The 69,975-nt window shown below is 45.9% G+C and overlaps 4 protein-coding genes across 4 annotated transcripts in view; all 4 read right to left on the reverse strand.

Annotated features, from left to right (window-relative positions):
* LOC147270232 (uncharacterized) overlaps positions 1 to 6,569 on the reverse strand; it is a 10,053-nt gene extending 3,484 nt beyond the window's left edge. The window contains exons 1-6 of the mRNA XM_086215150.1: positions 6,507 to 6,569; positions 6,180 to 6,395; positions 5,941 to 6,075; positions 5,787 to 5,855; positions 5,612 to 5,677; positions 1 to 5,500 (exon numbers count right to left, since the gene is read on the reverse strand). The exon at positions 1 to 5,500 is cut by the window's left edge and continues 3,484 nt beyond it. Coding sequence (XP_086071276.1) covers positions 1 to 5,500; positions 5,612 to 5,677; positions 5,787 to 5,855; positions 5,941 to 6,075; positions 6,180 to 6,395; positions 6,507 to 6,557 — 6,037 coding nt within the window. The 5' untranslated portion in view covers positions 6,558 to 6,569. The remainder of the gene's footprint in view (positions 5,501 to 5,611; positions 5,678 to 5,786; positions 5,856 to 5,940; positions 6,076 to 6,179; positions 6,396 to 6,506) is intronic.
* A 13,369-nt stretch (positions 6,570 to 19,938) lies between these two features.
* On the reverse strand, positions 19,939 to 30,376 carry LOC147270233 (uncharacterized). The gene is made up of 6 exons (XM_086214199.1): positions 30,314 to 30,376; positions 29,986 to 30,201; positions 29,742 to 29,876; positions 29,586 to 29,654; positions 29,409 to 29,474; positions 19,939 to 29,297 (listed from the first exon to the last, which is right to left on the reverse strand). The coding sequence occupies exons 1-6, from the start codon at positions 30,362 to 30,364 to the stop codon at positions 20,946 to 20,948; spliced, it is 8,889 nt and encodes a 2,962-aa protein (XP_086070325.1). The 5' UTR covers positions 30,365 to 30,376; the 3' UTR covers positions 19,939 to 20,945.
* A 49-nt stretch (positions 30,377 to 30,425) lies between these two features.
* On the reverse strand, positions 30,426 to 33,021 carry LOC147270234 (uncharacterized). Its single transcript, XM_086205131.1, has 5 exons — positions 32,944 to 33,021; positions 31,271 to 31,725; positions 31,059 to 31,162; positions 30,701 to 30,973; positions 30,426 to 30,581 (listed from the first exon to the last, which is right to left on the reverse strand). The coding sequence occupies exons 2-5, from the start codon at positions 31,371 to 31,373 to the stop codon at positions 30,426 to 30,428; spliced, it is 636 nt and encodes a 211-aa protein (XP_086061257.1). The 5' UTR covers positions 31,374 to 31,725; positions 32,944 to 33,021.
* Positions 33,022 to 46,556: 13,535 nt separating this feature from the next.
* LOC147270235 (uncharacterized) lies at positions 46,557 to 59,088 on the reverse strand. Its single transcript, XM_086217279.1, has 11 exons — positions 58,893 to 59,088; positions 57,530 to 57,982; positions 57,318 to 57,421; positions 56,960 to 57,232; positions 56,756 to 56,849; positions 56,581 to 56,648; positions 56,252 to 56,467; positions 56,008 to 56,142; positions 55,857 to 55,925; positions 55,683 to 55,748; positions 46,557 to 55,571 (listed from the first exon to the last, which is right to left on the reverse strand). Exons 2-11 carry the CDS (start codon positions 57,630 to 57,632, stop codon positions 47,583 to 47,585), a joined length of 9,117 nt encoding a protein of 3,038 aa, XP_086073405.1. The 5' UTR covers positions 57,633 to 57,982; positions 58,893 to 59,088; the 3' UTR covers positions 46,557 to 47,582.
* Positions 59,089 to 69,975: the final 10,887 nt, after the last annotated feature.

The raw sequence follows: 69,975 nt of genomic DNA on the forward strand, positions 1-69,975 counted from the left end.
TCGAACCGTCCCTGAACCTAACCTCTCCATCCTTATAGAACTGACTGAACAGATGAAACCCCTCAGGTTTCAGATCTGCGTCAATTCTGTAATGGAGATACATCTGAAGCAGACTCTGATAGTGTGCTTCCTCTTGCTTTTCTAAATCAAACCGCATGTAGCGCACAACAGCGAACTGAGACCGCGTTCTCCTCGAGATGAAGCCAAGTCCATTCTTCAGTTGAATCATGTTCTTGGACTTTTCATTCTTGCTGAGAAGACGATACTCAGACGCAAACGTAGCCATACACATGTCGTCAAAAACCTGGTCATCTGGCCTGCTCCTATACCTATCGACTATATTCGGCATCCACATATCCTCTGACCTCATGTCACCACAAGCAGCTTTCTGCCTCAACACACTGAGGGGTAAACTCATTCTAACTACATTTGCCCCCGTCGGCACAAAAACGACCTTCCTGGAACACTCCCTCAGATGCATGTTCGTTAGCCTGTACACCGACTCCTGGGCACAAACGTCCCTGTTGTGCAAATACACACTTCCTAATTTTTTCAAAGCCTCTCTAGCAGAGAGATTTGATTGTTTGGATGCTTCTTTTTGTGCGTTGGCCAATAAAAGCCCAATTTCTCTCTCGGCTTTGGTTATATACGAAATGATATAAATGATTACTGCATAGGCATCGGTGACAAAGCTAATGTCCATGTTAGCATTCCAGCACTTCAACAATTTCTTATTGTACTGGTTCACCCAGACGTCCTTTACCCCTCTTTTATAGACTACCCTAGTCTTTGTGTGCAGGCGCTTATAAGCCAGCTCAAAAATGTCCTGATTAATGCCCAGAGTCTGGAACAAGTGGTCCACGCTAGCGTAGGCCACTTCTCCTGCGTCCGCTTTTTTAACAGCCTTCTTCACGGCTTTCAAAATGGCGTGTGCCGTCTCCTTATTAATGGGATTCGTGTCTTGAAAACAATTACAGACCGGCACGCTTGTTGACTGAGGATTCTCTCTTGCCTTCGGATCACAGGTACAGGTTTTAATTTCCGTTTTACAAACAAAAGTTCGTGCCGAAACAACTTTTGGGAAATGGAAGCGACACGTTCCGTGTTTCAGACAGGATTTGGTGTGTCGCCTGGAGTGGGCTTGAACCGATGCCACGATAGCCGATAACGTGTCATCGTCAGGGTTTAAGTCGCAGGTGACATATTGGTCAATAAATGCCACCACTTCCTCATCTGTGTTCTTATCAATTTGGGGAGCCCCCTCAATCCAAAACAGACAGTGGACATGAGGGGAGCCGCGCTGCTGAAATTCTACTCGATAAAAGTAATCTGTGATTTTGCCAATCGGTTGTGAAGGAGACTTGAGAACCTCATTCAAAAAGCAATGCCACCTGTAATCAAACATCCTCGCGGCTGTCACGGGGTTCCTCCGCAACAGCTCGCACCTGTCTGCCCACTCCAAATCCTCCACCGTCTGCGTTCTGCCCTCCTGCTTCAGGATACTGGTCAGGAGATTCTGCCAGCGCAGATCAGCAGACGAAAACGAACAGAACCACGTCGGAATCCCCAACTGACGGACGCATGCTAACAGGTCCTTCTGAACCGACTGCCAAAAGGCAGGCGTTCCTCGAATGGGCTTCAGAAATCTGAAGCCCTCGTCGACCTGCAACATCTGCTTCAAAGTGTCCTCGTTCATCAGCATCGCTGCGCTAACCTTCTGGGACTTGTGACCTGCCCTACCCTTACGCCCTGCCACGGAAACTTTCGAGGACACTTGCTCAGTCTCAGACATGTACTGACTGAAGAAAATGTACTCAACGTTGCCGGAATAGCGGCCATCCGCATGCATAATCCGGTTGTTGAAGTACCGCGTCAATGTCAACGCTTGCGAGCGCCCGTCGTGAAATGTTTTCCTACCCAGAGGAAACAAGACGGGGAAACACTTGGCCTCGTTCGTGTGGTCAGAAAGCAGCCTAACTGGACTATTCCCTTCCGCAGGCGCCACGTTGATTATGTCCTCGAAATACTGGTCTAATGCTTCCTGACCAATATCAACAGGCATAAGACAAGTGTCCTGAAACATGCAGTGCTGCTGTCTGTCATGCAACAGTTCATCTTGAATTATTTCTGTTGAATCATCTATCACGTCGTCTTGACCACCTGACGGAGCTGTCACCGCACCCTCTGAAACAACCTGCTTCTGCTCACAAGACTCTGCCCCATCTACGACAGCTCCGTCCTCACCGTCAGACTGAACCTCCTCAGTCTCGCCATCGTCCTGGCGACAAAAGTCATTGACCCAATCCTCATTGAAGTCAATGTTCTGGTAAAAAGGATTATTCCTTTTTAAAAAGTGCAGCGCCTGTCTTACTCGTGTACTGTCGACAAACTGATATCGATAATGTCCCTTGTAGGTCAACTTGCGTTTAAGTTTGACCTGCATCATGGACCCTTCCACGCTAGTCCTAGGCAACACATTGGTTGTCTGCACGACATTAGCCGGAACGCATGTTACCGGCCCATGTACTCCGTTCTGCCCCCCTTTAGGCAATGCCAACAATTTCATGAACGGAATATGCAGCGCAATCAAGTGTTGCTCCAAGCTATTTAAGCATCCCAGTTCCGGCGGAATGGGATCTGGTGTCAGGTTATTGACCCAACACTCAGCTGGAATCTGCCCTTTGGAAATTTTACTGTGACACGTATGGCAGATCCAAAGTTCCCCTCTACAAGCTGCCAACCCACAAGGCACAACACAATCACTACCACACCTATGCAAATACGTGTCACTTATGCATCGGTTAGCAACGGCAACTCTAGCAGAATTTCCAGCGTACATTTCATAGCTACAACCCAGCACCTGAGTTCTGAACAACAACCGATGACACACACAACAGATGAACTCAGGGCCGTCTCTAACCTTTTCCAAGAATTGTTCCATGACAAAGTCAAAGTCTCGATACTTTTCAGCTCTTTTTGTCCTATGTAATTTAACAGTGGCAATAACTTTTCTCTTAAATTCGGAACTGCCATGATACTTTTTTGTTATAAATGTCTTCTGTTTGGATATAATTTTTTGTTGATGCTTGATGTCGTCTCTATATTTGACAACACTTCTGGCTTTAACGCTCTGCCTATGCTTGATGTCATCTCTATATTTGACAACACTTCTGGCTTTAACATTCTGTCTATGTTTGGTGTTATGTCTATATTTAACAGCGCTTCTGGATTTTAAATTTTGTCTATGTTGGAGATTGTCTCTATATTTTTCTATACTCTTGGCTATCACACTGAGTCTGTACTGGATGTTTTGTTGATATTTGACTATACTTAGAGCTTTACTTCTAGTTTTAACCTTTTCTCTATGCTGGGGATTCTGTTGGTAATTGAGTCTACTCTTTACTTTAACACTCTGTTTATATGCTAAATGCGTGTGATATTTATTGAGCTTTTGTAGTTTTTTCCTCTCTCTGTAGAGAGCATTTTGCCAATACATGTTTTTGTAAGTCAAAAGATGTTTCTCCCTCGTCAATTTATTCAATTTGTCCTGTTTTTTTTTTTTGAGTTTCAAATATTTAGACCTCCCAGCGTCGACAGTAACTTTGGACTCAGTATTCACTTGCAGAAACTGATCAGTATCAAGACCTTTGTCAGAAACAACGAAAGGGAAATGACATCCTACATGTTCCGTGTCACAGTCAGTAGGAACTTGCAACTTTGTCCTCAAGGTGTAAGTTGGCACATCCACAAGTTTACAACAACCATAACATGTCTGTTGTCCAGGCTTAGACACACAGACCACATTCTCAAAATGCCTGTCCAGGATGTTCTCCACATAAATGCATTGTGGAGAGAAAAGGTCACCAGCACTTCTATACTTAATCCAACGTCCATCCACAAACGTACAAACACTAACTCCTAACAAATCTGCTGTGACCTGTATTTCCACCTCTGTGGCCCAAGTGTTCACATATTTCATCCTGGACTGCTGGAGGTACTGTGACACAGACAAATACTGTCTTCTCAGAAAAGAGACATATTTCTGAGCATTTCTCTCCAGCTCTTTACAAACAGCTGATCTAATCTTGCGATGGTGCTTCTGTGAGCCACTCACTGCCTGAGAGATGGCTCTGAAGAAGCAGTTCCCATCAGCAACGATCCTCTCATTCTTACATGGAGGACCGATCAATCCAACTTCTGTGGAGAGTGGAGGATTGAACTTGTCAAAGTCAATGTTTAACTTCTGACATAAAACCTGACACTTGCGCACACCAAGAGGACAAAACAGCAGCGTGTCATTAGTGACAGCGCTAATTTCTACATCTGTGCTAAGCATACAGTCTTCAAGAGTCTTTAATTTCTTTGACACATGGGTGCCAGGAGAAATTGAACGCTTTGTGCCATGAGTACCATGTGGTTCTTTGTGTAACGCAGCACTGACATTACAAGATGGAGTCTGTTCAGCAATGTTAGACATGGCCACACTTGTAGGTAGAGTAACAACACCGTCGGATATGTTGCAGTCATCATGTACTTTCTTAATAATAGTAGACTGTGTAGCTTTACTGGACTCAATCATACAGCTCTCTCCAGATGGAACTGCATTTACAGCCGGACACACAACAACACCACAGAGTTCGAAAAGTTTCTGGTTTGAACTGAGACTCTCAGCCAAACAGCAGATGTAGTGGTGCAGGTCATCAATACAAGCAAAATGCAGAACCACACTGGTACCACGGCAATGTGACAAGCCACTATAATTACGGGAGTGACTGTCGACAACAGCAAACTGTCCATCCTGATGGATGATCGAAGTGGTGTTGCCACACAGTGTCATAAGACATGTGCTGTACTCACTGAAGATCCTGGCCAGTCCATCACGCAGACTGATGAAGACACCAAAGTCCACCAGTTCACCTCCAGTCACACCAACTTCACCTAACAGCACATCCCCAAAATGGAAACTGCATATCTGTCCATCAACTTCCAAGTGCTGTGGAAGGTCAGGAATAGATAGCAGATTTGAGGGATGTGTAAAAGAGCCACTGTCACGCAGGAAGGTGTATAACTCATCACCTTCAATTAAGACACGATCTACATCACACCTTTTCCAGGAGAACACACTGCTGAAAGTGTGTTTGGCTAAGCTGACCAAAGCAATAGCCATACACTGCAGTCCTCCATACTTAAACTGCTCATGTCCCTGGTGAAATGAGCCCCTCAGAACTTTAACTACCTTAATCCCTCTACTATTAGGAGCCACCACTGTCACATCATTGCTGTTGGAATCTACCAGAGCTGCTTTAACATCAGGAAAAGTGAAAAGATCAGACTTAGCTTTGCTGGGCGTGTGTGTCATCTGGGTCAGCTCCTGGACAGTCGGTTCCGTCAGCAAGGCCGGGCAAGCTGCGGCAACCTCCCTCCTCTGACCCTCTGGCACCACGGCAGCAGTCAGTGGCACCGCAGACTCCTCCACGCACGCCTTGGCTGCCGCCTCCACCTGATAGAAGATGAAAAGACGATGTTAAATGTGAATGAAGTAGGAGAGGAAATGTTGGTGATTTGAATGAGCCACAAGAAGTAAACTGTTTGTAATTAAAGCAAGGCGAACCTGCTGCGCTGCTGGACGGGGCTTGGAGGCGGACACGGTCAGATGGGCAGGTGGTGTTGCCAGCACCTAAATAAAGCAAAGGAGAGTCAGTACAAAATAAGTGGATTTAGTTTAGAGTCAAAATGCAGGTATAAGTTATATTGCAGTTATTGGAAGAAAAGATCCAAATACCAACCTGTCGCTTTCCTCCTTTGGGCTTTGAGGCAACACGATGGCGCTGGCGCTTCCCGTGCCCAGGGGAAGGCTGAAGGAAGGAGAGAATTATTGTTTACAACATCTGATATGACTGTAGGCTTGAAAGAAGTACATGTAATGAGTGGTATAGTTACCTGGCCAGCTGGTGGAACAGCAGTGCAGCCGGAGCCAGAAGAAGGTGAAACCTTCTCCATGGCATCCAGCATGTCACTGCTGAACCACACCGGGTTGGACGGGATGGCAGACCGTCGGGCCGGAGGTGTACCAGTCTTTCAAACAGAAAGCAAAGAGGGGAAGGATATGTTAGATGTTGTTCATGAGAAAAATTGTTAAGAAATGTGCATTTGGATAATATAATAGTGAAATACATTACCGCGCATGCCCGTCCAACGACGGTCCACTCCCGGGGGTCACGACGACGAGGCACAGGAACGTGTCCCGTCACGATCACCCTGGGAGACACCCTCACACGTGGCGATGTGCGGGGTGACACGGTGGGCTGTGGTGGAGGGGGGGCGAGCTGATGGACCGCGGCGTTCCACAGCAGGTCCACCACAACCGGCATGCCATCGGAGTCGCTGAGGTGAACCTGAAAGACATGAAAATAAAGTAGACTTTAATGGGGTAGGGTCACATGGCATGGAGAGAGGGAAGGTAAAGCGTGCCACATATCTAAACAACAAAATAATGCTGTACTTACACCGTCGTGGCACCACAGCTCCAACCGATGGACTGGGAGGTGCTCCGCCATAGACACGTATGGGATACCTGGAAGATGTGGACGGCATAAATATCTATGGTACTGTGTAATGTGCATAAAATAATAGAACGTCAAAGTATGAATGTGACGTAACAAGGAGACGTGAAGAGTGACATACCCATGCGCGCTGTGACACGGCGGTATTCCTGACGTAGCAGATCCTGCAAGGCCGGATCGATGGTTAAGCGTGGAGGGAAATCCATCACTAACACCTTGAAGGGTGAAATGAAACAAATGTGTTATATGATTGTAAATAATGACATAAGTAACAAGTGTGACTGTGTAGGAGGGAAGACATAATAGTAACAGTATATAACAAACAGAAGCTCACCGTCGGCCAGAGGCTGCTGACTGTGGTCAGGAGAGCACGGAAGTCCAACGCCGCCTCACCAACAGTCCTGCTGGCTGTGAGGTTGTTGCTGGGGGCCCCCACGCACACCAAGTCCGGGGTCCAGGGGAGGGTAGCATGCATGACCTCGGTCCTGAGGTCAGAGGCGGCTCCACCTGGAACGGATAAGAAGCCAAAAGTGAGAGAACCTTGCGGCATACTCACGAACCCGTCGACGATGGCACGCAGGTGGGAGTCTCCAAGGACGAACACCATCTGTCACAGAAGCACATGTTTAGAACAGACAGCAAGGATGAGTGCGTAGATGCATGCAATAATGTAGAATGAAAAAGATCAGTACCTTCTGGCCCGGGGACTGAGCAGGAGTGACAAGCTTCACGGAGTGGTTGGTGTAGAGTGAAGTTTGCCATCTCCGCACGCGGTGGCGGCGTCCGGTACCGCGCCCTGTTTGGATGAGATGTAAAGAATGTGAGGCCATGGCTGACATGTTTTTTTGTGGCAAGTGTTTAAGTGGGAGCGGCAAGGTATGTAAAGAATAGGTAATACATACGAGCAACAAACTCGGGGATAGGTGGCCCAGGGATCCAAGGCTGCCTCTCCGCCATCCTCCGCTTGGTCGCCTGGGCACGCCGGTGGGCCTTCGCACGGGGCATCTACAAAAGAGAATGTATATTGACTGATCGTTCACAATGAAAGCATGAGACTATATTATGCTATTTGTACTCACAAATGGGAGAGGTGCTCCCTTCTTAAGTGAGGTAATAAAAAAGAAGTGCAACTTACCTTGGCAGTAGGAGATGGGCAATGTGTAAAAGTAGTGTGTGTGTGTGTGTGTGTGTGTGTGAGAGAGAACCAAATAAAGAGTTGTAAAAGTATGCAAAAGTTATGCGTTTGAATAAATGAAGTGAGTATGCAAGTATGTGTTGAGTTTGCAGATGAGAGTAGTCTGGAAGAGCAGTTGTTGATATACGAGATGTAGCAGACCAGCAAGTCACAAGCAGGTAATCTGTAAGGTAGACATGACGGTGTTACAAAGTATTGTTGTATATACACACATATAGACATACAAGATATACAGATAAACACACACCTATAAACATACATACACACCTATAAACATAATCTAAATAAAGCTATTATTCATGTGAAATGATGGCATTAATGAACGTGTGTAATAATTATTTGTAGTGATTGACAGTGTGAAACGATATAACTATGTATAATATGCTTCACTGTTATACAGTATTAAGAGAAAATCATTAAACAACTCAAAAACATCTAAAGTATGATTTAATAAAATAATAAAAAATGGTTAAATGGATACAGAAACATACGAAGCTGTTAGTCATGTGAAATTATTAAGTAAAAAGGGACTAGGTAGCAGTTCCTGGCGGTGAGGCGAAATGGCGTTTATTTCATGCAGCGACACGAAATGGCGGAGGCGAGGGGCCTCTTCTCGGTGACGCGAAATGGCGGACTTGAAGAGGTGGCGGACTTGAAGAGGTAGCGGCTTTGTGGTGGTGAGTTTAAACAGCAGACGTTCGAAGCTAGCGACTTCGTGGTGGTAAGGTAAGTCGGCAGAGGTCTGAAGCTAGCGGTGGAGAAGAGGCAAAATAGACCTGAGGCGCTAGCAAGTTTGTCAAGGTGGGGCAGGATGGCTGAGGTGCGGCTGTAGCGGCGTTTACGGAGTAAATGGTAGAAGGGGAAATACGTGTCGCTAACAGAATGAAGCAAAAGTGAGTATTTGAAACATGGCCGTAAGTAACAAGAAGTCATGCAACAGAGACAGCAGCACTCACCTCCGGTTGGACGAGCAGGAGAAAATGGCGACCGCAGCAGTCGGCTTTTATGAGCTGGTATGAGGAGACGTCACCGAGTGCTCTGAGGCACAGAAACTGATTGGCAGAGAGGTGGCATGATGACACGTCATGAAGTGCATTGCAGCACAGCAACTGATTGGTAGAGAGCTGTCAGATCTGACCATTGAGGAGAGAGCTGAGACTTCACAGAGCCTTGTTGCTAGGGTTTGAGAGCCCCTCCCTTCTCTGCTCTCTCTCTGCCATCTGTGTCAGAGTGGAGAGCAGAGGAGGATTTGGCAGTTTAACTGTGAAACACAGTCATAACTCTGCGTATGTTGGTGAAAAGTGGAATGTAAAGACATCAGTGCGTAGAGTTTTTTCTCAGGAATTCAATGGTGTGTTTTCTGAAGGTGTGAGTATTTTAGTTTAGAAGCTACAAGTGTTTGTTTGAGAGTATGTACATGAGGGCAGAGAAGCTGCAATTGTGGTTTCCATGACAACAGTAAACAAATCTCTGCCGTCTGTGTCAGAGTGGAGAGCAGAGGAGGATTTAGGATTTAGCTGTCTATATAGAATGTAGGAGGGATGTGTGCAGAGGACAAATAAAGTATTATTACATGGGCAGAAAATGAAACGTGCAAAGGTGTAACGTCCTTGATTGTTGTTATTAGAGAGATATTTAGCATTATCATGATTTTTGGATTAGAATGAGATTTTGTACCCTTTATCCCACCCCCACACACACATAATCCATAGCAAGTGTTGATCAGTGAAAGTGATTGTAACATGAAGTGTTATGAGCTCAACTGAATTTTTTTTTCTTTTTGGAGAAGATGTATATGGCAAACTGTGGCTTCAGAGTGAGAGATGTTCAAAGTGCCTCCCGTCTGGCACTGTGGTTCATCAGTGGCTGAGTGGAGAGGAGAGGATGATGTGTAGTTAGTTAGAGAAATGGTCAGAAGTCATCAAGACATGTCTTGATAGAAATCGATGTGTAATACCCTCATGTCGCAGGAGAATTTGTGAGTGATAGATGGATGTATTTCCAAAGCAGTGTGATGTGTATTTGTGACTTGTGTACTTTGTGTTTGAGAGCATGTAGTTTATGAATAGGTAGCCTCTCCCTATCCTATCACAGGTGACAGCTGTTGCTGTAGATGCACCTGTCCCACTACTCTCTGTTACCTGTGTGAGAGTGGAGAGGTGCAGAGTGGAGGTTTCCATGAGAACAGTAGGGTTAACCCCTGGGCTAAGTGTGCTGCACAGTGTGAGTGCAGAGCTGAGAGCTGGCCCATTAAGAACCCCTCCCTTCTCTGCTCGCTCTCTGCCATCTGTGTCAGAGCTGAGAGCAGAGCTGAGAGCAGAGCTGCCAGCTGGCCCATTAAGAACCCCTCCCCCGCTGCACTTTCTTTGATCTGTGCTAGAGTGGAGAGAGTGGAGGATGAAGAGAAATGTAGTGTGTAAAAGCTGAATAACTCGGCCTACGTTGGTCAAAAGTAACACAAAATACCAAATTTTGTTAGGGATTTTTGTCAGGAATACAGTGGTGTGTTTTCTGAAGCTGTGCAATGTATGGTATAGACGTGAGAAGCATTTGTTTGACAGTATGTACCTGGGAGGACACGCTCTCCCCATAGACTTCCATTATAACGTGAATTTTTGTCGCAACTTTGACGGCTTATAAAACGGAAACCGAGCGATTCATATAAAATTCTTACTGAACTTTTAATCAGCAACGTCGGGAGAGTACTGTGTGAAAGTTTGGAAGCGATACCATTTACGGTTTAGGAGGAGATAGATTTTGTTCGGAGGGTGCGATGGTGAAAAATTGGACGTTTGTGTCCAAATTGTGGACATCCTGTTGGAGTTAGGTCAGGGGTCAGAGTGTACGAATTTTTCGTCTTGATGAGACGAATCCAGCGGTGTTGGTCCCATGTCGGTGGGACATTCCTCGGGGAAGTTATTGACGTAAACGTGTTTTTGGCTTGCTAGGTGGCGCTGTTGAGTTTTGCGTTAAATTTTTTTTTTAAATATAAAATTTTTCGCCGGACCGGACGTGCGTGCCAAAATTCAGCGAATTTCATGCATGTTCAGGGGGTGTAATTAAGGGTTTTTTTGGCGGCGGAACCGGAAAGAATAATAAAGAAGAAAAAAACGAAGCAATTTCAGATATAATTTTGCCACCATTGGTTTCAATGGGGGACCTCACCCCCCTCTCCCCCCCGGACCCCCCTGTGATGTTTTTAGAGGCCTGTGATGCTCCTAAGTGTGTGTTTTTACTGCTTTTAGCGCTGACTTCGTGTCTCTCTGACTTCGAAACATAATAGGGTCTTCGCCCAGAAGTACCTTCTGGCTCAGGCCCTAATAAAACGGAGCAATTTCAGATATAATTTTTGCCACCATTGGTTTCAATGGGGGACCTCACCCCCCGTCCCCCCCCGGACCCCCCTGTGATGTTTTTAGAGGCCTGTGATGCTCCTAAGTGTGTGTTTTTACTGCTTTTAGCGCTGACTTCGTGTCTCTCTGACTTCGAAACATAATAGGGTCTTCGCCCAGAAGTACCTTCTGGCTCAGGCCCTAATAATTAAAGCTGCAAGCAGCGTTGTTAGGGCCTGAGCCCCTGCGCGGCCTACGGCCGCGTCCTTGACACCGGCCCGAATCCAACGGTGTAATCGGCAAATCCCTAGGCCTTGTAGTTTAGGAGATACAAGCCTCAGTGCGCTGCACAGTGTGAGTGCAGAGCTGAGAGCCGGCCCTTTAAGAGCCCCTCCCTTCTCTGCTCGCTCTCTGCCATCTCTGTCAGAGCTGAGAGCAGAGCTGAGAGCAGAGCTGCTAGCTGGCCCTTTAAGAACCCCTCCCCCGCTGCACTGTGTCTGATCTGTGCTGGAGTGGAGAGAGTGGAGGATTAAGAGAAATGTAGTGTGTAAAAGGTGAATAAGTCGGCATACGTTGATCAAAAGTCACACAAAATACCATATTTTTGTAGGGATTTTTGTCAGGAATACAGTGGTGTGTTTTTAAAAGCTGTGGAATGTATGGTGTAGATGTGAGAAGCATTTGTTTGACAGTATGTACCCTGAGAGGACACGCTCTCCCCATAGACTTCCATTGTAAGGCGAAAAGTGTCTCCCCCACTTTGACGGCTCATAAAATCCAAACCGAGCGCGTAGTATATTAACCTTGAACAACTTTTAATCAGCACAGTTGGGAGAGTAATGTGTGAAAGTTTGGAAGACCTGGCATTTACGGTTTAGGAGGAGATAGATTTTGTTCGGGGCGCAAAATTGTCCAAAATTAGACATTCGTGTCCAAATTGTGGACATCCTGTTACAGTTAGGTCAGGGGTGTGAGTGTATGATTTATCCGTCTTGATGAGACGAGTTCAATGGTGTTTGTCCCATGTCTGTAGGACATTCCTACAGTCTGTGGCGTGGTTTTTTGTGTATGTAGGTGGCGCTATTGAGTAGAGCGCCTCTTTTTTTTTTAATTATCGAATTTTTCGCCGCACCCGATGTGCTTACCAAATTTGGTGAGTTTTCATGCATGTTTAGGGGGTCAAATTTACTTTTGAAGTGGCGAGTGTGACTTCGAAACATAATAGGGTCTTCGCCAGGGACTGGCTCAGGCCCTAATAATAATAAAAAAACTTTGCAATTTCAGATAAAATTTTTGCCACCATTGGTTTCAATGGGGGACCTCACCCCCCTGTCCCCCCCCGGACCCTCCTGTCATGTTTTTAGAGGCCTGTGATGCTCCTAAGTGTGTGTTTTTACTGCTTTTAGCGCTGACTTCGTGTCTCTCTGACTTCGAAACATAATAGGGTCTTCGCCCAGAAGTACCTTCTGGCTCAGGCCCTAATTAAAGCTGCAAGCAGCGTTGTTAGGGCCTGAGCCCCCGCCTAACTGCGGCCGGATCGCCGGCCCGAATCCAACGGTGTAATCGGCAAATCCCTAGGCCTTGTAGTTTAGGAGATACGAGCCTCAGTTCGCTGCACAGTGCGAGTGCAGAGCTGAGAGCCGGCCCTTTAAGAGCCCCTCCCTTCTCTGCTCGCTCTCTGCCATCTGTGTCAGAGTGGAGAGCAGAGGAGGATTTGGCAGTTTTACTGACAAACACAGTCATAACTCAGCATATGTTGGTCAAAAGTTGAAAGTAAAGACATCAGTGCGTAGAGTTTTCTGTCAGGAATTCAATGGTATGCTTTTTGAAGGTGTGAGTGTTTTAGTTTAGAAGCTACAAGTGTTTGTTTGAGAGTATGTACATGAGGGCAGAGACCCTCCAATTGTGGTTTCCATGACAACAGTAAACAAATCTCTGCCATCTCTGTCAGAGCTGAGAGCTGAGCTGCCAGCTGGCCCATTAAAAACCCCTCCCCCGCTGCACTTTCTTTTATCTGTACTAGAGTGGAGAGAGTGGAGGATTCAGAGAAATGTAGTGTGTAAAAGCTGAATAAGTCGGCATACGTTAGTCAAAAGTCACACAAAATACAATATTTTTGTAGGGATTTTTGTCAGGAATACAGTGGTGTGTTTTCTGAAGCTGTGCAATGCATGGTATAGACGTGAGAAGCATTTGTTTGACAGTATGTACCTGAGAGGACACGCTCTCCCCATAGACTTCCATTATAACGTGAATTTTTGTCGCAACTTTGACGGCTTATAAAATCCAAACCGAGCGCGTAGTATATTATTCTTACTGAACTTTTAATCAGCAAAGTCGGGAGAGTAATGTGTGAAAGTTTGGAAGCGATACCATTTACGGTTTAGGAGGAGATAGATTTTGTTCGGAGGGTGCGATGGTGAAAAATTGGACGTTTGTGTCCAAATTGTGGACATCCTGTTGGAGTTAGGTCAGGGGTCAGAGTGTATGAATTTTTCGTCTTGATGAGACGAATCCAGCGGTGTTGGTCCCATGTCTGTGGGACATTCCTCGGGGAAGTTATTGACGTAAACGTGTTTTTGGCTTGCTAGGTGGCGCTGTTGAGTTTTGCGTTAAATTTTTTTTTAAAATATAAAATTTTTCGCCGGACCGGATGTGCGTGCAAAAATTCAGCGAATTTCATGCATGTTCAGGGGGTGTAATTAAGGGTTTTTTTGGCGGCGGAACCGGAAAGAATAAGAAGAAGAAGATTAAAGCTGCAAGCAGCGTTGTTAGGGCCTGAGCCCCCGCGCGGCCTACGGCCGCGTCCTTGACACTGGCCCGAATCCAATGGTGTAATCGGCAAATCCCTAGGCCTTGTAGTTTAGGAGATACGAGCCTCAGTGCGCTGCACAGTGTGAGAGCAGAGCTGAGAGCCGGCCCTTTAAGAGCCCCTCCCTTCTCTGCTCGCTCTCTGCCATCTGTGTCAGAGCTGAGAGCAGAGCTGAGAGCAGAGCTGCCAGCTGGCCCTTTAAGAACCCCTCCCCCGCTGCACTGTGTCTGAACTGTGCTGGAGTGGAGAGAGTGGAGGATTCAGAGAAATGTGTGTAAAAGCTGAATAAGTCAGCATACGTTGGTCAAAAGTCACACAAAATACCATATTTTTGTAGGGATTTTTGTCAGGAATACAGTGGTGTGTTTTTAAAAGCTGTGGAATGTATGGTGTAGATGTGAGAAGCATTTGTTTGAGAGTATGTACCCTGAGAGGACACGCTCTCCCCATAGACTTCCATTGTAAGGCGAAAAGTGTCTCCCCCACTTTGACGGCTCATAAAATCCAAACCGAGCGCGTAGTATATTAACCTTGAACAACTTTTAATCAGCACAGTTGGGAGAGTAATGTGTGAAAGTTTGGAAGCCCTGGCATTTACGGTTTAGGAGGAGATAGATTTTGTTCGGGGCGCAAAATTGTCCAAAATTAGACATTCGTGTCCAAATTGTGGACATCCTGTTACAGTTAGGTCAGGGGTGTGAGTGTATGATTTATCCGTCTTGATGAGACGAGTTCAATGGTGTTTGTCCCATGTCTGTAGGACATTCCTACAGTCTGTGGCGTGGTTTTTTGTGTATGTAGGTGGCGCTATTGAGTAGAGCGCCTCTTTTTTTTTTAATTATCGAATTTTTCGCCGCACCCGATGTGCTTACCAAATTTGGTGAGTTTTCATGCATGTTTAGGGCGTCAAATTTACTTTTGAAGTGGCGAGTGTGACTTCGAAACATAATAGGGTCTTCGCCAGGGACTGGCTCAGGCCCTAATTAAAGCTGCAAGCAGCGTTGTTAGGGCCTGAGCCCCCGCCTAACCGCGGCCGGATCGCCGGCCCGAATTCAACGGTGTAATCGGCAAATCCCTAGGCCTTGTAGTTTAGGAGATACGAGCCTCAGTGCGCTGCACAGTGTGAGAGCAGAGCTGAGACCTGGCCCTTTAAGAGCCCCTCCCTTCTCTGCTCGCTCTCTGCCATCTCTGTCAGAGCTGAGAGCAGAGCTGAGAGCAGAGCTGCCAGCTGGCCCTTTAAGAACCCCTCCCCCGCTGCACTGTGTCTGATCTGTGCTGGAGTGGAGAGAGTGGAGGATTAAGAGAAATGTAGTGTGTAAAAGGTGAATAAGTCGGCATACGTTGGTCAAAAGTCACACAAAATACCATATTTTTGTAGGGATTTTTGTCAGGAATACAGTGGTGTGTTTTTAAAAGCTGTGGAATGTATGGTGTAGATGTGAGAAGCATTTGTTTGAGAGTATGTACCCTGAGAGGACACGCTCTCCCCATAGACTTCCATTGTAAGGCGAAAAGTGTCTCCCCCACTTTGACGGCTCATAAAATCCAAACCGAGCGCGTAGTATATTAACCTTGAACAACTTTTAATCAGCACAGTTGGGAGAGTAATGTGTGAAAGTTTGGAAGCCCTGGCATTTACGGTTTAGGAGGAGATAGATTTTGTTCGGGGAGCAAAATTGTCCAAAATTAGACATTCGTGTCCAAATTGTGGACATCCTGTTACAGTTAGGTCAGGGGTGTGAGTGTATGATTTATCCGTCTTGATGAGACGAGTTCAATGGTGTTTGTCCCATGTCTGTAGGACATTCCTACAGTCTGGGGCGTGGTTTTTTGTGTATGTAGGTGGCGCTATTGAGTAGAGCGCCTCTTTTTTTTTAAATTATCGAATTTTTCGCCGCACCCGATGTGCTTACCAAATTTGGTGAGTTTTCATGCATGTTTAGGGGGTCAAATTTACTTTTGAAGTGGCGAGTGTGACTTCGAAACATAATAGGGTCTTCGCCAGGGACTGGCTCAGGCCCTAAAAATTAAAGCTGCAAGCAGCGTTGTTAGGGCCTGAGCCCCCGCGCGGCCTACGGCCGCGTCCTTGACACCGGCCCCAATCCAACGGTGTAATCGGCAAATCCCTAGGCCTTGTAGTTTAGGAGATACGAGCCTCAGTGCGCTGCACAGTGTGACTGCAGAGCTGAGAGCCGGCCCTTTAAGAGCCCCTCCCTTCTCTGCTCGCTCTCTGCCATCTCTGTCAGAGCTGAGAGCAGAGCTGAGAGCAGAGCTGCCAGCTGGCCCATTAAGAACCCCTCCCCCGCTGCACTGTGTCTGATCTGTGCTAGAGTGGAGAGAGTGGAGGATTCAGAGAAATATAGTGTGTAAAAGCTGAATAAGTCGGCATACGTTGGTCAAAAGTCACACAAAATACCATATTTTTGTAGGGATTTTTGTCAGGAATACAGTGGTGTGTTTTTAACAGCTGTGGAATGTATGGTGTAGATGTGAGAAGCATTTGTTTGAGAGTATGTACCCTGAGAGGACACGCTCTCCCCATAGACTTCCATTGTAAGGCGAAAAGTGTCTCCCCCACTTTGACGGCTCATAACATCCAAACCGAGCGCGTAGTATATTAACCTTGAACAACTTTTAATCAGCACAGTTGGGAGAGTAATGTGTGAAAGTTTGGAAGCCCTGGCATTTACAGTTTAGGAGGAGATAGATTTTGTTCGGGGCGCAAAATTGTCCAAAATTAGACATTCGTGTCCAAATTGTGGACATCCTGTTACAGTTAGGTCAGGGGTGTGAGTGTATGATTTATCCGTCTTGATGAGACGAGTTCAATGGTGTTTGTCCCATGTCTGTAGGACATTCCTACAGTCTGTGGCGTGGTTTTTTGTGTATGTAGGTGGCGCTATTGAGTAGAGCGCCTCTTTTTTTTTTAATTATCGAATTTTTCGCCGCATCCGATGTGCTTACCAAATTTGGTGAGTTTTCATGCATGTTTAGGGGGTCAAATTTACTTTTGAAGTGGCGAGTGTGACTTCGAAACATAATAGGGTCTTCGCCAGGGACTGGCTCAGGCCCTAACAAGCAGCGTTGTTAGGGCCTGAGCCCCCGCGCGGCCTACGGCCGCGTCCTTGACACCGGCCCGAATCCAACGGTGTAATCGGCAAATCCCTAGGCCTTGTAGTTTAGGAGATACGAGCCTCAGTGCGCTGCACAGTGTGACTGCAGAGCTGAGAGCCGGCCCTTTAAGAGCCCCTCCCTTCTCTGCTCGCTCTCTGCTGTCTGTGTCAGAGTGGAGAGCAGAGGAGGATTTGGCAGTTTAACTGTGAAACACAGTCATAACTCTGCATATATGGGTCAAAAGTGGAATGTAAAGACATCAGTGCGTAGAGTTTTTTCTCAGGAATTCAATGGTGTGCTTTTTGAATGTGTGAGTGTTTTAATTTAGAAGCGACAAGTGTTTGTTTGAGAGTATGTACATGAGGGCAGAGAAGCTCCAATTCTGGTTTCCATGACTGCAGTAAACAAATCTCTGCCATGTCTGTCAGAGCTGAGAGCAGAGCTGAGAGCAGAGCTGCCAGCTGGCTCATTAAAAACCCCTCCCCCGCTGCACTTTCTTTGATCTGTGCTAGAGTGGAGAGAGTGGAGGATTAAGAGAAATGTAGTGTGTAAAAGCTGAATAACTCGGCCTACGTTGGTCAAAAGTAACACAAAATACCATATTTTTGTAGGGATTTTTGTCAGGAATACAGTGATATGTTTTTAAAAGCTGTGCGATGTATGGTATAGACGTGAGAAGCATTTGTTTGAGAGTATGTACCCTGAGAGGACACGCTCCCCCCATAGACTTCCATTGTAAGCGTGAAACGTGTCTCCCCCACTTTGAGAGCTTATAAAATCCAAACCGAGCGCGTAGTATATTATTCTTACTGAACTTTTAATCAGCACAGTTGGGAGAGTAATGTGTGAAAGTTTGGAAGCCCTGGCATTTACGGTTTAGGAGGAGATAGATTTTGTTCGGGGAGTAAAAAAAGTCCTGATTTTGACAGTTTTGTCCAATTTGTGGACATTCTGTTGGAGATAGGTGAGGGGTCAGAGTGTAAGAATTGTTCGTCTTGATGAGACGAGTCCAACGGTGTTGGTCCCATGTCTGTGGGAGTTTTGTGTGAGGAGTTATAGCGCGCGAAATTAAAAAAAATTATCTTTTTTTTGTGTGGCTCCCTAGGTGGCGCTATAGACTTTAGTGGCGTTTTTGTTTTTGATTAGTGAATGTTGAGACATACCGAACGATTGTGGCAAATTTCAGCGAATTTCATGCATGTTCAGGGGGTCAAATTAGATTATGCGCGTTATGCGCATTATGCGCATATAGCGCGCACTCATTGAGAGCAAGAACAGTATAATACCAGGTTTTGAATGGGTGTGTATGTGAAAACTGGCTCCGGGCCGTCTGGCCCAGTTGCCTCATGGGTGTTGGGGGGGCCTGGGACACTGTTTAGTGTGTGTTTTTAGTGTTTTTAGTGCTGCTAATGTGTTGCTCTGCCGAGCAAACATAATAGGGTCTTCGCCAGAAGTACCTTCTGGCTCAGGCCCTAAAAACGCAGCAATTTCAGATATAATTTTGCCACCATTGGTTTCAATGGGGGACCTCACCCCCCGTCCCCCCCCGGACCCCCCTGTGATGTTTTTAGAGGCCTGTCATGCTCCTAAGTGTGTGTTTTTACTGCTTTTAGCGCTGACTTCGTGTCTCTCTGACTTCGAAACATAATAGGGTCTTCGCCCAGAAGTACCTTCTGGCTCAGGCCCTAATAAAACGCAGCAATTTCAGATATAATTTTTGCCACCATTGTTTTCAATGGGGGACCTCACCCCCTGTCCCCCCCCGGACCCCCCTGTGATGTTTTTAGAGGCCTGTGATGCTCCTAAGTGTGTGTTTTTACTGCTTTTAGCGCTGACTTCGTGTCTCTCTGACTTCGAAACATAATAGGGTCTTCGCCCAGAAGTACCTTCTGGCTCAGGCCCTAATAATTAAAGCTGCAAGCAGCGTTGTTAGGGCCTGAGCCCCCGCCTAACCGCGGCCGGATCGCCGGCCCCAATCCAACGGTGTAATCGGCAAATCCCTAGGCCTTGTAGTTTAGGAGATACGAGCCTCAGCGCGCTGCACAGCGTGACTGCAGAGCTGAGAGCCGGCCCTTTAAGAGCCCCTCCCTTCTCTGCTCGCTCTCTGCCATCTGTGTCAGAGTGGAGAGCAGAGGAGGATTTGGCAGTTTTACTGGGAAAACCAGTCATAACTCTGCATATGTGGGTCAAAAGTGCAATGTAAAGACATCAGTGCGTAGAGTTTTTTGTCAGGAATTCAATGGTGTGTTTTTTAAAGATGTGGGTCTTTTAATGTACAAGCTAGAAGTGTTTGTTTGAGAATATATACCATGAGAGCAGAGATGCTCCCTTTCTGTTTCCATGACAACAGTAAACAAATCTCTGCCATCTGTATTAGACTGAAGGGCAGAGGAGGACTTTGCCAGTTTTACTGTTAAAAACAGTCATTTACTCTCCATATGTTGGCCAATAGTAATATTTCAGGCCATCTTTTTCAGTTGTGACTCCAAGTGCTGAGCTGACAGCATTGATCCGTCTGCCTGTCATCTTCTGTCCTACCTTTGTCTAAGTTTGATGTGCTTCTCCTAGTGAAGGTGTTGAATGACATCATCAATCCCAGGGTGATGGAGAAGTGCTCCTCCATCCATGTTGGTATCAAAGTGGTGAGAGTTGAAGTTGAGGAGGTAGAAGCTCCAGTTGGACCCAAAGTGTGACTGCAGATGTGACAGCGTCATATTGACCCTTGTGTTCATCATTGTCTGTGCTACCTGTTGGCTGTCACTTTACTGTGGTTCTTCCAGTTAAGTTGCTGAATATCATCAAGCATGAATGTGGCAAAATACAGCATTGAAAACAGGACATTTGACTGTGGATTAGAAAGTTCAACATTCATTGTCCATGTACAGTTATTGTGACAATAAAAGACAGACATCAGCTGTGGTGAACATGGGAATTTATTAACTGATTAATTTGAACAAAAGGTCAATTAGAGACAGTCACTGCATGTGTAACAAAGTGTAAATTATAAATCTGAAGTCAAATAAAAATGCTTTTAGAACATACAGTGAACATAATTAATGAAAGTAATTTAGAACTTCAATGAAATTTCTCCCCGTTGGGGTTCAATGAACAAACTATTTACAAGTTTAGTGAAAGAAACCCAACATTCCCACATGAGCAAGCACTTGGCGACGGTGGTGAGGAAAAACTCCCTTTTACAGGAAGAAACCTCAGGCAGAACCAGGCTCAAAGTGGGCGGCCACCTGCCTGGACCGGTTGGGGTTGAGAGGGAGAGGGAGAGAGATGGGGCTGGGGTGGAGAGGGGAGATAGACTTGGGGGTGAGGGGCGGGGGCAGTGGGAGAAGAGGAGAGAGATACAGAGAGAGAGAGAGAGATACAAAGAGGGAGGGGGCTGAGAGGAGAGACAACAGGCAAAAATATACATGCATGATACATTTATAAAACATTCATAAGAGACCAACAGCAATAATGTGACAGACAGTGACTCACAACAACTATAAATGACCAACAACAACTATAAATATCAACTACAACAACGTGCTGTGACCCATGATTGTCACGCAGCACCAGTGGAACCATGATTCGTGGAGCTAAACTACCAACTCATAGTCACTACAAAACTGCAGTAAGTGCAGTGCGTGACAGTGGAATAAGTTAATAATAAATACATGAATAAATACCTTAAAAACCGTGCATGTCAAGACATGCACAGAATAAATAGCCAAAGTTAAAAAGGTTTAAAAAGTTAAAAAGTTAAAAAGGGCACAGAGAGGTGGAGTGGGACTTTCTACACTAACAAATGCCAACAGTCATGCCAGGCTTCCTATCAACAACAGGTCCGAGTCAACTTGTCCTACCAGCACACACAGAGCCAACTGAGCTGACATGAGGCTAGTATTTGACCTGGGACAGCCATGTAGCTTTGACACTCAGTCATCCTGGTGGTCAGAATCGCCCTGGAAATCCTCCAAGTCATCCAAGCTAAACAAACTGGCGAGGTCATCTAACTCCCCCTGATCATCTGAAACAGAAAACCTACACAGGATCCCTTCGTGATCGCTGAAGTAGGCTGGCCAGACTGCACATTCCACGTCGTACTGTGACGTTTTAACGTAAACGTGGTCAATTAGCGTCCCCTTTTCTGTGGTCTCTTGTGTCACGTGTTGGGTGAACCCCTTTTCTTCCATAAATTTACAAATTGATGACCCTTTCAAAATGTTCTCATTAAAGTCTCCCATGACTACAACAGTGTTACTTGTTGGAGTTAACCAGTCAAGCAACCTCCCCACATTGCCTTTGAACAGCAAATTTGGATACGCTGGTGGACGGTAAATGACGGCCAGGGAAATGCTCCATTTTTTGTGCAGGCACACCAAGCACTCCAGATTGAAATCGGGTACCTGCAGAATGTCGACGTCCGAATGGGCTAAACTATACAGGCCGACGCCACCGCGTTCTAACTGCTGGAATTTGGAGAATGTGGGGTCAGCGGCGCTGTAACACAGAGACCGAGGACGACTGTGGAAATCGTAGCCAGAGATTTGCACACAGTCCAATGAGGACTGTGCAGTGAGCCATGTTTCTGTGACAGCAATGCAGTTAAGCTGCAAATGCTGCGTGCAGGACACCAAGTCTAGCAGGTGGCGACTTAAACTTTGTACGTTCATCAAATACACCGCGAACTGTGTATTTGATGAAGGCTGCTCAATCAAAAATGGAGGCATGCTAGCCATGGCCTCCTTAATGGTGTCCTTGCAGTAAATGGCCTTTTCTTCAAAGTCCTTGATGATCAGTCCCGACAAGGCCCTAACACGACTGAGAGCTACATACGCCTGCCCAGGTGCAAATACCTTCTTTAAACTGACAACAGCCTGGTCTACAGTCAACCCCTGTACTTTGTGGACTGTACAAGCCCACGCTAGCCTGAGGGGAAACTGCACCCGCACACAACCGCGCTTCCTGGTCTTCTCCCTGTCTGGTTCAATAGCAGTAGAATGCCTGTATTCTACTGCTGCGTGTGGACGCTCTGTCCTCCTCTGTCTGCCAATGTTGTCGTCATCGAACTTGACGTAAATTCTCAGAGGAAATGTGGGGTCGGGGCCAAATTCAATGTAGCTGACAGTGCCACACGCGCCATTGACCAGACCGTCCTGGACGTCGACGTTACGACAGAGCATGACTCTGGCGTTTTTGGCCAAACACAATTTAGATTCCAAACACGTGCCCTGCCCCTTGCTAATGATTCCAGGTTCCAATTTGCCGGTTTTGCGGTTCGGCGTAAAGTCTTTAGCGTCAATTTCAACATAATCTGGGCACGTGCGGAACAACTGGTTCAAATTAAATTCTTCCACTTGCACATTTGTGGTGAAAATATGCAAGGCCGAGCTATCTTCCCCTGTCTCTCGCGATTTCAAAATTTGGACGTCGCCGTCTAACATGGGGGTTTTCTTGGAACGCACCCGAAGCCTGTTCAACATCTCAGCAAAGGAGCTGTCCTTCTGTCTGACGACAGTAGTCAGCTCCACCACGCTAAAGTGGCACCACAGGTCCACACCAACCTGACCAGCGTACAGCGGCTTCCCTTTAACGGGAGGCAACTGGTAGAAGTCACCGACGGCTATGACGCTAACATTACCGAATGGGGAAAAGTCACCGGTCTGTTTAAGCTGCCTCAACCTGCCGTGGACGTATGCCAACAGATTGTGATCAACCATGCTAATCTCATCAATGATTACAATTTGGAGGTCTCTAAATGTGGCCCTTAGAGAGTTCAGTTTGTCTTCTCCCAAGGGTGTGTAGGGCAAGCTGGAGTGTGTGCCAATACTCAGCGAGTGATGAATTGTTGCTGCATTTAAAGTGTATGCAGCTATGCCCGTGGAGGCCATTAACAGAACCGAAATGCTATCTGGTTGATGACAAAGTGTTGCCAGCAGTCTCCCGGCCTCGTACTGAATGGCCCTAATTAAGTGACTTTTCCCCGTCCCTGCACCGCCTGTCAAAAACACATGCAGAGGCTCTGGGTTCTTACCCATGGCCTTCTGCAGACACCACTGTCTAACTTTGTTGAAGACAGCCATTTGCGTCTCGTTCAGAGACCTAACTAAGGCCAAGCCGTCACTTCTGGGCAAAATGCTCCTGTTCCTCTCCAAAAACACATCTGTTTTTGGTTTGGCAGCCGCCAAATCGGGAACATTTTGTAAGGCGTCGGCCAAATGCTCATCAGCATTTTCGCCTTGCCTTTGCTCTTTCATTTCCTCTAAACACTCGATGCGTTCCGCTTCCAGCTCAGGACAGAGCTCCCCCCAAACATCCTCATCGACCTGACCTTGCTGAGCAATCTCCTCAGCGTGATCCAACTCAGGACAATCGACCTCAAACCTGGCCCTGTTCTCATCGACGACGCTTTGCACCGACTTCATCGAACCGTCCCTGAACCTAACCTCTCCATCCTTATAGAACTGACTGAACAGATGAAACCCCTCAGGTTTCAGATCTGCATCAACTCTGTAATGGAGATACATCTGAAGCAGACTCTGATAGTGTGCTTCCTCCTGCTTTTCTAAATCAAAGCGCATGTAGCGCACAACAGCGAACTGAGACCGCGTTCTCCTCGAGATGAAGCCAAGTCCATTCTTCAGTTGAATCATGTTCTTGGACTTTTCATTCTTGCTGAGAAGACGATACTCAGACGCAAACGTAGCCATACACATGTCTTCAAACAGCTCGTCATCTGGCCTGCTCCTATATCTATCGACTATATTCGGCATCCACATATCCTCTGACCTCATGTCACCACAAGCGGCTTTCTGCCTCAACACACTGAGGGGTAAACTCATCCTAACTACATTTGCCCCTGTTGGCACAAACACGACCTTCCTGGAACACTCCCTGAGATGCATGTTCGTTAGCCTGTACACCGACTCCTGGGCACAAACGTCCCTGTTGTGCAAATACACACTTCCTAATTTTTTCAAAGCCTCTCTAGCAGAGAGATTTGATTGTTTGGATGCTTCTTTTTGTGCGTTGGCCAATAAAAGCCCAATTTCTCTCTCGGCTTTGGTTATATACGAAATGATATAAATGATTACTGCATAGGCATCGGTGACAAAGCTAATGTCCATGTTAGCATTCCAGCACTTCAACAACTTCTTACTATACTGGTTCACCCAGACATCCTTTACCCCTCTTTTATAGACTATCCTAGTCTTTGTGTGAAGGCGCTTAAAAGCCAGCTCAAAAATCTCCTGATTAATGCCCAGAGTCTGGAACAAGTGGTCCACGCTAGCGTAGGCCACTTCTCCTGCGTCCGCTTTTTTAACAGCCTTCTTCACGGCTTTCAAAATGGCGTGTGCCGTCTCCTTATTAATGGGATTCGTGTCTTGGAAACAATTACAGACCGGCACGCTTGTTGACTGAGGATTCTCTCTGGCCTTCGGATCACAGGTACAGGTTTTAATTTCCGTTTTACAAACAAAAGTCCGGGCCGAAACAACTTTTGGGAAATGGAAGCGACACGTTCCGTGTTTCAAGCAGGATTTGGTGTGTCGCCTGGAGTGGGCTTGAACCGATGCCACGATAGCCGATAACGTGTCATCGTCAGGGTTTAAGTCGCAGGTGACATATTGGTCAATAAATGCCACCACCTCCTCATCTGTGTTCTTATCAATTTGGGGAGCCCCCTCAATCCAAAACAGACAGTGGACATGAGGGGAGCCGCGCTGCTGAAATTCTACCCTATAAAAGTAATCTGTGATTTTGCCAATCGGTTGTGAAGGAGACTTGAGAACCTCATTCAAAAAGCAATGCCACCTGTAATCAAACATCCTTGCGGCTGTCACGGGGTTCCTGCGCAACAGCTCGCACCTGTCTGCCCACTCCAAATCCTCTACCGTCTGCGTTCTGCCCTCCTGCTTCAGGATACTGGTCAGGAGATTCTGCCAGCGCAGATCAGCAGACGAAAACGAACAGAACCACGTCGGAATCCCCAACTGACGGACGCATGCTAACAGGTCCTTCTGAACAGACTGCCAAAAGGCAGGCGTTCCTCGAATGGGCTTCAGAAATCTGAAGCCCTCGTCGACCTGCAACATCTGCTTCAAAGTGTCCTCGTTCATCAGCATCGCTGCGCTAACCTTCTGGGACTTGTGACCTGCCCTACCCTTACGCCCTGCCACGGAAACTTTAGAGGACACTTGCTCAGTCTCAGACATGTACTGACTGAAAAAAATGTACTCAACGTTGCCGGAATAGCGGCCATCCGCATGCATAATCCGGTTGTTGAAGTACCGCGTCAATGTCAACGCTTGCGAGCGCCCGTCGTGAAATGTTTTCCTACCCAGAGGAAACAAGACGGGGAAACACTTGGCCTCGTTCGTGTGGTCAGAAAGCAGCCTAACTGGACTATTCCCTTCCGCAGGCGCCACGTTGATGATGTCCTCGAAATACTGGTCTAATGCTTCCTGACCAATATCAACAGGCATAAGGCAAGTGTCCTGAAACATGCAGTGCTGCTGTCTGTCATGCAACAGTTCATCTTGAATTATTTCTGTTGAATCATCTATCACGTCGTCTTGACCACCTGACGGAGCTGTCACCGCACCCTCTGAAACGACCTGCTTCACCTCATCAGACTCTGCCCCATCTACGACAGCTCCGTCCTCACCGTCAGACTGAACCTCCTCAGTCTCGCCATCGTCCTGGCGACAAAAGTCATTGACCCAATCCTCATTGAAGTCAATGTCCTTGTAGAAAGGATTATTCCTTTTTAAAAAGTGCAGCGCCTGTCTTACTCGTGTACTGTCGACAAACTGATATCGATAATGTCCCTTGTAGGTCAACTTGCGCTTAAGTTTGACCTGCATCATGGACCCTTCCACGCTAGTCCTAGGCAACACATTGGTTGTCTGCACGACATTAGCCGGAACGCACGTTACCGGCCCATGTACTCCGTTCTGCCCCCCTTTAGGCAATGCCAACAATTTCATGAACGGAATATGCAGCGCAATCAAGTGTTGCTCCAAGCTATTTAAGCATCCCAGTTCCGGCGGAATGGGATCCGGTGTCAGGTTGTTGACCCAACACTCAGCTGGAATCTGCCCCTTTGAAATCTTACTGTGACACGTATGGCAGATCCAAAGTTCCCCTCTACAAGCTGCCAACCCACAAGGCACAACACAATCACTACAACACCTATGCAAATACGTGTCACTAATGCATCGGTTTGCAACAGCAACTCTAGCAGAATTTCCAGCGTACATTTCATAGCTACAACCCAGCACCTGAGTTCTGAACAACAACCGATGACAGACACAACAAATGAACTCAGGGCCGTCTCTAACCTTTTCCAAAAAGCGTTCCATGACAAAGTTGAAGTCTTGACACTTTTCAGCTGCACTTTTCCTACTTAATTTTGCGGTCGCAATAACTTTCTGCTTAAAGTCATAATTGTCACGGTACTTTTGTCCAATTTTTTTACTTGCAGCTTTAACTTTTTGTTGATGCCGAATGTTTTGTCTATACTTTACGATACTTGCGGCTCTAATTTTCTGTCTATGTTTGATATTTTCTTTATATTTAAATACACTCCTGTCTTTAACTTGTTGTCTATGCTGAATGTTGTCTCTGTATTTTTGCACACTCCTGTCTTTAAGTCTTTGTCTATGCTGAATGTTGTCTCTGTATTTTTGCACACTCCTGTCTTTAAGTCTTTGTCTATGCTGAATGTTCTCTCTGTATTTTTGGACACTCCTGTCTTTAAGTCTTTGTCTATGCTGAATGTTCTCTCTGTATTTTTGCACACTCTTGGCTTTAACTTTTTGTCTATGCTGTATCTTTTCTCGATATTTCATTACACTCCTGTCTTTAGCTAGTTGTCTATGCACAATATTTTGTTTGTATTTGTCCACACTCCTTACTCTAACTTCCAGTCTATATTGGATGTTATCTTTATATTTGGTTATACTTCTAAATTTCATGGATTGTCTATGGTGGACATCGTCTCTATATTTTGACACACTTCTTGATTTAACACTGTGTCTGTGTTGCATATCTAGTCTATATTTCAAACTACTCCTAGCTTTACTTTTGTCCTTGACTTTCTGTCTGTGGTTGGGGTTTTCCTGGTACTGTGTCATACTCCTTGCTTTACTTTTAGCTTGTATTTTCAGTTTATGTTCTAATTGAGTGCGATATTTAATTAGACTCAGTACTTTTTTTCTTTCCCTATAGACAACATTTTGTGAATATGTTTTTCTATACGCGTGAGTATTTTGCTTTCTAATCAACATATTCAATTTCCGCTGTGTCCTTCTCTTTTTTGTCAAATAGTTTGATGACCGAGATGTAGTTTTAACTTTTACGTGACTATCACTTAGCACAGCCGTATCCGTGTCAAGACCTTTGTCAGAAACTACAAAGGGGAAGTTACTGTCTATGGAGTCTCTGTCTACAACAACCTGCATTGTAGTCCTCATGGTGTAAGTTGGCCTATCCACAACTTCACAATAACCATAACATGTCTGTTGTCCAGGCTTCGACACACAGACCACATTCTCAAAATGCCTGTCCAGGATGTTTTGTACATAAATGCACTGTGAGTGCAAAAGGTCACCAGCACTGCTATACTTAATCCAACGTCCATCCACAAACGTACAAACACTAAATCCTAAGAAATCTGCTGTGACCTGTATCTCCACCTCTGTGGCCCAAGTATTAACATATTTCATCCTGGACTGCTGGAGGTACTGTGACACAGACGAATATTGTCTTCTCAAAAGATAAACATATTTCTGAGCATTTCTCTCCAGCTCTTTACAAACAGCTGATCTAATCTTCCGATGGTGCTTCTGTGAGCCACTCACTGCCTGAGAGATGGCCCTGAAGAAGCAGTTCCCATCAGCAACGATCCTCTCATTCTTACATGGAGGACCGATCAATCCAACTTCTGTGGAGAGGGGAGGATTGAACTTGTCAAAGTCAATATTTAACTTCTGACATAAAACCTGACAATTATGTACACCGAGAGGACAAAACAGTAGCGTGTTAGTTGTAACAGCGCTAATAAATTCTACATCTGCGTCTATGTCTGTACTGAGTGTACTGTCATCAGGCAACTTTAATTTCTTTGACACATGGGCGTCAGGAGAAATGTTGCGTTTCATGCCATGGCTACAGTGTGGTTCTTCCTGTGACACAGTGCTGCCATCATGGGATGAACTTTGGTCAGCAATGTTACACATTGCCAGATTTCCAGCTACAGTTGGAACATCGTCAGTTATGTGCACAGAGCCATCATGTACCATTTTCTCAGTAAAAGTCGGCCGTGTTGTAGCTCTGGTTGCAATCCTACAACTGTCTGCAGACACACCAGACGGAACTGGATTTACACTCGGAATCACAAGAACACCACACAGTTCAAAAAGTTTCTGGTTTGAACTGAGACTCTCAGCCAAACAGCAGATGTAGTGGTGCAGGTCATCAATACAAGCAAAATGCAGAACCACACTTGTACCACGGCAATGTGACAAGCCACTATGGTTACGTGAGTGACTGTCAACCACAGCAAACTGTCCGTCCCGATGAATGATGGAAGTGGTGTTTCCACACAGTGTCATGAGACATGTGCTGTACTGACTGAAGATCCTGGCCAGTCCATCACGCAGACTGATAAAGACACCAAAGTCCACCAGCTCCCCTTCAGTCACACCAACTTCACCCAACAGTACATCCCCAAAATGGAAACTGCAGACCTGTCCATCAACTTCCAAGTGCTTTGGCAGATCAGGAACAGACAGCAGATTTGAGGGATGTGTAAAAGAGCCACTGTCACGCAAGAAGGTGTATAACTCATCACCTTCAATTAAGACCTGATCCAGATCACCTCTTTTCCAGGAGAAGACAGTGCTGTAAGTGTGTTTGGCTATGCTGACCAAAGCAATAGCCATACACTGCAGTCCTCCATACTTAAACTGCCCATGTCCCTGGTGAAATGAGCCCTTCACAACCTTGCCTACCTTAATCCCTCTGCTATTAGGAGCCACCATTGCCACATCATTGCCATTGGAATCTGCATTAGCTGCTCTTACATCATGCAAAGAGGAAATCAAAAAGTCAGACTTAGCTTTGCCGGGCGTGTGCGTCGTCTGGGATGGCTCGTTGTCAGGTGATTCCGTCAGCAAGGCCGGGCGAGCTGCGGCAACCTCCTTCCTCCGACCCTCTGGCACCACGGCAGCAGTCAGTGGCACCGCAGACTCCTCCACGCACGCCTTGGCTGCTGCCTCCCCCTGACAGAAGATGAAAGGAGAATGTTAAATGTAAATGAAGTAGGAGAGGAAATGTTGGTGTTTTTAATGAGCCACAAGAAGTAAAGTGTATGCAATTAAAGCAAGGCTAACCTGCTGCGCTGCTGGACGGGGCTTGGAGGCGGACACGGTCAGATGGGCAGGTGGTGTTGCCAGCACCTACATAAAGAGAAGGAGAGTAAGTACAAAAGGAATGCATTTTTAAGTGTAAGTCAAAATGCAGGTACAAGTTATATTGCAGTTATTGGAAGAACAGATCCAAATACCAACCTGTCGCTTTCCTCCTTTGGGCTTTGAGGCAACACGTTGGCGCTGGCGCTTCCCATGCCCAGGGGAAGGCTGAAGGAAGAAGAGATTTTTTTTTTATTAGAACATCTGATATGCATGTAGGCTTTAAACAGTAGATGTAATGAGTGGTATAGTTACCTGGCCAGCTGGTGGAGCAGCAGTGCAGCCGGAGCCAGAAGAAGGTGAAACCTTCTCCATGGCATCCAGCATGTCACTGCTGAACCACACCGGGTTGGACGGGATGGCAGACCGTCGGGCCGGAGGTGTACCAGTCTTTGAAACCAAAAGCAAAGATGGGAGGGAGGATATATGTTAGATGTTGTTAATGAGAAAAAGTGTTAAGAAATGTGCATTTGGATAATGCAGTAGTGAAATACATTACCGCGCATGCCCGTCCAACGAGGGTCCACTCCCGGGGGTCACGACGACGAGGCACAGGAACGTGTCCCGTCACGATCACCCTGGGAGACACCCTCACACGTGGCGATGTGCGGGGTGACACGGTGGGCTGTGGCGGGGGGGGGGCGAGCTGACGGACCGCGGCGTTCCACAGCAGGTCCACCACAACCGGCATGCCATCGGAGTCGCTGAGATGCACCTGAAAGACAGGAAAACAAAGCAGACTTTAATGGCGTAGGGTCACATGGCATGGGAGAAGAGGGCAGTTAAACAATGTGACATATGTAAAAGACGACATTGGCTGTACTTACACCGTCGTGGCACCACAGCTCCAACCGATGGACTGGGAGGTGCTCCGCCATAGACACGTATGGGATACCTGAGAGATGTGGAAAGCAGAAATACCTATTATAATGGTGTACTCTACATTAAATAGAAGTATGCAATTGATTGGACAAGAAGATGTGTAAAAAAGTTTAACATACCCATGCGCGCTGTGACACGGCGGTATTCCTGACGCAGCAGGTCCTGCAAGGCCGGATCGATGGTTAAGCGTGGAGGGAAATCCATCACTAACACCTTGAAGGGCGAAATAAAACAAATGTTAAGTGTGAATGTAAATAATGACATAAGTAACAAGTGTGACTGTATAGGACGGAAGACATAATAGTAACAGTATATGACAAACAGAAGCTCACCGTCGGCCAGAGGCTGCTGACTGTGGTCAGGAGAGCACGGAAGTCCAACGCCGCCTCACCAACAGTCCTGCTGGCTGTGAGGTTGTTGCTGGGGGCACCCACGCACACCAAGTCCGGGGTCCAGGGGAGGGCGGCATGCATGACCTCGGTCCTGAGGTCAGAGGCGGCTCCACCTGGAACAGAGAGGAAGCCGAAAGAGAGAGAACCCTGCGGCATACTCACAAAGCCATCGACGATGGCGCGCAGGTGGGAGTCTCCGAGGACGAACACCATCTGTCACAAAAGCATTTTTTTAGAACACACACAAAGCATGAGTGCATAGATGCATGCAATGATGTAGAATGAGAAAGATCAATACCTTCTGGCCGGGGGTCTGTGCAGGAGTGACCAACTTCACGGAGTGGTTGGTGTAGAGTGAAGTTGGCCATCTCCGCACGCGATGGCGGTGTCCGGTACCGCGCCCTGTTAGGATGGACATGTACAAGAATGTGAGGCCATGGCTGACATGGTTTTTTGTGGCAAGTGTTTAAGCGGGAGTGGCAAGGTATGTAAAGAATAGGTAATACATACGAGCAACAAACTCGGGGATAGGTGGCCCAGGGATCCAAGGCTGCCTCTCCGCCATCCTCCGCTTGGTCGCCTGGGCACGCCGGTGGGCCTTCGCACGGGGCATCTATGAAAGAGAATGTATATTGATTGATCGTTCACAATGAAAGGAAGAGAATATATTATGGTATTTGTACTCACAAACGGGAGAGATGTTCACTTCTTAAGTGAGGTAATTAAAAAGAAGTGCAACTTACCTTGGCAGTAGGAGATGGGCAATGTGTAAAAGTAGTGTGTGTGTGTGTGTGTGTGTGTGTATATGTGAATGAATGTAGAGTTGTGAAAGTATGCAAAAGTTATGCGTTTGAGTAAATGAATTGAGTATGCAAGTATGTGTTGAGTTTGCAGATGAGAGTAGTCTGGAAGAATAGCTGTTGATACACGAGATGTAGCAGACCAGCAAGTCACAAGCAGGTAATCTGTAAGGTAGACATGAAGGTGTTCGAAAGTATTGTTGTATATACACACATATAGACATAGAAGATATACAGATAAACACACACCTATAAACATACATACACACCTATAAACATAATCTATAAAAAGCTGTTATTAATGTGAAATGATGGCATGAATGAACGTGTGGAATAATTATTTGTAGTGATTGACAGTGTGAAACAATATAACTATATATAATATGCTTGATTCTGATACAATAAAGAGAAAATCATTAAACAACTCAAAAACATAAAGTATGATATAAATTAAAAAATTGTTAAATGGATACAGAAACATATGAAGCTGTTAGTTATGTGAAATGATGAAGTAAAAGGGAGTAGGTAGCAGTTTGTGGTGGTGAGGCGAAATGGCGTTGATTTGGTGCAGCGACGCAAAATGGCGAAGGCGAGGGGCCGAGTAGCGGCGAGGTGAAATGGCGGAGCTAGCGGCCTCGGCTCCAGACGCGAAATGGCGGCGCTAGCGGCCTGGGCAGGAGACGCGAAATGGCGGAGCTAGCGGGCTCGGCTCGAGAGGCGAAATGGCGGAGCTAGCGGCCTGGGCACGAGACGCGAAATGGCGGAGCTAGCGGCCTGGGCACGAGACACGAAATGGCGGAGCTAGCGGCCTGGGCACGAGACACGAAATGGCGGAGCTAGCGGCCTGGGCACGAGACACGAAATGGCGGAGCTAGCGGCCTGGGCACGAGACACGAAATGGCGGAGCTAGCGGCCTGGGCACGAGACACGAAATGGCGGAGCTAGCGGCCTGGGCACGAGACACGAAATGGCGGAGCTAGCGGCCTGGGCACGAGACACGAAATGGCGGAGCTAGCGGCCTGGGCACGAGACACGAAATGGCGGAGCTAGCGGCCTAGTCGCGTTGAGGCGAAATGGCGGACTCGAAGAGGTAGCGGCTTTGTGGTGGTGAGTTTAAACGGCAGACGTCAGAAGCTAGCGAGTTCATGGTGGTAAGGTAAGTGAGGTGTGAAGCTAGCGGTATAGAAGAGGCAAAATAGACCCGAGGACCTAGCAAGTTTGTCAAGGTGAGGCGGAATGGCTGAAGTGCGGATGTAGCGGCGTTTACGGAGTACATGGTAGAAGGGGAAATACGGTGTTGCGAAACAGAATGAAGCAAAAATGAGTATTTGAAACATGGCTGTAAGTAACAAGAAATCATGCAACAGAGACAGCAGCACTCACCTCCGGTCGGACGAGCAGGAGAAAATGGCAACGCAGCAGTCAGCTTTTATGAGCTCGTATGAAGAGACGTCACGGAGTACAGAGTAGCACAGCAACTGATTGGCAGAGAGGTGGCATGACGACACGTCATGAAGTGCATTGCAGCACAGCAACTGATTGGTAGAGAGCTGTCAGATCTGACCATTGAGGAGAGAGCTGAGACTTCACAGAGCCTTGTTGCTAGGGTTTGAGAGCCCCTCCCTTCTCTGCTCTCTCTCTGCCGTCTGTGTCAGAGTGGAGAGCAGAGGAGGATTTGACAGTTCTACTGTGAAAAACAGTCCTAAGTCAACATATGGTGGTGAAAAGTGGAATGTAAGACCATATTATCGTAGATGTTTTTGTTAGGAATTTAATACTATCCGTATCGTATGACAGGTGACACCTGTCACTGTAGCTGCACCTTCCCCACTGCTGTGTCTTATCTGTATAAGAGAGGAAAGGATTGTTTTGTATGTTTGTTCGAGAATGGTTTTTGTATGAAAGTGTCAGAAGTGTTAATAATAATTTGAAACAAACTGTCACTGCAGCTGCACCTCCCTCGCTGCTCTCTCTTATGTGTGTGAGAGTGGAGAGCAGAGGAGGATTTGGCAGTTTTACTGTGAAACACAGTCATAACTCAGCATATGTTGGTCAAAAGTGTAATGTAAAGACATCAGTGCGTAGAGTTTTTTCTCAGGAATTCAATGGTGTGTTTTTTGAAGGTGTGAGTGTTTTAGTTTAGAAGCTACAAGTGTTTGTTTGAGAGTATGTACATGAGGGCAGAGATCCTCCAATTGTGGTTTCCATGACTACAGTAAACAAATCTCTGCCATCTGTGCTAGAGTGGAGAGCAGCTGAAAAATCCACATTTTCAGTGTGTGAAAGTCAAATAACTCTGCATATGTTGCTTCAAAGTGCAATGTAATCCCATATTTTTGTAGGGATTTTTCTGAGGAATCCAGTGGTGTGTTTTGTGAAGCTGTGAGAGTTTCAGTGTAGACGTGACAAGCGTTTGTTCGAGAGTATGTACCATGAGAGGACACGGCCTCCCCATTGACTTCCATTAAAACGTAAAACGTGTCTCCCCGACTTTGACGGCTTATAAAATCCAAACCGAGCAACTTATATAAATTTTTTTCTCAACTTTTAATCAGCACAGTTGGGAGAGTAATGTGTGAAAGTTTGGAAGCGATGCCATTTACGGTTTAGGAGGAGATAGATTTTGTTCGGGGAGGAGCAAAAGTCCTCATTTTGACAGTTTTGTCCAATTTGTGGACATTCTGTTGCAGATAGGTGAGAGGTCAGAGCGTATGAAATTTTCGCCTTAATGAGACGAGTCCAACGGTCTTGGTCCCATGTCTGTGGGACATTCGTGCAAGCAGTTATAACGATTCTATTTTTGTTTTACTTTTGTAGTTCTGTAGGTGGCGCTATTGAGTTTTTCCAGATTTTTTTTTTTGAATATCGAATTTTTCGCCGGACCAGACGTGCGTGCCAAATTGCAGCGAATTTCATGCATGTTCAGGGGGTCAAATTAAGCGTTTAAGATGTCGCGGAAGAAAGAAAGAATAATAATAATTAAAGCTGCAAGCAGCGTTGTTAGGGCCTGAGCCCCCGCCTAACCGCGGCCGGATCGCCGGCCCGAATCCAACGGTGTAATCGGCAAATCCCTAGGCCTTGTAGTTTAGGAGATACGAGCCTCAGTGCGCTGCACAGTGTGAGTGCAGAGCTGAGAGCCGGCCATTTAAGAGCCCCTCCCTTCTCTGCTCGCTCTCTGCCATCTGTGTCAGAGTGGAGAGCAGAGGATGATTTGGCAGTTTTACTGACAAATACAGTCATAACTCAGCATATGTTGGTCAAAAGTTGAATGTAAAGACATCAGTGCGTAGAGTTTTTTCTCAGGAATTCAATGGTGTGTTTTCTGAAGGTGTGAGTGTTTTAGTTTAGAAGCTACAAGTGTTTGTTTGAGAGTATGTACATGAGGGCAGAGAAGCTCCAATTGTGGTTTCCATGACTACAGTAAACAAATCTCTGCCATCTGTGCTAGAGTGGAGAGCAGCTGAGAAATGCACATTTTTAGTGTGTGAAAGTCAAATAACTCTGCATTTGTTGCTTCAAACTGCAATATAATACCATATTTGTGTAGGGATTTTTCTGAGGAATCCATTGGTGTGTTTTGTGAAGCTGTGTGACTTTCAGTGTGGACGTGAGTAGCGTTTGTTCGAGAGTTTGTACCATAATAGGACACGGCCTCCCCATTGGCTTCCATTATAACGTAAAACGTGTCTCCCTGACTTTGACGGCTTATAAAATCCAAACCGAGCGCGTAGTATATAATTCTTACGCAACTTTTAATCAGCACAGTTGGGAGAGTAATGTGTGAAAGTTTCGAAGCGATGCCATTTACGGTTTAGGAGGAGATAGATTTTGTTCGGGGAGTAAAAAAAGTTGGTTTTTGGACAGTTGTGTCCAATTTGTGGACATTCTGTTGTAGATAGGTCAGAGGTCAGAGTGTATGAATTTTTTGTCTTGATGAGACGAGTGCAACGGTGTTGGTCCCGTGTGTGTGGGACATTCGTGCAAGAAGTTATAGCGGTCCAATTTTTTAGAATTGGTTTTTTGCCTCCCTAGGTGGCGCTATAGAGTTATTGCAATTTTTTTTTTTTAAATATCGAATTTTTCGCCAGAACCGACGTGCGTACCAAATTTCAGCGAATTTCATGCATGTTCAGGGGGTCATATTAAGCGTCAAAGTGGCGGGAGAAGAAAGAAAGAATAATTAAAGCTGCAAGCAGCGTTGTTAGGGCCTGAGCCCCCGCCTAACCGCGGCCGGATCGCCGGCCCCAATCCAACGGTGTAATCGGCAAATCCCTAGGCCTTGTAGTTTAGGAGATACGAGCCTCAGTGCGCTGCACAGTGCGAGTGCAGAGTTGAGAGCCGGCCCTTTAAGAGCCCCTCCCTTCTCTGCTCGCTCTCTGCCATCTGTGTCAGAGCTGAGAGCAGAGGAGGATTTGGCAGTTTTACTGTGAAAACCAGTCATAACTCAGCATATGTGGGTCAAAAGTGGAATGTAAAGACATCAGTGCGTAGAGTTTTTTCTCAGGAATTCAATGGTGTGTTTTCTGAAGGTGTGAGTGTTTTAGTTTAGAAGCTACAAATGTTTGTTTGAGAGTATGTACATGAGGGCAGAGAAGCTCCAATTGTGGTTTCCATGACTACAGTAAACAAATCTCTGCCATCTGTGCCTGAGTGGAGAGCAGCTAAAAAATGCACATTTTTAGTGTGTGAAAAGCAAATAACTCTGCATTTGTTGCTTGGAAGTGGAATATAATTCCATATTTTTGTAGAGATTTTTCTGAGGAATCGACTGGTGTGTTTTGTGAAGCTGTGAGAGTTTTAGTTTAGACGTGAGAAGCATTTGTTCGAGAGTTTGTACCATGAGAGGACACGGCCTCCCCATTGACTTCCATTAAAACGTAAAACGTGTCTCCCCGACTTTGACGGCTTATAAAATCCAAACCGAGCAACTTATGTAAATTTTTTTCTCAACTTTTAATCAGCACAGTTGGGAGAGTAATGTGTGAAAGTTTGGAAGCGATGCCATTTACGGTTTAGGAGGAGATAGATTTTGTTCGGGGAGGAGCAAAAGTCCTCATTTTGACAGTTTTGTCCAATTTGTGGACATTCTGTTGCAGATAGGTGAGAGGTCAGAGCGTATGAAATTTTCGCCTTAATGAGACGAGTCCAACGGTCTTGGTCCCATGTCTGTGGGACATTCGTGCAAGCAGTTATAACGATTCTATTTTTGTTTTACTTTTGTAGTTCTGTAGGTGGCGCTATTGAGTTTTTCCAGATTTTTTTTTTTAAATATCGAATTTTTCGCCGGACCAGACGTGCGTGCCAAATTTCAGCGAATTTCATGCATGTTCAGGGGGTCAAATTAAGCGTTTAAGATGTCGCGGAAGAAAGAAAGAATAATAATAATAATAATAATAATAATAATAATAAAACGCAGCAATTTCAGATATAATTCTGCCACCATTGTTTTCAATGGGAGACCTCACCCCCCTGTCCCCCCCCGGACCCCCCTGTGATGTTTTTAGAGGCCTGTGATGCTCCTAAGTGTGTGTTTTTACTGCTTTTAGCGCTGACTTCGTGTCTCTCTGACTTCGAAACATAATAGGGTCTTCGCCCAGAAGTACCTTCTGGCTCAGGCCCTAATAAAACGGAGCAATTTCAGATATAATTTTTGCCACCATTGGTTTCAATGGGGGACCTCACCCCCCGTCCCCCCCCGGACCCCCCTGTGATGTTTTTAGAGGCCTGTGATGCTCCTAAGTGTGTGTTTTTACTGCTTTTAGCGCTGACTTCGTGTCTCTCTGACTTCGAAACATAATAGGGTCTTCGCCCAGAAGTACCTTCTGGCTCAGGCCCTAATTAAAGCTGCAAGCAGCGTTGTTAGGGCCTGAGCCCCCGCCTAACCGCGGCCGGATCGCCGGCCCCAATCCAACGGTGCAATCGGCAAATCCCTAGGCCTTGTAGTTTAGGAGATACGAGACTCAGTGCGCTGCACAGTGTGAGTGCAGAGTTGAGAGCCGGCCATTTAAGAGCCCCTCCCTTCTCTGCTCGCTCTCTGCCATCTCTGTCAGAGTGGAGAGCAGAGGAGGATTTGGCAGTTTAACTGTGAAACACAGTCATAACTCAGCATATGTTGGTCAAAAGTTGAAAGTAAAGACATCAGTGCGTAGAGTTTTTTCTCAGGAATTCAATGGTGTGTTTTCTGAAGGTGTGAGTCTTTTAGTTTAGAAGATACAAGTGTTTGTTTGAGAGTATGTACCTGAGGGCAAAGATCCTCCAATTGTGGTTTCCATGACTACAGTAAACAAATCTCTGCCATCTGTGCTAGAGTGGAGAGCAGCTAAAAAATGCACATTTTTAGTGTGTGAAAAGCAAATAACTCTGCATTTGTTGCTTGGAAGTGGAATACAATTCCATATTTTTGTAGAGATTTTTCTGAGGAATCCATTGTGTGTTTTGTGAAGGTGTGTGAGTTTCAGTGTAGATGTGAGAAGCGTTTGTTTGAAAGTATGTACCATGAGAGGACACGGCCTCCCCATTGACTTCCATTGTAACGTAAAACGTGTCTCCCCGACTTTGACGGCTTATAAAATCCAAACCGAGCGCGTAGTATATTATTCTTACTGAACTTTTAATCAGCACAGTTGGGAGAGTAATGTGTGAAAGTCTGGAAGCGATGCCATTTACGGTTTAGGAGGAGATAGATTTTGTTCGGGGAGGAGCAAAAGTCCTCATTTTGACAGTTTTGTCCAATTTGTGGACATTGTGTTGTAGATAGGTGAGAGGTCAGAGCGTATGAATTTTTCGTCTTGATGAGACGAGTGCAACGGTGATGGTCCCGTGTGTGTGGGACATTCGTGCAAGAAGTTATAGCGGTCCAATTTTTTAGAATTGGTTTTTTGCCTCCCTAGGTGGCGCTATAGAGTTATTGCAATTTTTTTTTTTTAAATATCGAATTTTTCGCCAGAACCGACGTGCGTACCAAATTTCAGCGAATTTCATGCATGTTCAGGGGGTCATATTAAGCGTCAAAGTGGCGGGAGAAGAAAGAAAGAATAATTAAAGCTGCAAGCAGCGTTGTCAGGGCCTGAGCCCCCGCCTAACCGCGGCCGGATCGCCGGCCCCAATCCAACGGTGTAATCGGCAAATCCCTAGGCCTTGTAGTTTAGGAGATACGAGCCTCAGTGCGCTGCACAGTGTGAGTGCAGAGCTGAGAGCCGGCCCTTTAAGAGCCCCTCCCTTCTCTGCTCGCTCTCTGCCATCTCTGTCAGAGTGGAGAGCAGAGGAGGACTTGGCAGTTTTACTGTGAAACACAATCATAACTCAGCATATGTTGGTCAAAAGTGGAATGTAAATACATCAGTGCGTAGAGTTTTTTCTCAGGAATTCAATGGTGTGCTTTTTGAAGGTGTGAGTGTTTTAGTTTAGAAGCTACAAGTGTTTGTTTGAGAGTATGTACATGAGGGCAGAGACCCTCCAATTGTGGTTTCCATGACTACAGTAAACAAATCTCTGCCATCTGTGCAGGAGTGGAGAGCAGCTAAAAAGTGTACATTTTTAGTGTGTGAAAAGCAAATAACTCTGCATATGTTGCTTGGAAGTGGAATATAATTCCAAATTTTTGTAGAGATTTTTCTGAGGAATCCAGTGGTGTGTTTTGTGAAGCTGTGAGAGTTTTAGTTTAGATGTGACAAGCGTTTGTTCGAGAGTATGTACAATGAGAGGACACGCTCTCCCCATAGACTTCCATTATAACGTAAAACGTGTCTCCCCGACTTTGACGGCTTATAAAATCCAAACCGAGCGCGTAGTATATTATTCTTACTGAACTTTTAATCAGCACAGTTGGGAGAGTAATGTGTGAAAGTTTGGAAGCGATGCCATTTACGGTTTAGGAGGAGATAGATTTTGTTCGGGGAGGAGCAAAAGTCCTCATTTTGACAGTTTTGTCCAATTTGTGGACATTGTGTTGTAGATAGGTGAGAGGTCAGAGCACATGAAATTTTCGTCTTGATGAGACGAGTGCAACGGTGTTGGTCCCATGTCTGTGGGACATTTGTGCAAGCAGTTATAGCGCTCCAAAGTTTTTGCGAGTTTTTTGGCTCCCTAGGTGGCGCTATTGAGTTTTTGCGAATTTTTTTTTTTAAATATCAAATTTTTCGCCGGACCGGACGTGTGTGCAAAATTTCAGCGAATTTCATGCATGTTCAGGGGGTCAAATTAAGCGTTAAAGATTCCCGGATGAAAGAAAGAATAATAAGAAAAAAACGGAGCAATTTCAGATATAATTTTTGCCACCATTGGTTTCAATGGGGGACCTCACCCCCCTGTCCCCCCCCGGACCCTCCTGTGATGTTTTTAGAGGTCTGTGATGTTCCTAAGTGTGTGTTTTTACTGCTTTTAGCGCTGACTTCGTGTCTCTCTGACTTCGAAACATAATAGGGTCTTCGCCCAGAAGTACCTTCTGGCTCAGGCCCTAATTAAAGCTGCAAGCAGCGTTGTTAGGGCCTGAGCCCCCACGCGGCCTACGGCCGCGTCCTTGACACCGGCCCCAATCCAACGGTGTAATCGGCAAATCCCTAGGCCTTGTAGTTTAGGAGATACGAGCCTCAGTGCGCTGCACAGTGTGAGTGCAGAGCTGAGAGCCGGCCCTTTAAGAGCCCCTCCCTTCTCTGCTCGCTCTCTGCCATCTCTGTCAGAGTGGAGAGCAGAGGAGGATTTGGCAGTTTTACTGACAAACACAGTCATAACTCTGCATATGTTGGTCAAAAGTGTAATGTAAAGACATCAGTTCGTAGAGTTTTTTCTCAGGAATTCAATGGTGTGTTTTCTGAAGGTGTGAGTGTTTTAATTTAGAAGCGACAAGTGTTTGTTTGAGAGTATGTACATGAGGGCAGAGAAGTGCCAATTGTGGTTTCCATGACTACAGTAAACAAATCTCTGCCATCTCTGTCAGAGCTGAGAGCAGAGCTGAGAGCAGAGCTGCCAGCTGGCCCATTAAGAACCCCTCCCCCGCTGCACTTTCTTTGATCTGTGCTAGAGTGGAGAGAGTGGAGGATTAAGAGAAATGTAGTGTGTAAAAGCTGAATAACTCGGCCTACGTTGGTGGAAAGTAACACAAAATACCATATTTTTGTAGGGATTTTTGTCAGGAATACAGTGATATGTTTTTAAAAGCTGTGCGATGTATGGTATAGACGTGAGAAGCATTTGTTCGAGAGTATGTACCATGAGAGGACACGGCCTCCCCATTGACTTCCATTGTAAGCGTGAAACGTGTCTCCCCCACTTTGAGGGCTTATAAAATCCAAACCGAGCGCGTAGTATATTAGCCTTTAAAGATTTTTGAAGAGCACAGTTGGGAGAGTAATGTGTGAAAGTTTGGAAGCCCTGGCATTTACGGTTTAGGAGGAGATAGATTTTGTTCGGGGAGTAAAAAAAGTCCTGATTTTGACAGTTTTGTCCAATTTGTGGACATTCTGTTGGAGATAGGTGAGGGGTCAGAGTGTAAGAATTGTTCGTCTTGATGAGACGAGTCCAACGGTGTTGGTCCCATGTCTGTGGGAGTTTTGTGTGAGGAGTTATAGCGCGCGAAATTAAAAAAAATTATCTTTTTTTTGTGTGGCTCCCTAGGTGGCGCTAGAGACTTTTGTGGCGTTTTTGTTTTTGATTAGTGAATGTTGAGACATACCGAACGATTGTGCCGAAATTCAGCGAATTTCATGCATGTTCAGGGGGTCAAATTAGATTATGCGCGTTATGCGCATTATGCGCATATAGCGCGCACTCATTGAGAGCAAGAACAGTATAATACCAGGTTTTGAATGGGTGTGTATGTGAAAACTGGCTCCGGGCCGTCTGGCCCAGTTGCCTCATGGGTGTTGGGGGGGCCTGGGACACTGTTTAGTGTGGGTTTTTAGTGTTTTTAGTGCTGCTAATGTGTTGCTCTGCCGAGCAAACATAATAGGGTCTTCGCCAGAAGTACCTTCTGGCTCAGGCCCTAATTAAAGCTGCAAGCAGCGTTGTTAGGGCCTGAGCCCCCACGCGGCCTACGGCCGCGTCCTTGACACCGGCCCCAATCCAACGGTGTAATCGGCAAATCCCTAGGCCTTGTAGTTTAGGAGATACGAGCCTCAGTGCGCTGCACAGTGTGAGTGCAGAGCTGAGAGCCGGCCCTTTAAGAGCCCCTCCCTTCTCTGCTCGCTCTCTGCCATCTCTGTCAGAGTGGAGAGCAGAGGAGGATTTGGCAGTTTTACTGACAAACACAGTCATAACTCTGCATATGTTGGTCAAAAGTGTAATGTAAAGACATCAGTTCGTAGAGTTTTTTCTCAGGAATTCAATGGTGTGTTTTCTGAAGGTGTGAGTGTTTTAATTTAGAAGCGACAAGTGTTTGTTTGAGAGTATGTACATGAGGGCAGAGAAGTGCCAATTGTGGTTTCCATGACTACAGTAAACAAATCTCTGCCATCTCTGTCAGAGCTGAGAGCAGAGCTGAGAGCAGAGCTGCCAGCTGGCCCATTAAGAACCCCTCCCCCGCTGCACTTTCTTTGATCTGTGCTAGAGTGGAGAGAGTGGAGGATTAAGAGAAATGTAGTGTGTAAAAGCTGAATAACTCGGCCTACGTTGGTGGAAAGTAACACAAAATACCATATTTTTGTAGGGATTTTTGTCAGGAATACAGTGATATGTTTTTAAAAGCTGTGCGATGTATGGTATAGACGTGAGAAGCATTTGTTCGAGAGTATGTACCATGAGAGGACACGGCCTCCCCATTGACTTCCATTGTAAGCGTGAAACGTGTCTCCCCCACTTTGAGGGCTTATAAAATCCAAACCGAGCGCGTAGTATATTAGCCTTTAAAGATTTTTGAAGAGCACAGTTGGGAGAGTAATGTGTGAAAGTTTGGAAGCCCTGGCATTTACGGTTTAGGAGGAGATAGATTTTGTTCGGGGAGTAAAAAAAGTCCTGATTTTGACAGTTTTGTCCAATTTGTGGACATTCTGTTGGAGATAGGTGAGGGGTCAGAGTGTAAGAATTGTTCGTCTTGATGAGACGAGTCCAACGGTGTTGGTCCCATGTCTGTGGGAGTTTTGTGTGAGGAGTTATAGCGCGCGAAATTAAAAAAAATTATCTTTTTTTTGTGTGGCTCCCTAGGTGGCGCTAGAGACTTTTGTGGCGTTTTTGTTTTTGATTAGTGAATGTTGAGACATACCGAACGATTGTGCCGAAATTCAGCGAATTTCATGCATGTTCAGGGGGTCAAATTAGATTATGCGCGTTATGCGCATTATGCGCATATAGCGCGCACTCATTGAGAGCAAGAACAGTATAATACCAGGTTTTGAATGGGTGTGTATGTGAAAACTGGCTCCGGGCCGTCTGGCCCAGTTGCCTCATGGGTGTTGGGGGGGCCTGGGACACTGTTTAGTGTGGGTTTTTAGTGTTTTTAGTGCTGCTAATGTGTTGCTCTGCCGAGCAAACATAATAGGGTCTTCGCCAGAAGTACCTTCTGGCTCAGGCCCTAATTAAAGCTGCAAGCAGCGTTGTTAGGGCCTGAGCCCCCGCCTAACCGCGGCCGGATCGCCGGCCCCAATCCAACGGTGTAATCGGCAAATCCCTAGGCCTTGTAGTTTAGGAGATACGAGCCTCAGTTCGCTGCACAGTGCGAGTGCAGAGCTGAGAGCCGGCCCTTTAAGAGCCCCTCCCTTCTCTGCTCGCTCTCTGCCATCTGTGTCAGAGCTGAGAGCAGAGGAGGATTTGGCAGTTTTACTGACAAACACAGTCATAACTCTGCATATGTTGGTCAAAAGTGGAATGTAAAGACATCAGTGCGTAGAGTTTTTTCTCAGGAATTCAATGGTGTGTTTTCTGAAGGTGTGAGTGTTTTAGTTTAGAAGCTACAAGTGTTTGTTTGAGAGTATGTACATGAGGGCAGAGAAGCTCCAATTGTGGTTTCCATGACTACAGTAAACAAATCTCTGCCATCTGTGCCTGAGTTGAGAGCAGCTGAAAAGTGTACATTTTTAGTGTGTGAAAAGCAAATAAGTCTGCATATGTTGCTTGGAAGTGGAATGTAATTCCATATTTTTGTAGAGATTTTTCTGAGGAATCCAGTGGTGTGTTTTGTGAAGCTGTGAGAGTTTCAGTGTAGACGTGACAAGCGTTTGTTCAAGAGTATGTACAATGAGAGGACACGGCCACCCCATTGACTTCCATTGTAAGCGTGAAATGTGTCTCCCCGACTTTGACGGCTTATAAAATCCAAACCGAGCGCGTAGTATATTATTCTTACTGAACTTTTAATCAACACAGTTGGAAGAGTAATGTGTGAAAGTTTGGAAGCGGTGCCATTTACGGTTTAGGAGGAGATAGATTTTGTTCGGGAGTAAAAAAAGTCTAAATTTTGACAGTTTTGTCCAATTTGTGGACATTGTGTTGTAGATAGGTGAGAGGTCAGAGTGTATGAATTGTTCGTCTTGATGAGACGAGTGCAACGGTGTTGGTCCCATGTCTGTGAGACATTCGTGTTAGCAGTTATAGGGCTCCCAATTTTTTGCGAGTTTTTTGGCTCCCTAGGTGGCGCTATGGAGTTTTTGCGAATTTTTTTTTTTAAATATAAAATTTTTCGCCGGACCGGACGTGTGTGCCAAAATTCAGCGAATTTGATGCATGTTCAGGGGGTCAAATTAAGGTTTAAAGTGCAGCGGAAGAAAGAAAGAAAAAAAAGAATAATAAAACGCAGCAATTTCAGATATAATTTTTGCCACCATAGGTTTCAATGGGGGACCTCACCCCCCGTCCCCCCCCGGACCCTCCTGTGATGTTTTTAGAGGCCTGTGATGCTCCTAAGTGTGTGTTTTTACTGCTTTTAGCGCTGACTTCGTGTCTCTCTGACTTCGAAACATAATAGGGTCTTCGCCCAGAAGTACCTTCTGGCTCAGGCCCTAATAATTAAAGCTGCAAGCAGCGTTGTTAGGGCCTGAGCCCCCGCGTGGCCTACGGCCGCGTCCTTGACACTGGCCCCAATCCAACGGTGTAATCGGCAAATCCCTAGGCCTTGTAGTTTAGGAGATACGAGCCTCAGTGCGCTGCACAGTGTGAGAGCAGAGCTGAGAGCCGGCCCTTTAAGAACCCCTCCCTTCTCTGCTCGCTCTCTGCCATCTGTGTCAGAGCTGAGAGCAGAGCTGAGAGCAGAGCTGCTAGCTGGCCCTTTAAGAACCCCTCCCCCGCTGCACTGTGTCTGATCTGTGCTGGAGTGGAGAGAGTGGAGGATTCAGAGAAATGTAGTGTGTAAAAGCTGAATAAGTCGGCATACGTTGGTCAAAAGTCACACAAAATACCATATTTTTGTAGGGATTTTTGTCAGGAATACAGTGGTGTGTTTTTAAAAGCTGTGGAATGTATGGTGTAGATGTGAGAAGCATTTGTTTGAGAGTATGTACCCTGAGAGGACACGCTCTCCCCATAGACTACCATTGTAAGGCGAAAAGTGTCTCCCCCACTTTGACGGCTCATAAAATCCAAACCGAGCGTGTAGTATATTAACCTTGAACAACTTTTAATCAGCACAGTTGGGAGAGTAATGTGTGAAAGTTTGGAAGCCCTGGCATTTACGGTTTAGGAGGAGATAGATTTTGTTCGGGGCGCAAAATTGTCCAAAATTAGACATTCGTGTCCAAATTGTGGACATCCTGTTACAGTTAGGTCAGGGGTGTGAGTGTATGATTTATCCGTCTTGATGAGACGAGTTCAATGGTGTTTGTCCCATGTCTGTAGGACATTCCTACAGTCTGTGGCGTGGTTTTTTGTGTATGTAGGTGGCGCTATTGAGTAGAGCGCCTCTTTTTTTTTTAATTATCGAATTTTTTGCCGCACCCGATGTGCTTACCAAATTTGGTGAGTTTTCATGCATGTTTAGGGGGTCAAATTTACTTTTGAAGTGGCGAATGTGACTTCGAAACATAATAGGGTCTTCGCCAGGGACTGGCTCAGGCCCTAATTAAAGCTGCAAGCAGCGTTGTTAGGGCCTGAGCCCCCGCCTAACCGCGGCCGGATCGCCGGCCCCAATCCAACGGTGTAATCGGCAAATCCCTAGGCCTTGTAGTTTAGGAGATACGAGCCTCAGCGCGCTGCACAGCGTGACTGCAGAGCTGAGAGCCGGCCCTTTAAGAGCCCCTCCCTTCTCTGCTCGCTCTCTGCCATCTGTGTCAGAGTGGAGAGCAGAGGAGGATTTGGCAGTTTTACTGGGAAAACCAGTCATAACTCTGCATATGTGGGTCAAAAGTGCAATGTAAAGACATCAGTGCGTAGAGTTTTTTGTCAGGAATTCAATGGTGTGTTTTTTAAAGATGTGGGTCTTTTAATGTACAAGCTAGAAGTGTTTGTTTGAGAATATATACCATGAGAGCAGAGATGCTCCCTTTCTGTTTCCATGACAACAGTAAACAAATCTCTGCCATCTGTATTAGACTGAAGGGCAGAGGAGGACTTTGCCAGTTTTACTGTTAAAAACAGTCATTAACTCTCCATATGTTGGCCAATAGTAATATTTCAGGCCATCTTTTTCAGTTGTGACTCCAAGTGCTGAGCTGACAGCATTGATCCGTCTGCCTGTCATCTTCTGTCCTACTTTTGTCTAAGTTTGATGTGCTTCTCCTAGTGAAGGTGTTGAATGACATCATCAATCCCAGGGTGATGGAGAAGTGCTCCTCCATCCATGTTGGTATCAAAGTGGTGAGAGTTGAAGTTGAGGAGGTAGAAGCTCCAGTTGGACCCAAAGTGTGACTGCAGATGTGACAGCTTCATATTGACCCTTGTGTTCATCATTGTCTGTGCTACCTGTTGGCTGTCACTTTACTGTGGTTCTTCCAGTTAAGTTGCTGAATATCATCAAGCATGAATGTGGCAAAATACAGCATTGAAAACAGGACATTTGACTGTGGATTAGAAAGTTCAACATTCATTGTCCATGTACACTGTTATTGTGACAATAAAAGACAGACATCAGCTGTGGTGAACATGGGAATTTATTAACTGATTAATTTGAACAAAAGGTCAATTAGAGACAGTCACTGCATGTGTAACAAAGTGTAAATTATAAATCTGAAGTCAAATAAAAATGCTTTTAGAACATACAGTGAACATAATTAATGAAAGTAATTCAGAACTTAAATGAAATTTCTCCCCGTTGGGGTTCAATGAACAAACTATTTACAAGTTTAGTGAAAGAAACCCAACATTCCCACATGAGCAAGCACTTGGCGACGGTGGTGAGGAAAAACTCCCTTTTACAGGAAGAAACCTCAGGCAGAACCAGGCTCAAAGTGGGCGGCCACCTGCCTGGACCGGTTGGGGTTGAGAGGGAGAGGGAGAGAGACGGGGCTGGGGTGGAGAGGGGAGATAGACTTGGGGGTGAGGGGCGGGGGCAGTGGGAGAAGAGGAGAGAGATACAGAGAGAGAGAGAGAGAGACAAAGAGGGAGGGGGCTGAGAGGAGAGACAACAGGCAAAAATATACATGCATGATACATTTATAAAACATTCATAAGAGACCAACAGCAATAATGTGACAGACAGTGACTCACAACAACTATAAATGACCAACAACAACTATAAATATCAACTACAACTATAAATAACAAACAACAACAACGTGCTGTGACCCATGATTGTCACGCAGCACCAGTGGAACCATGATTCGTGGAGCTAAACTACCAACTCATAGTCACTACAAAACTGCAGTAAGTGCAGTGCGTGACAGTGGAATAAGTTAATAATAAATACATGAATAAATACCTTAAAAACCGTGCATGTCAAGACATGCACAGAATAAATAGCCAAAGTTAAAAAGGTAAAAAGTTAAAAGATTAAAAAGGGCACAGAGAGGTGGAGTGGGACTTTCTATTCTAACAAATGCCAACAGTCATGCCAGGCTTCCTATCAACAACAGGTCCGAGTCAACTTGTCCTACCAGCACACACAGAGCCAACTGAGCTGACATGAGGCTAGTATTTGACCTGGGACAGCCATGTAGCTTTGACACTCAGTCATCCTGGTGGTCAGAATCGCCCTGGAAATCCTCAAAGTCATCCAAGCTAAACAAACTGGCGAGGTCATCTAACTCCCCCTGATCATCTGAAACAGAAAACCTACACAGGATCCCTTCGTGATCGCTGAAGTAGGCTGGCCAGACTGCACATTCCACGTCGTACTGTGACGTTTTAACGTAAACGTGGTCAATTAGCGTCCCCTTTTCTGTGGTCTCTTGTGTCACGTGTTGGGTGAACCCTTTTTCTTCCATAAATTTACAAATTGATGACCCTTTCAAAATGTTCTCATTAAAGTCTCCCATGACTACAACAGTGTTACTTGTCGGAGTTAACCAGTCAAGCAACCTCCCCACATTGCCTTTGAACAGCAAATTTGGATACGCTGGTGGACGGTAAATGACGGCCAGGGAAATGCTCAATTTTTTGTGCAGGCACACCAAGCACTCCAGATTGAAATCGGGTACCTGCAGAATGTCGACGTCCGAATGGGCTAAACTATACAGGCCGACGCCACCGCGTTCTAACTGCTGGAATTTGGAGAATGTGGGGTCAGCGGCGCTGTAACACAGAGACCGAGGACGACTGTGGAAATCGTAGCCAGAAATTTGCACACAGTCCAATGAGGACTGTGCAGTGAGCCATGTTTCTGTGACAGCAATGCAGTTAAGCTGCAAATGCTGCGTGCAGGACACCAAGTCTAGCAGGTGGCGACTTAAACTTTGTACGTTCATCAAATACACCGCGAACTGTGTATTTGATGAAGGCTGCTCAATCAAAAATGGAGGCATGCTAGCTATGGCCTCCTTAATGGTGTCCTTGCAGTAAATGGCTTTCTCTTCAAAGTCCTTGATGATCAGTCCCGACAAGGCCCTAACACGACTGAGAGCTACATACGCCTGCCCAGGTGCAAATACCTTCTTTAAAGACACAACAGCCTGGTCTACAGTCAACCCCTGTACTTTGTGGACTGTACAAGCCCACGCTAGCCTGAGGGGAAACTGCACCCGCACACAACCGCGCTTCCTGGTCTTCTCCCTGTCTGGTTCAATAGCAGTAGAATGCCTGTATTCTACTGCTGCGTGTGGACGCTCTGTCCTCCTCTGTCTGCCAATGTTGTCGTCATCGAACTTGACGTAAATTCTCAGAGGAAATGTGGGGTCGGGGCCAAATTCAATGTAGCTGACAGTGCCACACGCGCCATTGACCAGACCGTCCTGGACGTCGACGTTACGACAGAGCATGACTCTGGCGTTTTTGGCCAAACACAATTTAGATTCCAAACACGTGCCCTGCCCCTTGCTAATGATTCCAGGTTCCAATTTGCCGGTTTTGCGGTTCGGCGTAAAATCTTTAGCGTCAATTTCAACATAATCTGGGCACGTGCGGAACAACTGGTTCAAATTGAAGTCTTCCACTTGCACATTTGTGGTGAAAATATGCAAGGCCGAGCTATCTTCCCCTGTCTCTCGCGATTTCAAAATTTGGACGTCGCCGTCTAACATGGGGGTTTTCTTGGAACGCACCCGAAGCCTGTTCAACATCTCAGCAAAGGAGCTGTCCTTCTGTCTGACGACAGTAGTCAGCTCCACCACGCTAAAGTGGCACCACAGGTCCACACCAACCTGACCAGCGTACAGCGGCTTCCCTTTAACGGGAGGCAACTGGTAGAAGTCACCGACGGCTATGACGCTAACATTACCAAATGGGGAAAAGTCACCGGTCTGTTTTAGCTGCCTCAACCTGCCGTGAACGTATGCCAACAGATTGTGATCAACCATGCTAATCTCATCAATGATGACAATTTGGAGGTCTCTAAATGTGGCCCTTAGAGAGTTCAGTTTGTCTTCTCCCAAGGGTGTGTAGGGCAAGCTGGAGTGTGTGCCAATACTCAGCGAGTGATGAATTGTTGCTGCATTTAAAGTGTATGCAGCTATGCCCGTGGAGGCCATTAACAGAACCGAAATGCTATCTGGTTGATGACAAAGTGTTGCCAGCAGTCTCCCGGCCTCGTACTGAATGGCCCTAATTAAGTGACTTTTCCCCGTCCCTGCACCGCCTGTCAAAAACACATGCAGAGGCTCTGGGTTCTTACCCATGGCCTTCTGCAGACACCACTGTCTAACTTTGTTGAAGACAGCCATTTGCGTCTCGTTCAGAGACCTAACTAAGGCCAAGCCGTCACTTCTGGGCAAAATGCTCCTGTTCCTCTCCAAAAACACATCTGTTTTTGGTTTGGCAGCCGCCAAATCGGGAACATTTTGTAAGGCGTCGGCCAAATGCTCATCAGCATTTTCGCCTTGCCTTTGCTCTTTCATCTCCTCTAAACACTCGAGGCGTTCCGCTTCCAGCTCAGGACAGAGCTCCCCCCAAACATCCTCATCCACCTGACCTTGCTGAGCAATCTCCTCAGCGTGATCCAACTCAGGACAATCGACCTCAAACCTGGCCCTGTTCTCATCGACGACGCTTTGCACCGACTTCATCGAACCGTCCCTGAACCTAACCTCTCCATCCTTATAGAACTGACTGAACAGATGAAACCCCTCAGGTTTCAGATCTGCGTCAATTCTGTAATGGAGATACATCTGAAGCAGACTCTGATAGTGTGCTTCCTCCTGTTTTTCTAAATCAAACCGCATGTAGCGCACAACAGCGAACTGAGACCGCGTTCTCCTCGAGATGAAGCCAAGTCCATTCTTCAGTTGAATCATGTTCTTGGACTTTTCATTCTTGCTGAGAAGACGATACTCAGACGCAAACGTAGCCATACACATGTCCTCGAACACCTGGTCATCTGGCCTGCTCCTATATCTATCCACTATATTTGGCATCCACATATCCTCTGACCTCATGTCACCACAAGCGGCTTTCTGCCTCAACACACTGAGGGGTAAACTCATCCTAACTACATTTGCCCCCGTCGGCACAAAAACGACCTTCCTGGAACACTCCCTCAGATGCATGTTCGTTAGCCTGTACACCGACTCCTGGGCACAAACGTCCCTATTGTGCAAATACACACTTCCTAATTTTTTCAAAGCCTCTCTAGCAGAGAGATTTGATTGTTTGGATGCTTCTTTTTGTGCGTTGGCCAATAAAAGCCCAATTTCTCTCTCGGCTTTGGTTATATACGAAATGATATAAATGATTACTGCATAGGCATCGGTGACAAAGCTAATGTCCATGTTAGCATTCCAGCACTGCAACAACTTCTTACTATACTGGTTCACCCAGACATCCTTTACCCCTCTTTTATAGACTACCCTAGTCTTTGTGTGCAGGCGCTTATAAGCCAGCTCAAAAATGTCCTGATTAATGCCCAGAGTCTGGAACAAGTGTTCTACGCTAGCGTAGGCCACTTCTCCTGCGTCCGCTTTTTTAACAGCCTTCTTCACGGCTTTCAAAATGGCGTGTGCCGTCTCCTTATTAATGGGATTCGTGTCTTGAAAACAATTACAGACCGGCACGCTTGTTGACTGAGGATTCTCTCTGGCCTTCGGATCACAGGTACAGGTTTTAATTTCCGTTTTACAAACAAAAGTCCGGGCCGAAACAACTTTTGGGAAATGGAAGCGACACGTTCCGTGTTTCAAGCAGGATTTGGTGTGTCGCCTGGAGTGGGCTTGAACCGATGCCACGATAGCCGATAACGTGTCATCGTCAGGGTTTAAGTCGCAGGTGACATATTGGTCAATAAATGCCACCACCTCCTCATCTGTGTTCTTATCAATTTGGGGAGCCCCCTCAATCCAAAACAGACAGTGGACATGAGGGGAGCCGCGCTGCTGAAATTCTACCCTATAAAAGTAATCTGTGATTTTGCCAATCGGTTGTGAAGGAGACTTGAGAACCTCATTCAAGAAGCAATGCCACCTGTAGTCAAACATCCTCGCGGCTGTCACGGGGTTCCTCCGCAACAGCTCGCACCTGTCTGCCCACTCCAAATCCTCTACCGTCTGCGTTCTGCCCTCCTGCTTCAGGATACTGGTCAGGAGATTCTGCCAGCGCAGATCAGCAGACGAAAACGAACAGAACCACGTCGGAATCCCCAACTGACGGACGCATGCTAACAGGTCCTTTTGAACCGACTGCCAAAAGGCAGGCGTTCCTCGAATGGGCTTCAGAAATCTGAAGCCCTCGTCGACCTGCAACATCTGCTTCAAAGTGTCCTCGTTCATCAGCATCGCTGCGCTAACCTTCTGGGACTTGTGACCTGCCCTACCCTTACGCCCTGCCACGGAAACTTTAGAGGACACTTGCTCAGTCTCAGACATGTACTGACTGAAAAAAATGTACTCAACGTTGCCGGAATAGCGGCCATCCGCATGCATAATCCGGTTGTTGAAGTACCGCGTCAAAGTCAACGCTTGCGAGCGCCCGTCGTGAAATGTTTTCCTACCCAGAGGAAACAAGACGGGGAAACACTTGGCCTCGTTCGTGTGGTCAGAAAGCAGCCTAACTGGACTATTCCCTTCCGCAGGCGCCACGTTGATGATGTCCTCGAAATACTGGTCTAATGCTTCCTGACCAATATCAACAGGCATAAGGCAAGTGTCCTGAAACATGCAGTGCTGCTGTCTGTCATGCAACAGTTCATCTTGTATTATTTCTGTTGAATCATCTATCACGTCGTCTTGACCACCTGACGGAGCTGTCACCGCACCCTCTGAAACGACCTGCTTCTGCTCACAAGACTCTGCCCCATCTACGACAGCTCCGTCCTCACCGTCAGACTGAACCTCCTCAGTCTCGCCATCGTCCTGGCGACAAAAGTCATTGACCCAATCCTCATTGAAGTCAATGTCCTTGTAGAAAGGATTATTCCTTTTTAAAAAGTGCAGCGCCTGTCTTACTCGTGTACTATCGACAAACTGATATCGATAATGGCCCTTGTAGGTCAACTTGCGTTTAAGCTTGACCTGCATCATGGACCCTTCCACGCTAGTCCTAGGCAACACATTGGTTGTCTGCACGACATTAGCCGGAACGCATGTTACCGGCCCATGTACTCCGTTCTGCCCCCCTTTGGGCAATGCCAACAATTTCATGAACGGAATATGCAGCGCAATCAAGTGTTGCTCCAAGCTATTTAAGCATCCCAGTTCCGGCGGAATGGGATCCGGTGTCAGGTTGTTGACCCAACACTCAGCTGGAATCTGCCCTTTGGAAATTTTACTGTGACACGTATGGCAGATCCAAAGTTCCCCTCTACAAGCTAGCAACCCACAAGGCACAACACAATCACTACCACACCTATGCAAATACGTGTCACTTATGCATCGGTTAGCAACTGCAACTCTAGCAGAATTTCCAGCATACATTTCATAGCTACAACCTAGCACCTGAGTTCTGAACAACAACCGATGACACACACAACAAATGAACTCAGGGCCGTCTCTAACTTTTTCCAGAAACCGTTCCATGACAAAGGTGAAATCTTGACACCTTACAGCTGTGCTCGTCTTACGTAATTTAACGTTAGCAATAACTTGGTGTTTAAATTTGGAGCTTTCATGATACTTCCTTTTTACAACTTCCTTCTTTCTGGCTCTGACTTGCATTCTATGTGTGATATTTGTTTGATATTGCAGTTTGTGTTTATTTCTATACTGGTCAATACTCCTGGCTCGAACTTGTTCTCTATGCTGAATATTATGCTTATATTTTTGGACACTCCTCGATTTAGTTGTGTCTCTATAGTGGGCATCATGTTTATATCTTGCCACACTTTGTAGTTTAACACTGTGTCTGTACCGTAGGTTTTGTCTATATTTCAGCATACTTTTAGCTTTAGTTCTTTCTTTAACTTTTTGCCTATGCTGGGGGTTTTGCTGATAAAGTGTTAAACTCCTTGCTTTACTCTTTGCCTTTACATTCTGCTTATGTTCCAATAGTGTGTGATATTTAATGTGACTAAATAATTTTTTCCTTTCCCTATACAGAACATTTTTAGAATATGTTGTTCTGTAAGTTGTGGTATTTAGCTTTGCCATCAACATGATCAATTTTTCCTGTGTGCTTTTTTTGACTGTCAAATATTTAGATCTGGGATAAGTAGTACTAACTTTCACCTGACTCTGGTCTTGCACAACCTTATCAGTGTCAAGTCCTTTGTCAGAAACTACAAATGGAAAGTTACATCCTATTGATTCAGTATCAACCACGTTCTGCATTGTAGTCCTCAAGGTATAAGTTGGCCTATCCACAACTTTACAATAACCATAACACGTCTGTTGTCCAGGCTTAGACACACAGACCACATTCTCAAAATGCCTGTCCAGGATGTTTTGTACATAAATGCACTCAGTGTAAAAAAGGTCACTGGCACTTCTATACTTAATCCAATGTCCATCCAGAAAAGTACAAACACCAACTCCTAAGAAATCTGCTGTGACCTGTATTTCCACCTCTGTGGCCCAAGTGTTCACATATTTCATCCTGGACTGCTGGAGGTACAGTGACACAGACGAATACTGTCTTCTCAAAAGAGAGACATATTTCTGAGCATTTCTCTCCAGCTCTTTACAAACAGCTGATCTAATCTTGCGATGGTGCTTCTGAGAGCCACTCACTGCCTGAGAGATGGCCCTGAAGAAGCAGTTCCCATCAGCAACAATCCTCTCATTCTTACATGGAGGACCGATCAATCCAACTTCTGTGGAGAGTGGAGGATTGATCTTGTCAAAGTCAACATGTAACTTTTGACATAAAGATTTACAAGTATCAACACCAAGAGGACAAAACAGCAGCGCACCGTTTGCGGCAACGCTAATAATTTCTATATCTGCACCAGGTGTATTGTCATCAAGTTTCTTTAATTTCTTCGACACATGGGTGTCAGGAGAAATTTTGTGTTTCATGCCATGGCTACAGTGTGATTCTTCCTGTGACGCAGTGCTGACGTCACAGGATGAAGTCTGGTCAACAATGTTACACATTGGCAGACTATCACCTACAGTAAGAACAGGATCAGACATGTGTACAGGGTCATCTTGTACCATTTGTCCAGTGACAGTAGGCTGTGTTGATTTACTGCACTCAATGGACCGACTGTCTTCAGACACACCAGATGGAACTGGATTCACATCCAGACACACAACAACACCACAGAGTTCAAAAAGCTTTTGGTTTGAACTGAGACTCTCAGCCAAACAGCAGATGTAGTGATGGAGGTCATCAAGACATGCAAAATGAAGAACCACACTCGTACCACGGCAATGTGACAAGCCACTATAATTACGTGAGTGACTGTCGACAACAACAAACTGTCCATCCTGATGGATGATAGAAGTGGTGTTGCCACACAGTGTCATAAGACATGTGCTGTACTGACTGAAGGTCCTGGCCAGTCCATCACGCAGACTGATGAAGACACCGAAGTCAACCAGCTCCCCTTCAGTCACACCAACTTCACCCAACAGTACATCCCCAAAATGAAAGCTGCATATCTGTCCATCAACTTCCAAGTGCTGAGGCAAGTCAGGAACAGATAGCAGATTTGAGGGATGTCGAAACGAGCCACTGTCACGCAAGAAGGTGTATAACTCATCACCTTCAATTAAGACCTGATCTACATCACACCTTTTCCATGAGAACACACTGCTTAAAGTGTGTTTGGCTAAGCTGACCAAAGCAATAGCCATACACTGCAGTCCTCCATACTTAAACTGCTCATGTCCCTGGTGAAATGAGCCCTTCACAGCCTTAAGTACCTTAATGCCTCTGCTATTAGGAGCCACCATTGCCACATCATTGCCATTGGAATCTTCATTAGCTGCTCTTACATCACGCAAAGAAAACATTGAAAAGTCAGACTTAGCTTTGCTGGGCGTGTGCATCGTCTGGGTTGGCTCCTTGACAGGCAACTCCGTCAGCAAGGCCGGGCAAGCTGCGGCAACCTCCCTCCTCGGACCCTCTGGCACCACGGCAGCAGTCAGTGGCACCGCAGACTCCTCCACGCACACCTTGGCTGTCGCCTCCACCTGATAGAAGATGAAAAGAGAATGTCAAATGTGAATGAAGTAGGAGAGGAAATGTTGGTTATTTGAATGAGTCAGAAGAAGGAAACTGTATGTAATTAAAGCAAGGCGAACCTGCTGCTCTGCTGGACGGGGCTTGGAGGCGGACCCGTTCAGACGGGCAGGTGGTGCTGCCAGCACCTAAAGAAAGAAAAGGAGAATAAGGACAAAAGGAGTGGATTTGTAAATTTAAGTCAAAATGCAGGTATTAGTTATATTGCAGTTATTGGAAGAAAAGATAACACCAACCTGTCGCTTTCCTCCTTTGGGCTTTGAGGCAACACGTTGTCGCTGGCGCTTCCCGTGCCGAGGGGAAGGCTGAATGAAAGAGAATTTTTGTTTACAACATTTGATATGCATGTTGGCTTGAAAAAGTACATGTAATGAGTGGTATAGTTACCTGGCCAGCTGGTGGAGCAGCAGTGCAGCCAGAGCCAGAAGAAGGTGAAACCTTCTCCATGGCATCCAGCATGTCACTGCTGAACCACACCGGGTTGGACGGGATGGGAGACTGTCGGGCCGGAGGTGTACCAGTCTTTCAAACAGAAAGCAAAGAGGGGAAGGAGGATATATATTAGATGTTGATCATGACCAAAAGCTTTAAGAAATGTGCATTTGGATAATGTAGTAGTGAAATACATTACCGCGCATGCCCGTCCAACGACGGTCCACTCCCGGGGGTCACGACGACGAGGCACAGGAACGTGTCCCGTCACGATCACCCTGGGAGACACCCTCACACGTGGCGATGTGCGGGGTGACACGGTGGGCTGTGGTGGAGGGGGGGCGAGCTGACGGACCGCGGCGTTCCACAGCAGGTCCACCACAACCGGCATGCCATCGGAGTCGCTGAGATGCACCTGAAAGACAGCAAAACAAAGTAGACTTTAATGGCGTAGGGTCACATAGCATGGAACAAGAGGGAAGGTAAAGCATGTGACATATGAAATTAACAACACTGTGCTGTACTTACACCGTCGTGGCACCACAGCTCCAACCGATGGACTGGGAGGTGCTCTGCCATAGACACGTATGGGATACCTGACAGGTGTGGAAATCATATGTATTATAGTGGTGAAATGTGTATTCATTAGAACAGTAAAGTGTTAAATGTATAGGAGAAGGAGATGTGAAAAAGTGTGACATACCCATGCGCGCTGTGACACGGCGATATTCCTGACGCAGCAAGTCCTGCAGGGCCGGATCGATGGTCAAGCGTGGAGGGAAATCCATCACAAAGACCTACAGGGGAGAAATCAAACAAATGCGATGTATGACTATAAATAATAAGGTATGTGTAAGTGTGGCTGTGTAGAAGGACAGAAAACAGTATATGACAAACAGAAGCTCACCTTCGGCCAGAGGCTGCTGACTGTGGTCAGGAGAGCACAGAAGTCCAACGCCGCCTCACCAACAGTCCTGCTGGCTGTGAGGTTGTTGCTGGGGGCACCCACACACACCAAGTCCGGGGTCCAGGGGAGGGCGGCATGCATGACCTCGGTCCTGAGGTCAGAGGCGGCTCCACCTGGAACAGAGAGGAAGCCGAAAGAGAGAGAACCCTGCGGCATACTCACAAAGCCGTCGACGATGGCGCGCAGGTGGGAGTCTCCCAGGACGAACACCATCTGTCACAAAAGCAATTTTTTAGAACACACACCAAGCATGAGTGCATAGATGGATGCAATGATATAGAATGAGAAAGATCAGTACCTTCTGGCCAGGGGTCTGAGCAGGAGTGACCAACTTCACGGAGTGGTTGGTGTAGAGTGAAGTTGGCCATCTCCGCACGCGATGGCGGTGTCCGGTACCGCGCCCTGTGAGGATGGAGATGTAGAAGAATGTGAGGCCACGGCTGACATGTTTTTTTGTGGCAAGTGTTTAAGTGCGAGCGGCAAGGTATTTAAAGAATAGGTAATACATACGAGCAACAAACTCGGGGATAGGTGGCCCAGGGATCCAAGGCTGCCTCTCCGCCATCCTCCGCTTGGTCGCCTGGGCACGCCGGTGGGCCTTCGCACGGGGCATCTATGAAAGAGAATGTATATTGATTGATTGTTCACAATGAAAGCATGAGACTATATTATGCCATTTGTACTCACAAACGGGAGAGATGTTCACTTCTTAAGTGAGGTAATTAAAAAGAAGTGCAACTTACCTTGGCAATAGGAGATGGGCAATGTGTAAAAGTAGTGTGTGTGTGTGTGTGTGTGTGTGTGTGTGAACGAATGTAGAGTTGTAAAAGTATGCAAAAGTTATGCGTTTGAGTAAATGAATTGAGTATGTAAGTATATGTTGAGTTTGCAGATGAGAGTAGTCTGGAAGAATAGCGGTTGATATACAAGATGTAGCAGACCAGCAAGTCACAAGCAGGTAATCTGTAAGGTAGACATGAAGGTGTAGTATTAAAGTATTGTTTTATATACACACATAGACATACAAAATATACAGATAAACACACCTATAAACATACATACATAACTATAAATTAATGAACGGGTGTAATAATTATTTGTAGTGATTGACAGTATGAAATGATATAACTATATGTAATATGCTTGAATGTTATACAATAGAGAGAAAATCATTAAACAACTGAAAATTATATAAAGTATGATATAAATTAAAAAATGGTTAAATGGGTACAGAAACATACGAAGTTAGTTTATGTTAGTCATGTGAAATGATGAAGTAAAAGGGAATAGGTAGCAGTTCGTGGCGGTGAGGCGAAATGGCATTGATTTGGTGCAGCAACGTGAAATGGCGGAGGTGAGCGGCGTAGTCGCGGTGAGGCGAAATGGCGGAGCTAGCGGCCTCGGCTCCAGACGCGAAATGGCGGAGCTAGCGGCCTCGGCTCCAGACGCGAAATGGCGGAGCTAGCGGCCTCGGCTCCAGACGCGAAATGGCGGAGCTAGCGGCCTCGGCTCCAGACGCGAAATGGCGGAGCTAGCGACCTCGTGGCGTTGAGGCGAATTGGCGGACTCGAAGAGGTAGCGGCTTTGTGGTGGTGAGTTTAAACGGCAGACGTCCGAAGCTAGCGAGTTCGTGGTGGTAAGGTAAGTCGGCAGAGGTGTGAAGGTAGCGGTGTAGAAGAGGCAAAATAGACCCGAGGACCGAGCAAGTTTGTCAAGGTGAGGCGGAATGGCTGAAGTGCTGATGTAGCGGCGTTTACGGAGTACATGGTAGTAGGGGAAATACGGTGTTGCGTAACAGAATGAAGCAAAAATGAGAATCTGAAACATGGCTGTAAGTAACAAGATATCATGCAACAGAGACGGCAGCACTCACCTCCGGTCGGACGAGCAGGAGAAAATGGCGACGCAGCAGTCAGCTTTTATGAGCTCGTATGAGGAGACGTCACGGAGTGCTCTGAGGCACAGCAACTGATTGGCAGAGAGGTGGCATGATGACACGTCATGAAGTGCATTGTAGCACAGCAACTGATTGGCAGAGAGCTGTCAGATCTGACCATAGAGGAGAGAGCTGAGACTTCAGAGAGCCTTGTTGCTAGGGTTTGAGAGCCCCTCCCTTCTCTGCTCTCTCTCTGCCGTCTGTGTCAGAGTGGAGAGCAGAGGAGGATTTGGCAGTTTTACTGTGAAAACGAGTCATAACTCAGCATATGTTGGTCAAAAATTGAATGTAAGACCATATTTGCGTAGAGTTTTTTCTCAGGAATTCAATGGTGTGCTTTACAAACGTGTGGGGGTTGTATTTTAGATTTTGAAAGTGTTTGTTTGAGAGTATGTACATAAGGGCAGATGTACTCCTCTTTTGGTTTCCATGACAACAGACAACAAATCTCTGCCGTCTGTGTCAGTGTGGAGAACAGAGCAGGATGTAGACATATTTAGTGTGTGAAAAGCATACAGCTGTGCACATATTGCGTAAAAGTGCAAACTAATAGCACAATGGTAGATGGATGTTTTTCCGAAGCTGTGTGATGTGTCTTCGTGGCTGGTGAAGTTTGTGATCAAGAGCATGTAGTTTATGGAGCGATAGCCTCTCCCTATCCTATCACAGGTGACAGCTGTCGCTGTGGCTGCACCTCCCCGGCTGTTCTCTGTTATCTGTGTGAGAGTGGAGAGGTGCAGAGTGGAGGTTTTCATGGCAACAGTAAACAAATCTCTGTCATCTGAGTGAAGAGCAGATGAGAAATGGACATTTTTAGTGTGGTAAAATCAAATAACAGTGCATGTGTTGCTTCAAAGTGCAATGTAATACCATATTTTTGTGAGTGAGAATTGTGCAGTTTTGGACTGAGAGTGGAGAGCAGAGGAGGCTTTTGGAAGTTTTCCTGTGAAACACAGTCATAACTCAGCATATGTTGGTCAAAAGTGGAATGTAAAGACATCAGCGCGTAGAGTTTTTTGTCAGGAATTCAATGGTGTGTTTTTTGAAGGTGTGAGTGTTTTAGTTTAGAATCTACAAGTGTTTGTTTGAGAGTATGTACATGAGGGCAGAGAAGCTCCAATTGTGGTTTCCATGACTACAGTAAACAAATCTCTGCCATCTGTGCCTGAGTGGAGAGCAGCTGAAAAATCCACATTTTCAGTGTGTGAAAGTCAAATAACTCTGCATATGTTGCTTCAAAGTGCAATGTAATCCCATATTTTTGTAGGGATTTTTCTGGGGAATCCAGTGGTGTGTTTTGTGAAGCTTTGAGAGTTTTAGTTTAGACGTGAGAAGCATATGTTTGAGAGTATGTACCATGAGAGGACACGGCCACCCCATTGACTTCCATTGTAAGCGTGAAACGTGTCTCCCCGACTTTGACGGCTTATAAAATCCAAACCGAGCGCGTAGTATATTATTCTTACTGAACTTTTAATCAGCACAGTTGGGAGAGTAATGTGTGAAAGTTTGGAAGTGATGCCATTTACGGTTTAGGAGGAGATAGATTTTGTTCGGGGAGGAGCAAAAGTCCTCATTTTGACAGTTTTGTCCAATTTGTGGACATTGTGTTGTAGATAGGTGAGAGGTCAGAGCGTATGAAATTTTCGTCTTGATGAGACGAGTCCAACAGTGTTGGTCCCATGTCTGTGGGACATTCGTGCAAGCAGTTATAATGATTCTATTTTTTTTTTAGTTTTTTTGCTCTGTAGGTGGCGCTATTGAGTTTTTTTGAATTTTTTTTTTTAAATATAAAATTTTTCGCCAGACCGGACGTGTGTGCAAAATTTCAGCGAATTTCATGCATGTTCAGGGGTTCAAATAAAGGATTTACTTGGCGTGGAAGAAAGAAAGAAAAATAATACCAAATTAAAGCTGCAAGCAGCGTTGTTAGGGCCTGAGCCCCCGCCTAACCGCGGCCGGATCGCCGGCCCGAATCCAACGGTGCAATCGGCAAATCCCTAGGCCTTGTAGTTTAGGAGATACGAGCCTCAGTTTGCTGCACAGTGTGACTGCAGAGTTGAGAGCCGGCCATTTAAGAGCCCCTCCCTTCTCTGCTCGCTCTCTGCCATCTGTGTCAGAGTGGAGAGCAGAGGAGGATTTGGCAGTTTTACTGTGAAAACCAGTCATAACTCAGCACATGTGGGTCAAAAGTGGAATGTAAAGACATCAGTGCGTAGAGTTTTTTGTCAGGAATTCAATGGTGTGTTTTCTGAAGGTGTGAGTGTTTTAGTTTAGAAGCTACAAGTGTTTGTTTGAGAGTATGTACATGAGGGCAGAGAAGCTCCAATTGTGGTTTCCATGACTACAGTAAACAAATCTCTGCCATCTGTGCCTGAGTTGAGAGCAGCTGAAAAGTGTACATTTTTAGTGTGTGAAAAGTAAATAACTCTGCATTTGTTGCTTGGAAGTGGAATATAATTCCATATTTTTGTAGAGATTTTTCTGAGGAATCCAGTGGTGTGTTTTGTGAAGCTGTGAGAGTTTCAGTGTAGACGTGACAAGCGTTTGTTCGAGAGTATGTACCATGAGAGGACACGGCCTCCCCATTGACTTCCATTAAAACGTAAAACGTGTCTCCCCGACTTTGACGGCTTATAAAGTCCAAACCGAGCAACTTATATAAATTTTTTTCTCAACTTTTAATCAGCACAGTTGGGAGAGTAATGTGTGAAAGTTTGGAAGCGATGCCATTTACGGTTTAGGAGGAGATAGATTTTGTTCGGGGAGGAGCAAAAGTCCTCATTTTGACAGTTTTGTCCAATTTGTGGACATTCTGTTGCAGATAGGTGAGAGGTCAGAGCGTATGAAATTTTCGCCTTAATGAGACGAGTCCAACGGTCTTGGTCCCATGTATGTGGGACATTCGTGCAAGCAGTTATAACGATTCTATTTTTGTTTTACTTTTGTAGTTCTGTAGGTGGCGCTATTGAGTTTTTCCAGATTTTTTTTTTTAAATATCGAATTTTTCGCCGGACCAGACGTGCGTGCCAAATTGCAGCGAATTTCATGCATGTTCAGGGGGTCAAATTAAGCGTTTAAGATGTCGCGGAAGAAAGAAAGAATAATTAAAGCTGCAAGCAGCGTTGTTAGGGCCTGAGCCCCCGCCTAACCGCGGCCGGATCGCCGGCCCGAATCCAACGGTGTAATCGGCAAATCCCTAGGCCTTGTAGTTTAGGAGATACGAGCCTCAGTGCGCTGCACAGTGTGACTGCAGAGCTGAGAGCCGGCCCTTTAAGAGCCCCTCCCTTCTCTGCTCGCTCTCTGCCATCTGTGTCAGAGTGGAGAGCAGAGGATGATTTGGCAGTTTTACTGACAAATACAGTCATAACTCAGCATATGTTGGTCAAAAGTTGAATGTAAAGACATCAGTGCGTAGGGTTTTTTGTCAGGAATTCAATGGTGTGTTTTCTGAAGGTGTGAGTGTTTTAGTTTAGAAGCTACAAGTGTTTGTTTGAGAGTATGTACATGAGGGCAGAGAAGCTCCAATTCTGGTTTCCATGACTACAGTAAACAAATCTCTGCCATCTGTGCTAGAGTGGAGAGCAGCTGAGAAATGCACATTTTTAGTGTGTGAAAGTCAAATAACTCTGCATTTGTTGCTTCAAAATGCAATATAATACCATATTTGTGTAGGGATTTTTCTGAGGAATCCATTGGTGTGTTTTGTTAAGCTGTGTGACTTTCAGTGTGGACGTGAGTAGCGTTTGTTCGAGAGTTTGTACCATAATAGGACACGGCCTCCCCATTGGCTTCCATTATAACGTAAAACGTGTCTCCCTGACTTTGACGGCTTATAAAATCCAAACCGAGCGCGTAGTATATAATTCTTACGCAACTTTTAATCAGCACAGTTGGGAGAGTAATGTGTGAAAGTTTCGAAGCGATGCCATTTACGGTTTAGGAGGAGATAGATTTTGTTCGGGGAGTAAAAAAAGTTGGTTTTTGGACAGTTGTGTCCAATTTGTGGACATTCTGTTGTAGATAGGTCAGAGGTCAGAGTGTATGAATTTTTTGTCTTGATGAGACGAGTGCAACGGTGTTGGTCCCGTGTGTGTGGGACATTCGTGCAAGAAGTTATAGCAGTCCAATTTTTTAGAATTGGTTTTTTGCCTCCCTAGGTGGCGCTATAGAGTTATTGCAATTTTTTTTTTTTAAATATCGAATTTTTCGCCAGAACCGACGTGCGTACCAAATTTCAGCGAATTTCATGCATGTTCAGGGGGTCATATTAAGCGTCAAAGTGGCGGGAGAAGAAAGAAAGAATAATAATTAAAGCTGCAAGCAGCGTTGTTAGGGCCTGAGCCCCCGCCTAACCGCGGCCGGATCGCCGGCCCCAATCCAACGGTGTAATCGGCAAATCCCTAGGCCTTGTAGTTTAGGAGATACGAGCCTCAGTTTGCTGCACAGTGTGACTGCAGAGCTGAGAGCCGGCCCTTTAAGAGCCCCTCCCTTCTCTGCTCGCTCTCTGCCATCTGTGTCAAGAGTGGAGAGCAGAGGAGGATTTGGCAGTTTTACTGTGAAAACCAGTCATAACTCAGCATATGTTGGTCAAAAGTTGAAAGTAAAGACATCAGTGCGTAGAGTTTTTTCTCAGGAATTCAATGGTGTGTTTTCTGAAGGTGTGAGTGTTTTAGTTTAGAAGCTACAAGTGTTTGTTTGAGAGTATGTACATGAGGGCAGAGACCCCCAAATTGTGGTTTCCATGACTACAGTAAACAAATCTCTGCCATCTGTGCTAGAGTGTAGAGCAGCTGAAAAATCCACATTTTCAGTGTGTGAAAGTCAAATAACTCTGCATATGTTGCTTCAAAGTGCAATGTAATCCCATATTTTTGTAGGGATTTTTCTGAGGAATCCAGTGGTGTGTTTTGTGAAGCTGTGAGAGTTTCAGTGTAGACGTGACAAGCGTTTGTTCGAGAGTATGTACCATGAGAGGACACGGCCTCCCCATTGACTTCCATTAAAACGTAAAACGTGTCTCCCCGACTTTGACGGCTTTTAAAATCCAAACCGAGCAACTTATATAAATTTTTTTCTCAACTTTTAATCAGCACAGTTGGGAGAGTAATGTGTGAAAGTTTGGAAGCGATGCCATTTACGGTTTAGGAGGAGATAGATTTTGTTCGGGGAGGAGCAAAAGTCCTCATTTTGACAGTTTTGTCCAATTTGTGGACATTCTGTTGCAGATAGGTGAGAGGTCAGAGCGTATGAAATTTTCGCCTTAATGAGACGAGTCCAACGGTCTTGGTCCCATGTCTGTGGGACATTCGTGCAAGCAGTTATAACGATTCAATTTTTGTTTTACTTTTGTAGTTCTGTAGGTGGCGCTATTGAGTTTTTCCAGATTTTTTTTTTTAAATATCGAATTTTTCGCCGGACCAGACGTGCGTGCCAAATTTCAGCGAATTTCATGCATGTTCAGGGGGTCAAATTAAGCGTTTAAGATGTCGCGGAAGAAAGAAAGAATAATAATTAAAGCTGCAAGCAGCGTTGTTAGGGCCTGAGCCCCCGCCTAACCGCGGCCGGATCGCCGGCCCCAATCCAACGGTGTAATCGGCAAATCCCTAGGCCTTGTAGTTTAGGAGATACGAGCCTCAGTGCGCTGCACAGTGTGAGTGCAGAGCTGAGAGCTGGCCCTTTAAGAGCCCCTCCCTTCTCTGCTCGCTCTCTGCCATCTGTGTCAGAGTGGAGAGCAGAGGAGGATTTGGCAGTTTTACTGTGAAAACCAGTCATAACTCAGCATATGTTGGTCAAAAGTTGAAAGTAAAGACATCAGTGCGTAGAGTTTTTTCTCAGGAATTCAATGGTGTGTTTTCTGAAGGTGTGAGTGTTTTAGTTTAGAAGCTACAAGTGTTTGTTTGAGAGTATGTACATGAGGGCAGAGAAGCTCCAATTGCGGTTTCCATGACTACAGTAAACAAATCTCTGCCATCTGTGCTAGAGTGGAGAGCAGCTGAAAAATCCACATTTTCAGTGTGTGAAAGTCAAATAACTCTGCATATGTTGCTTCAAAGTGCAATGTAATCCCATATTTTTGTAGGGATTTTTCTGAGGAATCCAGTGGTGTGTTTTGTGAAGCTGTGAGAGTTTCAGTGTAGACGTGACAAGCGTTTGTTCGAGAGTATGTACCATGAGAGGACACGGCCTCCCCATTGACTTCCATTAAAACGTAAAACGTGTCTCCCCGACTTTGACGGCTTATAAAATCCAAACCGAGCAACTTATATAAATTTTTTTCTCAACTTTTAATCAGCACAGTTGGGAGAGTAATGTGTGAAAGTTTGGAAGCGATGCCATTTACGGTTTAGGAGGAGATAGATTTTGTTCGGGGAGGAGCAAAAGTCCTCATTTTGACAGTTTTGTCCAATTTGTGGACATTCTGTTGCAGATAGGTGAGAGGTCAGAGCGTATGAAATTTTCGCCTTAATGAGACGAGTCCAACGGTCTTGGTCCCATGTCTGTGGGACATTCGTGCAAGCAGTTATAACGATTCTATTTTTGTTTTACTTTTGTAGTTCTGTAGGTGGCGCTATTGAGTTTTTCCAGATTTTTTTTTTTAAATATCGAATTTTTCGCCGGACCAGACGTGCGTGCCAAATTGCAGCGAATTTCATGCATGTTCAGGGGGTCAAATTAAGCGTTTAAGATGTCGCGGAAGAAAGAAAGAATAATAATAATAATAATAATAATAATAATAATAAAACGCAGCAATTTCAGATATAATTCTGCCACCATTGTTTTCAATGGGAGACCTCACCCCCCTGTCCCCCCCCGGACCCCCCTGTGATGTTTTTAGAGGCCTGTGATGCTCCTAAGTGTGTGTTTTTACTGCTTTTAGCGCTGACTTCGTGTCTCTCTGACTTCGAAACATAATAGGGTCTTCGCCCAGAAGTACCTTCTGGCTCAGGCCCTAATAATAATTAAAGCTGCAAGCAGCGTTGTTAGGGCCTGAGCCCCCGCCTAACCGCGGCCGGATCGCCGGCCCCAATCCAACGGTGTAATCGGCAAATCCCTAGGCCTTGTAGGTTAGGAGATACGAGCCTCAGTGCGCTGCACAGTGTGAGTGCAGAGTTGAGAGCCGGCCCTTTAAGAGCCCCTCCCTTCTCTGCTCGCTCTCTGCCATCTGTGTCAGAGTGGAGAGCTGAGGAGGATTTGGCAGTTTTACTGACAAACACAGTCATAACTCAGCATATGTTGGTCAAAAGTGGAATGTAAAGACATCAGTGCGTAGAGTTTTTTGTCAGGAATTCAATGGTGTGTTTTCTGAAGGTTTGAGTCTTTTAGTTTAGAAGCTACAAGTGTTTGTTTGAGGGTATGTACATGAGGGCAGAGAAGCTGCAATTGTGGTTTCCATGACTACAGTAAACAAATCTCTGCCATCTGTGCCTGAGTGGAGAGCAGAGCTGCCAGCTGGCCCATTAAGAACCCCTCCCCTGCTGCACTTTCTTTGATCTGTGCTAGAGTGGAGAGAGCGGAAGATTAAGAGAAATGTAGTGTGGAAAAGCTGAATAAGTCGGCATACGTTGGTCAAAAGTAACACAAAATACCAAATTTTGTTGGGGATTTTTGTCAGGAATACAGTGGTGTGTTTTCTGAAGCTGTGCAATGTATGGTATAGACGTGAGAAGCATTTGTTTGACAGTATGTACCTGAGAGGACACGCTCTCCCCATAGACTTCCATTATAACGTGAATTTTTGTCGCAACTTTGACGGCTTATAAAATCCAAACCGAGCGCGTAGTATATTATTCTTACTGAACTTTTAATCAGCACAGTCGGGAGAGTAATGTGTGAAAGTTTGGAAGCGATACCATTTACGGTTTAGGAGGAGATAGATTTTGTTCGGAGGGTGCGATGGTGAAAAATTGGACGTTTGTGTCCAAATTGTGGACATCTTGTTGGAGTTAGGTCAGGGGTCAGAGTGTACGAATTTTTCGTCTTGATGAGACGAATCCAGCGGTGTTGGTCCCATGTCTGTGGGACATTCCTCGGGGAAGTTATTGATGTAAACGTGTTTTTGGCTTGCTAGGTGGCGCTGTTGAGTTTTGCGTGAAATTTTTTTTTTAAATATAAAATTTTTCGCCGGACCGGACGTGCGTGCAAAAATTCAGCGAATTTCATGCATGTTCAGGGGGTGTAATTAAGGGTTTTTTTGGCGGCGGAACCGGAAAGAATAAGAAGAAGAAGAAAAAAACGCAGCAATTTCAGATATAATTTTGCCACCATAGGTTTCAATGGGGGACCTCACCCCCTGTCCCCCCCCGGACCCTCCTGTGATGTTTTTAGAGGCCTGTCATCCTCCTAAGTGTGTATTTTTACTGCTTTTAGCGCTGACTTCGTGTCTCTCTGACTTCGAAACATAATAGGGTCTTCGCCCAGAAGTACCTTCTGGCTCAGGCCCTAATAATAATAAAAAAACTTTGCAATTTCAGATAAAATTTTTGCCACCATTGGTTTCAATGGGGGACCTCACCCCCCTGTCCCCCCCCGGACCCTCCTGTGATGTTTTTAGAGGCCTGTGATGTTCCTAAGTGTGTGTTTTTACTGCTTTTAGCGCTGACTTCGTGTCTCTCTGACTTCGAAACATAATAGGGTCTTCGCCCAGAAGTACCTTCTGGCTCAGGCCCTAATTAAAGCTGCAAGCAGCGTTGTTAGGGCCTGAGCCCCCGCGCGGCCTACGGCCGCGTCCTTGACACCGGCCCCAATCCAACGGTGTAATCGGCAAATCCCTAGGCCTTGTAGTTTAGGAGATACGAGCCTCAGTGCGCTGCACAGTGTGACTGCAGAGCTGAGAGCCGGCCCTTTAAGAGCCCCTCCCTTCTCTGCTCGCTCTCTGCCATCTGTGTCAGAGCTGAGAGCAGAGCTGAGAGCAGAGCTGCTAGCTGGCCCATTAAGAACCCCTCCCCCGCTGCACTGTGTCTGATCTGTGCTAGAGTGGAGAGAGTGGAGGATTCAGAGAAATATAGTGTGTAAAAGCTGAATAAGTCGGCATACGTTGGTCAAAAGTCACACAAAATACCATATTTTTGTAGGGATTTTTGTCAGGAATACAGTGGTGTGTTTTTAAAAGCTGTGGAATGTATGGTGTAGATGTGAGAAGCATTTGTTTGAGAGTATGTACCCTGAGAGGACACGCTCTCCCCATAGACTTCCATTGTAAGGCGAAAAGTGTCTCCCCCACTTTGACGGCTCATAAAATCCAAACCGAGCGCGTAGTATATTAACCTTGAACAACTTTTAATCAGCACAGTTGGGAGAGTAATGTGTGAAAGTTTGGAAGCCCTGGCATTTACGGTTTAGGAGGAGATAGATTTTGTTCGGGGCGCAAAATTGTCCAAAATTAGACATTTGTGTCCAAATTGTGGACATCCTGTTACAGTTAGGTCAGGGGTGTGAGTGTATGATTTATCCGTCTTGATGAGACGAGTTCAATGGTGTTTGTCCCATGTCTGTAGGAAATTCCTACAGTCTGTGGCGTGGTTTTTTGTGTATGTAGGTGGCGCTATTGAGTAGAGCGCCTCTTTTTTTTTTAATTATCGAATTTTTTGCCGCACCCGATGTGCTTACCAAATTTGGTGAGTTTTCATGCATGTTTAGGGGGTCAAATTAACTTTTGAAGTGGCGAGTGTGACTTCGAAACATAATAGGGTCTTCGCCAGGGACTGGCTCAGGCCCTAATAATAATTAAAGCTGCAAGCAGCGTTGTTAGGGCCTGAGCCCCCGCGCGGCCTATGGCCGCGTCCTTGACACCGGCCCAAATCCAACGGTGTAATTGGCAAATCCCTAGGCCTTGTAGTTTAGGAGATACGAGCCTCAGTGCGCTGCACAGTGTGAGTGCAGAGCTGAGAGCCGGCCCTTTAAGAGCCCCTCCCTTCTCTGCTCGCTCTCTGCCATCTCTGTCAGAGTGGAGAGCAGAGGAGGATTTGGCAGTTTAACTGTGAAACACAGTCATAACTCTGCATATATGGGTCAAAAGTGGAATGTAAAGACATCAGTGCGTAGAGTTTTTTCTCAGGAATTCAATGTTGTGCTTTTTGAAGGTGTGAGTGTTTTAATTTAGAAGCGACAAGTGTTTGTTTGAGAGTATGTACATGAGGGCAGAGAAGCTCCAATTGTGGTTTCCATGACTACAGTAAACAAATCTCTGCCATCTCTGTCAGAGCTGAGAGCAGAGCTGAGAGCAGAGCTGCCAGCTGGCCCTTTAAGAACCCCTCCCCCGCTGCACTGTGTCTGATCTGTGCTGGAGTGGAGAGAGTGGAGGATTCAGAGAAATGTAGTGTGTAAAAGCTGAATAAGTCGGCATACGTTGGTCAAAAGTCACACAAAATACCATATTTTTGTAGGGATTTTTGTCAGGAATACAGTGGTGTGTTTTTAAAAGCTGTGCGATGTATGGTATAGACGTGAGAAGCATTTGTTCGAGAGTATGTACCCTGAGAGGACACGCTCTCCCCATAGACTTCCATTGTAAGGCGAAAAGTGTCTCCCCCACTTTGACGGCTCATAAAATCCAAACCAAGCGCGTAGTATATTAACCTTGAACAACTTTCAATCAGCACAGTTGGGAGAGTAATGTGTGAAAGTTTGGAAGCCCTGGCATTTACGGTTTAGGAGGAGATAGATTTTGTTCGGGGCGCAAAATTGTCCAAAATTAGACATTCGTGTCCAAATTGTGGACATCCTGTTACAGTTAGGTCAGGGGTGTGAGTGTATGATTTATCCGTCTTGATGAGACGAGTTCAATGGTGTTTGTCCCATGTCTGTAGGACATTCCTACAGTCTGTGGCGTGGTTTTTTGTGTATGTAGGTGGCGCTATTGAGTAGAGCGCCTCTTTTTTTTTTAATTATCGAATTTTTCGCCGCACCCGATGTGCTTACCAAATTTTGTGAGTTTTCATGCATGTTTAGGGGGTCAAATTTACTTTTGAAGTGGCGAGTGTGACTTCGAAACATAATAGGGTCTTCGCCAGGGACTGGC

The sequence above is a fragment of the Aulostomus chinensis genome, chromosome 1 (assembly GCF_037954235.1).
Source record: "Aulostomus chinensis isolate RoL2024-O1b breed Wild chromosome 1, RoL_Achi_v1.0, whole genome shotgun sequence".
Lineage (NCBI taxonomy): Eukaryota > Metazoa > Chordata > Actinopteri > Syngnathiformes > Aulostomidae > Aulostomus > Aulostomus chinensis.

Excerpts from the sequence above, each read along its gene's own strand:
- LOC147270234 (XM_086205131.1), bottom strand. The coding sequence starts at position 31,373 with ATGCCCCGTGCGAAGGCCCACCGGCGTGCCCAGGCGACCAAGCGGAGG. Across the intron at positions 30,974-31,058 it reads CACAGACCCCCGGCCAGAAG|ATGGTGTTCGTCCTCGGAGA; the intron begins GTATTGATCTTT and ends CTTTTGTGACAG. Across the intron at positions 30,582-30,700 it reads TCAGCAGCCTCTGGCCGACG|GTGTTAGTGATGGATTTCCC; the intron begins GTGAGCTTCTGT and ends TCGCCCTTCAAG.
- LOC147270235 (XM_086217279.1), bottom strand. The coding sequence starts at position 57,632 with ATGCCCCGTGCGAAGGCCCACCGGCGTGCCCAGGCGACCAAGCGGAGG. Across the intron at positions 57,422-57,529 it reads TATCCCCGAGTTTGTTGCTC|GGCGCGGTACCGGACACCGC; the intron begins GTATGTATTACC and ends CCATCCTCACAG. Across the intron at positions 56,850-56,959 it reads TCAGCAGCCTCTGGCCGAAG|GTCTTTGTGATGGATTTCCC; the intron begins GTGAGCTTCTGT and ends TCTCCCCTGTAG.
- LOC147270233 (XM_086214199.1), bottom strand. The coding sequence starts at position 30,364 with ATGGCGGAGCACCTCCCAGTCCATCGGTTGGAGCTGTGGTGCCACGAC. Across the intron at positions 29,655-29,741 it reads CTGCTCCACCAGCTGGCCAG|CCTTCCCCTGGGCATGGGAA; the intron begins GTAACTATACCA and ends TTCTTCCTTCAG. Across the intron at positions 29,298-29,408 it reads CCCGTCCAGCAGCGCAGCAG|GGGGAGGCAGCAGCCAAGGC; the intron begins GTTAGCCTTGCT and ends ATCTTCTGTCAG.